Genomic DNA, 70,354 nt, shown 5'->3' on the forward strand with positions numbered 1-70,354 from the left:
TTCAAGATAAATTACTTGTGAATTTATACCACCCAAATTCAACATAGCAAAAAATATGACCATTGGCCAGCGTTTGATGTTTCTGCTGCCGTTGAAAGTGGAGCACATCTGATCTGCTGTATCCACACCCCCTTTGGTGGCATTGTAAAATGTAATTATCTCCGGTTTTTTTTCTGCCCCAGTCCCAGGATCGATGGCAGCATCATCATGAAGTGTTGATAGAAGAAGTACGATTTTTTTGGCATGTGGTACATAGGAAACTAAAGCCTTTCCATTATGGAATGCAAACATACTGCTGTACTGTTGTCTCTCTTTCACACTTACAAACTGTGGCAGCAATTCCCTTTTGTTTTTTCTTACAGTTCCCACATATGACAGCTTCTGAATTTTCAGATAATCAATCAGATCACAACTTGTAAACCAATTGTCAGCTGTAATATTGCGACCCGATCCAAATAAGGGTTCAGCCAGTCTTTTTACAACATCAATGGGTTTGTTGCTCACACAGTAAGGACCTTCTGGTTGTTTTCCTGCATAAACTTCCAGGTTGTAAGTGTAGGTCTTACTGGCATCAACAAGGGCATAAATTTTTATTCCATATTTGTTTGGCTTTGATGGAATATATTGACGAAAGGCACATCTACCACGAAAACCAGGGAGCATTTCGTCAATAGTGAGATTCTCTCCAGGGTAATAACTTTGTTTACAGTTTACAACAAATCTTTGAAATATATCACGAATTGGAGCAAGTCGGTCATGTGTTTTGCGTTCGGTTCGGGTAGTTCTGTCGTCAAACCGAAGGCAACGAATTAGAATCTTGAATCTGTTTATGGACATAAGGCTAAATTTTTCAACTCCATCCCCATCTTTACCCCAAAGTTCCTCCAAACTTTGTCTATTTGCCCTATAAGCTCCTGCAAGGTACAGTAATCCAAAAAAAGCACGCAGTTCTATTTCATCTGTGGGCTTGATGGTTCTGTTGCAGATGTACTTGTCCTTTATAATGTCTATATATTGGTTGGTATATGTGACAATAGAGTCCAGAATGTCATCTGTAAATATACTGTTCCAGCATTCAACTGCAGTTTTTGCATTATGTGCAGTTCCTATTACTGCAGGAAGGTGAGTAATAATGTTTAAAGGTTCCCTACGTTTTTTCTGGAATGGCTTCTTGTTCCATTTAGTATTTTTATCTTTTCCAATATAATATGATCCAACTTCTTCATCCTCACCACTGTCACCATCTTGCTCTGTTTCAGAATCCAGGACACATTCTTCCACCTCATCATGAGAATCAATCTCACTTTCCTCTCCTAAATCCTCATTCAGTGTGAGGTCTCTATCATCTAACAGCATATTTGTTACTTCCTCAACATCAAGTTGTTTGGATAAATTGTACATTTTCCTCTCCATTTCAGCAGATAATCTGAAGCAAGAGAAGGAATATGTTAGGGAACTACTGTATATGCCTGAGCAGCACACTTTCTTTTATAAAATCTCCCTTATTTCTATTAAATATCCTCACATTTTGTGCTATACATTCATAAAACAAGCTAAATAAACTATTGTGATGAATAAAAACATAAAATACCAACCTTACTGAATGTGACGTATTCACATACAATGAGCCTGAGAGATCTGTGCAGCTATATCCTCTCCCCTGAAGCTCTGAAATCCAACTGTGATATCAGGTTTCACAGACCTTCAAGAGACAGGAGACTACCTGGAGGGAGGGGGTTTCCTCACAATCTGGTGAGGAAGGAGAAATGAAAGTAAAAGAGAAGCGCCTGTCAAATCAGTTGTATGTGACGGAGGGTTAAAGCCAGGGCACAAGTGCGGGCTAGGCTTAAGGCCGGGGCACAAGTGCGGGCTAGGCTTAAGGCCTGGGCACAAGTGCGGGCTAGGCTTAAGGCCGGGGCACAGGTGCGGGATAGGCTTAAGGCCTGGGCACAGGTGCGGGATAGGCTTAAGGCCGGGGCACAGGTGCGGGATAGGCTTAAGGCCTGGGCACAGGTGCGGGATAGGCTTAAGGCCGGGGCACAGGTGCGGGCTAGGCTTAAGGCCGGGGCACAGGTGCGGGCTAGGCTTAAGGCCGGGGCACAAGTGCGGGCTAGGCTTAAGGTCGGGGCACAAGTGCGGGCTAGGCTTAAGGCCGGGGCACAAGTGCGGGCTAGGCTTAAGGCCGGAGCACAAGTGCGGGCTAGGCTTAAGGCCGGGGCACAAGTGCGGGCTAGGCTTAAGGCCGGGGCACAAGTGCGGGCTAGGCTTAAGGCCGGGGCACAAGTGCGGGCTAGGCTTAAGGCCGGGGCACAAGTGCGGGCTAGGCTTAAGGCCGGGGCACAAGTGCGGGCTAGGCTTAAGGCCGGGGCACAAGTGCGGGCTAGGCTTAAGGCCGGGGCACAAGTGCGGGCTAGGCTTAAGGCCGGGGCACAAGTGCGGGCTAGGATTAAGGCCGGGGCACAAGTGCGGGCTAGGCTTAAGGCCGGGGCACAAGTGCGGGCTAGGCTTAAGGCCGGGGCACAAGTGCGGGCTAGGCTTAAGGCCGGGGCACAAGTGCGGGCTAGGCTAAAGGCCGGGGCACAAGTGCTGGCTAGGATTAAGGCCGGGGCACAGGTGCGGGCTAGGATTAAGGCCGGGGCACAGGTGCGGGCTAGGCTTAAGGCCGGGGCACAGGTGCGGGCTAGGCGTAAGGCCAGGGCACAGGTGCGGGCTAGGCGTAAGGCCGTGGCACAGGTGCGGGCTAGGCTTAAGGCCGGGGCACAGGTGCGGGCTAGCCTTAAGGCCGGGGCACAGGTGCGGGCTAGGCTTAAGGCCGGGGCACAGGTGCGGGCTAGGCTTAAGGCCGGGGCACAGGTGCGGGCAAGGCTTAAGGCCGGGGCACAGGTGCGGGCTAGGCTTAAGGCCGGGGCACAGGTGCGGGCTAGGCTTAAGGCCGGGGCACAGGTGCGGGCTAGGCTTAATGCCGGGGCACAGGTGTGAGCTAGGCTTAAGGCCGGGGCACAGGTGTGGGCTAGGCTTAAGGCCTGGGCACAGGTGCGGGCTAGGATTAAGGCCGGGGCACAAGTGCGGGCTAGGATTAAGGCTGGGGCACATGTGCGGGCTAGGCTTAAGGCCGGGGCACAAGTGCGGGCTAGGCTTAAGGCCTGGGCACAAGTGCGGGCTAGGCTTAAGGCCTGGGCACAAGTGCGGGCTAGGCTTAAGGCCTGGGCACAAGTGCAGTGCGGGCTAGGCTTAAGGCCTGGGCACAAGTGCAGTGCTGGCTAGGATCAAGGCAGGGGGCACAAATGCTGGCTAGGCTTAAGGCATGGGCACAAGTGCCAGCTAGGTTTAAGGCCTGGGCACAAGTGCAGGCTAGGCTTAAGGCCTGGGCAAAAGTGCAGGCTAGGCTTAAGGCATGGGCACAAGTGCAGTGCTGGCTAGGATCAAGGCAGGGGTAACAAGTGCAGGCTAGGCTTAAGGCATGGGCACAAGTGCTGGCTAGGCTTAAGGCATACAGATAACTCTTTGCACTCTTTGCATAAAGGGTTAGGCACCCATAGGTGTGAAGAGCTAGCTTTAACCCCTCTACTCTGTACTTTGACATTTAGGACTAGATCCTTTGTTGTACAGTGCGGAGACTCTCCATAACCCCATGCTCCAAGCGACCAGGCACTTCTTGTCTGTCCTCCGTAAATGGGTAATGCCTTCTTCCCCAATTACAGTCGTGCATGCGCATTTAGACGTGAGAAGAGCGAAGAGCGTAAAGCTGGCCCTATGTGCATAACCAACATGAAGCTGAATACAAAAACAAACAAACAAGCATTCAAGGGGCTCAAAAGTGCGGGCTAGGCTTAAGGCCTGGGCACAAGTGCGGGCTAGGCTTAAGGCCTGGGCACAAGTGCGGGCTAGGCTTAAGGCCTGGGCACAAGTGCGGGCTAGGCTTAAGGCCTGGGCACAAGTGCGGGCTAGGCTTAAGGCCTGGGCACAAGTGCGGGCTAGGCTTAAGGCCTGGGCACAAGTGCGGGCTAGGCTTAAGGCCTGGGCACAAGTGCGGGCTAGGCTTAAGGCCTGGGCACAAGTGCGGGCTAGGCTTAAGGCCTTGGCACAAGTGCGGGCTAGGCTTAAGGCCGGGGCACAAGTGCGGGCTAGGCTTGAGGCCTGGGCACAAGTGCGGGCTAGGCTTAAGGCCGGGGCACAGGTGCGGGCTAGGCTTAAGGCCGGGGCACAGGTGCGGGCTAGGCTTAAGGCCGGGGCACAGGTGCGGGCTAGGCTTAAGGCCGGGGCACAGGTGCGGGCTAGGCTTAAGGCCGGGGCACAGGTGCGGGCTAGGCTTAAGGCCGGGGCACAGGTGCGGGCTAGGCTTAAGGCCGGGGCACAGGTGCGGGCTAGGCTTAAGGCCGGGGCACAGGTGCGGGCTAGGCTTAAGGTCGGGGCACAGGTGCAGGCTAGGCTTAAGGCCGGGGCACAGGTGCGGGCTAGGCTTAAGGCCGGGGCACAGGTGCGGGCTAGGCTTAAAGCCGGGGCACAGGTGCGGGCTAGGCTTAAGGCCGGGGCACAGGTGCGGGCTAGGCTTAAGGCCGGGGCACAGGTGCGGGCTAGGCTTAAGGTCGGGGCACAGGTGCGGGCTAGGCTTAAGGCCAGGGCACAAGTGCGGGCTAGGCTTAAGGCCGGGGCACAAGTGCGGGCTAGGCTGAAGGCCGGGGCACAGGTGCGGGCTAGGCTTAAGGCCGGGGCACAGGTGCGGGCTAGGCTTAAGGCCGTGGCACAGGTGCGGGCTAGGCTTAAGGCCGAGGCACAGGTGCGGGCTAGGCTTAAGGCCGGGGCACAAGTGCGGGCTAGGCTTAAGTCCGGGGCACAAGTGCAGGGCTAGGCTTAAGGCCGGGGCACAAGTGCGGGCTAGGCTTAAGGCCTGGGCACAAGTGCGGGCTAGGCTTAAGGCTTGGGCACAAGTGCGGGCTAGGCTTAAGGCCTGGGCACAAGTGCGGTGCGGGCTAGGCTTAAGGCCTGGGCACAAGTGCGGTGCTGGCTAGGATCAAGGCAGGGGGCACAAATGCTGGCTAGGCTTAAGGCATGGGCACAAGTGCTGGCTAGGCTTAAGGCATACAGCTAACTCTTTGCACTCTTTGCATAAAGGGTTAGGCACCCATAGGGGTGAAGAGCTAGCTTTCACCCCTCTACTCTGTACTTGGACATTTAGGACTAGATCCTTTGTTGTACAGTGCGGAGCCTCTCCATAACCCCATGCTCCAAGCGATCAGGCAATTCTTGTCTATCCTCCGTAAATGGGTAATGCCTTCTTCCCCAATTACAGTCGTGCATGCGCATTCAGACGGGACAAGAGCGAAGAGCGTAAAGCTGGCCCTATGTGCATAACCAACATGAAGCTGAAGACAAAACAAACAAACAAGCATTCAAGGGGCTCAAAAGTGCGGGCTAGGCTTAAGGCCTGGGCACAAGTGCGGGCTAGGCTTAAGGCCTGGGCACAAGTGCGGGCTAGGCTTAAGGCCTGGGCACAAGTGCGGGCTAGGCATAAGGCCGGGGCACAAGTGCGGGCTAGGCTTAAGGCCGGGGCACAAGTGCGGGCTAGGCTTAAGGCCGGGGCACAAGTGCGGGCTAGGCTTAAGGCCGGGGCACAAGTGCGGGCTAGGCTTAAGGCCGGGGCACAAGTGCGGGCTAGGCTTAAGGCCGGGGCACAAGTGAGGGCTAGGCTTAAGGCCGGGGCACAAGTGCGGGCTAGGCTTAAGGCCGGGGCACAAGTGCGGGCTAGGCTTAAGGCCGGGGCACAAGTGCGGGCTAGGCTTAAGGCCGGGGCACAAGTGCGGGCAAGGCTAAAGGCCGGGGCACAAGTGCTGGCTAGGCTTAAGGCCGGGGCACAAGTGCGGGCTAGGCTTAAGGCCGGGGCACAGGTGCGGGCTAGGCGTAAGGCCGGGGCACAGGTGCGGGCTAGGCTTAAGGCCGGGGCACAGGTGCGGGCTAGGCTTAAGGCCGGGGCACAGGTGCGGGCTAGGCTTAAGGCCGGGGCACAGGTGCGGGCTAGGCTTAAGGCCGGGGCACAGGTGCGGTCTAGGCTTAAGGCCTGGGCACAGGTGCGGGCTAGGCTTAAGGCCAGGGCACAGGTGCGGGCAAGGCTTAAGGCCGGGGCACAGGTGCGGGCTAGGCTTAAGGCCGGGGCACAGGTGCGGGCTAGGCTTAAGGCCGGGGCACAGGTGCGGGCTAGGCTTAATGCCGGGGCACAGGTGCGGGCTAGGCTTAAGGCCGGGGCACAGGTGCGGGCTAGGATTAAGGCCGGGGCACAAGTGGGGGCTAGGATTAAGGCTGGGGCACATGTGCGGGCTAGGCTTAAGGCCGGGGCACAAGTGCGGGCTAGGCTTAAGGCCTGGGCACAAGTGCGGGCTAGGCTTAAGGCCTGGGCACAAGTGCGGGCTAGGCTTAAGGCCTGGGCACAAGTGCAGTGCGGGCTAGGCTTAAGGCCTGGGCACAAGTGCAGTGCTGGCTAGGATCAAGGCAGGGGGCACAAATGCTGGCTAGGCTTAAGGCATGGGCACAAGTGCCAGCTAGGTTTAAGGCCTGGGCACAAGTGCAGGCTAGGCTTAAGGCCTGGGCAAAAGTGCAGGCTAGGCTTAAGGCCTGGGCACAAGTGCGGGCTAGGCTTAAGGCATGGGCACAAGTGCAGTGCTGGCTAGGATCAAGGCAGGGGTAACAAGTGCAGGCTAGGCTTAAGGCATGGGCACAAGTGCTGGCTAGGCTTAAGGCATACAGATAACTCTTTGCACTCTTTGCATAAAGGGTTAGGCACCCATAGGTGTGAAGAGCTAGCTTTAACCCCTCTACTCTGTACTTTGACATTTAGGACTAGATCCTTTGTTGTACAGTGCGGAGACTCTCCATAACCCCATGCTCCAAGCGACCAGGCACTTCTTGTCTGTCCTCCGTAAATGGGTAATGCCTTCTTCCCCAATTACAGTCGTGCATGCGCATTTAGACGTGAGAAGAGCGAAGAGCGTAAAGCTGGCCCTATGTGCATAACCAACATGAAGCTGAATACAAAAACAAACAAACAAGCATTCAAGGGGCTCAAAAGTGCGGGCTAGGCTTAAGGCCTGGGCACAAGTGCGGGCTAGGCTTAAGGCCTGGGCACAAGTGCGGGCTAGGCTTAAGGCCTTGGCACAAGTGCGGGCTAGGCTTAAGGCCGGGGCACAAGTGCGGGCTAGGCTTAAGGCCTGGGCACAAGTGCGGGCTAGGCTTAAGGCCGGGGCACAGGTGCGGGCTAGGCTTAAGGCCGGGGCACAGGTGCGGGCTAGGCTTAAGGCCGGGGCACAGGTGCGGGCTAGGCTTAAGGCCGGGGCACAGGTGCGGGCTAGGCTTAAGGCCGGGGCACAGGTGCGGGCTAGGCTTAAGGCCGGGGCACAGGTGCGGGCTAGGCTTAAGGCCGGGGCACAGGTGCGGGCTAGGCTTAAAGCCGGGGCACAGGAGCGGGCTAGGCTTAAGGCCGGGGCACAGGTGCGGGCTAGGCTTAAGGCCGGGGCACAGGTGCGGGCTAGGCTTAAGGTCGGGGCACAGGTGCGGGCTAGGCTTAAGGTCGGGGTACAGGTGCGGGCTAGGCTTAAGGCCAGGGCACAAGTGCGGGCTAGGCTTAAGGCCGGGGCACAAGTGCGGGCTAGGCTGAAGGCCGGGGCACAGGTGCGGGCTAGGCTTAAGGCCGGGGCACAGGTGCGGGCTAGGCTTAAGGCCGTGGCACAGGTGCGGGCTAGGCTTAAGGCCGAGGCACAGGTGCGGGCTAGGCTTCAGGCCGTGGCACAAGTGCGGGCTAGGCTTAAGGCCTGGGCACAAGTGCGGTGCGGGCTAGGCTTAAGGCCTGGGCACAAGTGCAGTGCTGGCTAGGATCAAGGCAGGGGGCACAAATGCTGGCTAGGCTTAAGGCATGGGCACAAGTGCTGGCTAGGCTTAAGGCATACAGCTAACTCTTTGCACTCTTTGCATAAAGGGTTAGGCACCCATAGGGGTGAAGAGCTAGCTTTCACCCCTCTACTCTGTACTTGGACATTTAGGACTAGATCCTTTGTTGTACAGTGCGGAGCCTCTCCATAACCCCATGCTCCAAGCGATCAGGCAATTCTTGTCTATCCTCCGTAAATGGGTAATGCCTTCTTCCCCAATTACAGTCGTGCATGCGCATTCAGACGGGACAAGAGCGAAGAGCGTAAAGCTGGCCCTATGTGCATAACCAACATGAAGCTGAAGACAAAACAAACAAACAAGCATTCAAGGGGCTCAAAAGTGCGGGCTAGGCTTAAGGCCTGGGCACAAGTGCGGGCTAGGCTTAAGGCCTGGGCACAAGTGCGGGCTAGGCTTAAGGCCTGGGCACAAGTGCGGGCTAGGCTTAAGGCCGGGGCACAAGTGCGGGCTAGGCTTAAGGCCGGGGCACAAGTGCGGGCTAGGCTTAAGGCCGGGGCACAAGTGCGGGCTAGGCTTAAGGCCGGGGCACAAGTGCGGGCTAGGCTTAAGGCCGGGGCACAAGTGCGGGCTAGGCTTAAGGCCGGGGCACAAGTGCGGGCTAGGCTTAAGGCCGGGGCACAAGTGCGGGCTAGGCTTAAGGCCGGGGCACAAGTGCGGGCTAGGCTTAAGGCCGGGGCACAAGTGCGGGCTAGGCTTAAGGCCGGGGCACAAGTGCGGGCTAGGCTTAAGGCCGGGGCACAAGTGCGGGCTAGGCTAAAGGCCGGGGCACACGTGCAGGCAAGGCTAAAGGCCGGGGCACAAGTGCTGGCTAGGCTTAAGGCCGGGGCACAAGTGCGGGCTAGGCTTAAGGCCGGGGCACAGGTGCGGGCTAGGCGTAAGGCCGGGGCACAGGTGCGGGCTAGGCTTAAGGCCGGGGCACAGGTGCGGGCTAGGCTTAAGGCCGGGGCACAGGTGCGGGCTAGGCTTAAGGCCGGGGCACAGGTGCGGGCTAGGCTTAAGGCCGGGGCACAGGTGCGGGCTAGGCTTAAGGCCGGGGCACAGGTGCGGGCTAGGCTTAAGGCCGGGGCACAGGTGCGGTCTAGGCTTAAGGCCGGGGCACAGGTGCGGTCTAGGCTTAAGGCCGGGCATAGGTGCGGGCTAGGCTTAAGGCCGGGGCACAGGTGCGGGCTAGGCTTAAGGCCGGGGCACAGGTGCGGGCTAGGCTTAAGGCTGGGGCACAGGTGCGGGCTAGGCTTAAGGCTGGGGCACAGGTGCGGGCTAGGCTTAAGGCCGGGGCACAGGTTCGGGCTAGGCTTAAGGCCGGGGCACAGGTGTGGCTAGGCTTAAGGCCGGGGCACAGGTGCGGGCTAGGCTTAAGGCCGGGGCACAGGTGCGGGCTAGGCTTAAGGCCGGGGCACAAGTGCGGGCTAGGATTAAGGCTGGGGCACATGTGCGGGCTAGGCTTAAGGCCGGGGCACAAGTGCGGGCTAGGCTTAAGGCCTGGGCTCAAGTGCGGGCTAGGCTTAAGGCCTGGGCACAAGTGCGGGCTAGGCTTAAGGCCTGGGCACAAGTGCAGTGCGGGCTAGGCTTAAGGCCAGGGCACAAGTGCAGTGCTGGCTAGGATCAAGGCAGGGGGCACAAAAGCTGGCTAGGCTTAAGGCATGGGCACAAGTGCCAGCTAGGTTTAAGGCCTGGGCACAAGTGCAGGCTAGGCTTAAGGCCTGAGGAAAAGTGCAGGCTAGGCTTAAGGCCTGGGCAAAAGTGCAGGCTAGGCTTAAGGCCTGGGCACAAGTGCGGGCTAGGCTTAAGGCATGGGCACAAGTGTAGTGCTGGCTAGGATCAAGGCAGGGGGAACAAGTGCAGGCTAGGCTTAAGGCATGGGCACAAGTGCTGGCTAGGCTTAAGGCATACAGATAACTCTTTGCACTCTTTGCATAAAGGGTTAGGCACCCATAGGTGTGAAGAGCTAGCTTTAACCCCTCTACTCTGTACTTTGACATTTAGGACTAGATCCTTTGTTGTACAGTGCGGAGACTCTCCATAACCCCATGCTCCAAGCGACCAGGCACTTCTTGTCTGTCCTCCGTAAATGGGTAATGCCTTCTTCCCCAATTACAGTCGTGCATGCGCATTCAGACGTGACAAGAGCGAAGAGCGTAAAGCTGGCCCTATGTGCATAACCAACATGAAGCTGAATACAAAAACAAACAAACAAGCATTCAAGGGGCTCAAAAGTGCGGGCTAGGCTTAAGGCGTGGGCACAAGTGCGGGCTAGGCTTAAGGCGTGGGCACAAGTGCGGGCTAGGCTTAAGGCCTGGGCACAAGTGCGGGCTAGGCTTAAGGCCTGGGCACAAGTGCGGGCTAGGCTTAAGGCCTGGGCACAAGTGCGGGCTAGGCTTAAGGCCTGGGCACAAGTGCGGGCTAGGCTTAAGGCCTGGGCACAAGTGCGGGCTAGGCTTAAGGCCTGGGCACAAGTGCGGGCTAGGCTTAAGGCCTGGGCACAAGTGCGGGCTAGGCTTAAGGCCGGGGCACAAGTGCAGTGCTGGCTAGGATCAAGGCAGGGGGCACAAGTGCTGGCTAGGCTTAAGGCATGGGCACAAGTGCTGGCTAGGATTAAGGCATACAGCTAACTCTTTGCACTCTTTGCATAATGGGTTAGGCACCCATAGGGGTGAAGAGCTAGCTTTCACCCCTCTACTCTGTACTTGGACATTTAGGGCTAGATCCTTTGTTGTACAGTGCGGAGCCTCTCCAGAACCCCATGCTCCAAGCGACCAGGCAATTCTTGTCTGTCCTCCGTAAATGGGTAATGCCTTCTTCCCCAATTACAGTCGTGCATGCGCATTCAGATGGGACAAGAGCGAAGAGCGTAAAGCTGGCCCTATGTGCATAACCAACATGAAGCTGAAGACAAAAACAAACAAACAAGCATTCAAGGGGCTCATAAGTGCGGGCTAGGCTTAAGGCCGGGGCACAAGTGCGGGCTAGGCTTAAGGCCGGGGCACAAGTGCGGGCTAGGCTTAAGGCCGGGGCACAAGTGCGGGCTAGGCTTAAGGCCGGGGCACAAGTGCGGGCTAGGCTTAAGGCCGGGGCACAAGTGCGGGCTAGGCTTAAGGCCGGGGCACAAGTGCGGGCTAGGCTTAAGGCCGGGGCACAAGTGCGGGCTAGGCTTAAGGCCGGGGCACAAGTGCGGGCTAGGCTTAAGGCAGGGGCACAAGTGCGGGCTGGGCTTAAGGCCGGGGCACAAGTGCGGGCTGGGCTTAAGGCCGGGGCACAAGTGCGGGCTAGGCTTAAGGCCGGGGCACAAGTGCGGGCTAGGCTTAAGGCCGGGGCACAAGTGCGGGCTAGGCTTAAGGCCGGGTCACAAGTGCGGGCTAGGCTTAAGGCCGGGGCACAAGTGCGGGCTAGGCTTAAGGCCCGGGCACAAGTGCGGGCTAGGCTTAAGGCCGGGGCACAAGTGCGGGCTAGGCTTAAGGTCGGGGCACAAGGGCGGGCTAGGCTTAAGGCAAGGGCACAAGGGCGGGCTTGGCTTAAGGCAAGGGCACAAGGGCGGGCTTGGCTTAAGGCAGGGGCACAAGGGCGGGCTTGGCTTAAGGCAGGGGCACAAGGGCGGGCTTGACTTAAGGCAAGGGCAGGCTTGGCTTAAGGCAGGGGCACAAGGGCGGGCTAGGCCTAAGGCCTGGGCACAAGTGCGGGCTAGGCTTAAGGCCTGGGCACAAGGGCGGGCTTGGCTTAACCCTTGTCAGGCTGCATAATTTTACAACCTTAACAGGCTGCATAGGTACAATTGTACCTTCACATATACCTCCACTGTGGGAAGACTTTACTTGGTTTCAGAAACTAAAGTTCATTCAGCTACAAATGTTATGCTGATATCTATTGTTCAGTGTTGTTACTGGTCACTTATGTTGCTGTCAATTAAGTTAATTCAAACTGGGAGTGGCTTCTACTTGTCTTCCTGCCTCCCTCCTCTCATTAGCCATTTTGCTGTTCATCTCATTGCTGTGAGCACACATTTCTAGGCTTGTGAAGTCTTCAATTTCTTGGAAACGAAGGTAGGAAAGTCTCACAGCATCTAACAGCCAGTTATACCTTTATTCTCATTATGTGGGGACAGAACAGTCAAATTGTCTTTCAGCCTGGACTTGGCTTACATATATTTTGTATGAAACTTATCACTATAGGTATAATTTTTATACGAAAAATGGATAATAATTAGTATCTACATATTGTTTTACGATGTTTTATTTATATTCAGCACAAAATACGAAGCCAAAATTCATCTAGCAAGTCATCATGAGTGATAGTAATGCTGGATCTAGTTTCCGCCATAATCCAAGAAAACGTGTTTGCAGGTTAGTATAATTTTGTGAAAAGCCAATAATGTAGTATTTCGGAAAATTATTTATTTTACATTTTTTCATATTTACAGATTTACGTCTGACGAAATAATGCGAATGCTAGAAGAATCTGATTCTGAGCATGAGGATGAACCATATGTTCCATCTGATGATGAAAACTATGTACCACAAGTGGATGTTACTGAAGAAGATTCAGACATTGAACAAGAAATGGTCATAGAGCATGAAAATGAATACGAATCAGACGAAAGTGTTGAGGATGATTCTGTGCCTCAAAGTGCAGGCGACATTTGGACTGCTAAGGATGAAACTCAATGGTGCAGTAATCCACTGCCAAATGCACAAACAAAATCTCGTAATGTCCTACGACAAAGAGGTGGCCCTGCAGCAATCAGCAACCTATATAAAGCAAAAGAGCTATTCAAGTCCATCATGACTCCCGAGATGTGTGACATCATATTACGGGAAACAAATCGAAAGGCCAAGAGAGTTTGTGATGCTTACAACAACGAACTGGTACAACGTTTTCCTGATTCTTCCAAACGGCCACCACAAAAAACATTCAAGCAATTTACTGAAACTGAACTTCATGCATTTTTGGGCATACTGATTGCTGCTGGTGTGCACAGAGCCAACAAAGAGAATCTGGAGGAAATGTGGAATGTTGCTGCTCTGCCTCTTATACGTGCAGCCATGTCTCGTGACCGCTTCAAGATGATACTCAGATTTATCAGGTTTGACAACGAAAATACACGTGCAGAACGTGTGCAAACAGATAAAGCTGCACCAATACGGGACATCTGGACAATGCTGAACAGTAATCTGGAGAGAGCCTACAAGCCATATCATTGTATCACCGTCGATGAGCAATTATTTCCATTTAGAGGTCATACTAAATTTACCCAGTATATACCTTCAAAACCAGCTAAATATGGCATAAAGATTTTCTGGGCTTGTGACTCATCAAATGCCTACCCTTTACAAGGTCAGCTCTACACTGGGAAACCAACTGATGGTCCTCGACAAGTAAACATTGGAGAACGAACAGTATTGGACCTAGTGAGCTCGTATAAAGGCTCTGGAAGAAATGTCACCACCGATAACTTCTTTACAACCATGGAACTAGCTAAGGTATTGAACTCCTGGAACATGACACTAGTTGGTACAGTGAGAAAAAACAAAAGGTTCCTACCTAACAACATGCAGCCTGCCAAAGAAAGGCCTGTATACTCGACAAATTTTGCCTACAATCATGATGCAACAGTCTGTTCATATGTACCAAAGAAGAACAAATCAGTCGTGCTTCTATCATCTATGCACATGACGGGAGAAGTTGAAGAGACACTAGCAGCCAAGCCAGAGATAATAAAATACTACAACATAACAAAAGGTGGCGTTGATGTTATGGATAAAATGTTGGGAGAGTACACTGTGAAACGACGAACATCACGTTGGACTTTGGCATTTTTCTACAATATGATTGATGTCAGTGGGTTAGCATCCTACATCATCTACAGAGAACACAATCCAAGCTTCAGGGCAAAGGATCAACGAAGAAAGTTCCTGAAAGATCTCGCAAATCAGCTGTGTATGATTGCAATTGAAGATCGTAGTACAAACAAAATGATAATGAGAAACCATTTTCTTCGAGGTGCAGTAGAAATGGTGCTTGGACGATGCATTGTGGTAGCATCGCAGCCAGCAGCTGGCCCCAAAATACCTCATGGTAGTCGTGGACCCTCCCCTGTTGTTGGTAGTTGCTATGTCTGCAGAGACCTGAGGCGAAAACAACGCAAGACTAGAAAGTCTTGTGTGGTTTGTGTGAAACCCATTTGCGATGAACACTCTGTAGCAAAGCCAACATGCATTACTTGCAAAGAAAATCAATAAAAAAAAGTTTCTTACATTTTCTTTTATAATGTAAATGAACAGTTTTTTACTTGTTTATAATAGTTAAATAGCATTATCATTAAAAAAAAATTTATGCTTTTTCCCTTGCATTATCTTCATTCAAAATATATGAGGTACATTTGTACCTATGCAGCTTGTTATGGATGCAAAAAGATCTCGACCCCTTATCTCGGAAGCGGGTGGAGATATTTTATTGAAATTTGGCCAATATATTCTGGACCAAAAATGTAGAGATGTCACGAAATTTCAGCCCTCTACGTCTTTTCAAAAAAAAGTTATTGCAATTTTAAAACGGAATAGTTACAATTGTACCTATTCAGCCGGATAAGGGTTAAGGCAGGGGCACAAGGGCGGGCTTGGCTTAAGGCCGGGGCACAAGTGCGGGCTAGGCTTAAGGCCGGGGCACAAGTGCGGGCTAGGCTTATTGCCTGGGCACAAGTGCGGGCTAGGCTTAAGGCCTGGGCAAAAGTGCGGGCTAGGCTTAAAGCCGGGGCACAAGTGCGGGCTAGGCTCAATGCCTTGGCACAAGTGCGGGCTAGGCTTAAGGCCTGGGCACAAGTGCAGGCTAGGCTTAAGGCCTGGGCACAAGGGCGGGCTAGGCTTAAGGCAGGGGCACAAGGGCGGGCTTGGCTTAAGGCAAGGGCACAAGGGCGGGCTTGGCTTAAGGCAAGGGCACAAGGGCGGGCTTGGCTTAAGGCAGGGGCACAAGGGCGGGCTTGGCTTAAGGCAGGGGCACAAGGGCGGGCTTGGCTAAAGGCCGATGCACAAGTGCGGGCTAGGCTTAAGGCCTGGGCACAAGTGCGGGCTAGGCCTAAGGCCTGGGCACAGGTGCGGGCTAGGCTTAAGGCCGGGGCACAGGTGCGGGCTAGGCTTAAGGCTGGGGCACAGGTGCGGGCTAGGCTTAAGGCTGGGGCACAGGTGCGGGCTAGGCTTAAGGCCGGGGCACAGGTGCGGGCTAGGCTTAAGGCCGGGGCACAGGTGTGGCTAGGCTTAAGGCCGGGGCACAGGTGCGGGCTAGGCTTAAGGCCGGGGCACAGGTGCGGGCTAGGCTTAAGGCCGGGGCACAAGTGCGGGCTAGGATTAAGGCTGGGGCACATGTGCGGGCTAGGCTTAAGGCCGGGGCACAAGTGCGGGCTAGGCTTAAGGCCTGGGCTCAAGTGCGGGCTAGGCTTAAGGCCTGGGCACAAGTGCGGGCTAGGCTTAAGGCCTGGGCACAAGTGCAGTGCGGGCTAGGCTTAAGGCCAGGGCACAAGTGCAGTGCTGGCTAGGATCAAGGCAGGGGGCACAAAAGCTGGCTAGGCTTAAGGCATGGGCACAAGTGCCAGCTAGGTTTAAGGCCTGGGCACAAGTGCAGGCTAGGCTTAAGGCCTGAGCAAAAGTGCAGGCTAGGCTTAAGGCCTGGGCAAAAGTGCAGGCTAGGCTTAAGGCCTGGGCACAAGTGCGGGCTAGGCTTAAGGCATGGGCACAAGTGTAGTGCTGGCTAGGATCAAGGCAGGGGGAACAAGTGCAGGCTAGGCTTAAGGCATGGGCACAAGTGCTGGCTAGGCTTAAGGCATACAGATAACTCTTTGCACTCTTTGCATAAAGGGTTAGGCACCCATAGGTGTGAAGAGCTAGCTTTAACCCCTCTACTCTGTACTTTGACATTTAGGACTAGATCCTTTGTTGTACAGTGCGGAGACTCTCCATAACCCCATGCTCCAAGCGACCAGGCACTTCTTGTCTGTCCTCCGTAAATGGGTAATGCCTTCTTCCCCAATTACAGTCGTGCATGCGCATTCAGACGTGACAAGAGCGAAGAGCGTAAAGCTGGCCCTATGTGCATAACCAACATGAAGCTGAATACAAAAACAAACAAACAAGCATTCAAGGGGCTCAAAAGTGCGGGCTAGGCTTAAGGCGTGGGCACAAGTGCGGGCTAGGCTTAAGGCGTGGGCACAAGTGCGGGCTAGGCTTAAGGCCTGGGCACAAGTGCGGGCTAGGCTTAAGGCCTGGGCACAAGTGCGGGCTAGGCTTAAGGCCTGGGCACAAGTGCGGGCTAGGCTTAAGGCCTGGGCACAAGTGCGGGCTAGGCTTAAGGCCTGGGCACAAGTGCGGGCTAGGCTTAAGGCCTGGGCACAAGTGCGGGCTAGGCTTAAGGCCTGGGCACAAGTGCGGGCTAGGCTTAAGGCCGGGGCACAAGTGCAGTGCTGGCTAGGATCAAGGCAGGGGGCACAAGTGCTGGCTAGGCTTAAGGCATGGGCACAAGTGCTGGCTAGGATTAAGGCATACAGCTAACTCTTTGCACTCTTTGCATAATGGGTTAGGCACCCATAGGGGTGAAGAGCTAGCTTTCACCCCTCTACTCTGTACTTGGACATTTAGGGCTAGATCCTTTGTTGTACAGTGCGGAGCCTCTCCAGAACCCCATGCTCCAAGCGACCAGGCAATTCTTGTCTGTCCTCCGTAAATGGGTAATGCCTTCTTCCCCAATTACAGTCGTGCATGCGCATTCAGATGGGACAAGAGCGAAGAGCGTAAAGCTGGCCCTATGTGCATAACCAACATGAAGCTGAAGACAAAAACAAACAAACAAGCATTCAAGGGGCTCATAAGTGCGGGCTAGGCTTAAGGCCGGGGCACAAGTGCGGGCTAGGCTTAAGGCCGGGGCACAAGTGCGGGCTAGGCTTAAGGCCGGGGCACAAGTGCGGGCTAGGCTTAAGGCCGGGGCACAAGTGCGGGCTAGGCTTAAGGCCGGGGCACAAGTGCGGGCTAGGCTTAAGGCCGGGGCACAAGTGCGGGCTAGGCTTAAGGCCGGGGCACAAGTGCGGGCTAGGCTTAAGGCCGGGGCACAAGTGCGGGCTAGGCTTAAGGCCGGGGCACAAGTGCGGGCTAGGCTTAAGGCAGGGGCACAAGTGCGGGCTGGGCTTAAGGCCGGGGCACAAGTGCGGGCTGGGCTTAAGGCCGGGGCACAAGTGCGGGCTAGGCTTAAGGCCGGGGCACAAGTGCGGGCTAGGCTTAAGGCCGGGGCACAAGTGCGGGCTAGGCTTAAGGCCGGGTCACAAGTGCGGGCTAGGCTTAAGGCCGGGGCACAAGTGCGGGCTAGGCTTAAGGCCCGGGCACAAGTGCGGGCTAGGCTTAAGGCCGGGGCACAAGTGCGGGCTAGGCTTAAGGTCGGGGCACAAGGGCGGGCTAGGCTTAAGGCAAGGGCACAAGGGCGGGCTTGGCTTAAGGCAAGGGCACAAGGGCGGGCTTGGCTTAAGGCAGGGGCACAAGGGCGGGCTTGGCTTAAGGCAGGGGCACAAGGGCGGGCTTGACTTAAGGCAAGGGCAGGCTTGGCTTAAGGCAGGGGCACAAGGGCGGGCTAGGCCTAAGGCCTGGGCACAAGTGCGGGCTAGGCTTAAGGCCTGGGCACAAGGGCGGGCTTGGTTTAAGGCAGGGGCACAAGGGCGGGCTTGGCTTAACCCTTGTCAGGCTGCATAATTTTACAACCTTAACAGGCTGCATAGGTACAATTGTACCTTCACATATACCTCCACTGTGGGAAGACTTTACTTGGTTTCAGAAACTAAAGTTCATTCAGCTACAAATGTTATGCTGATATCTATTGTTCAGTGTTGTTACTGGTCACTTATGTTGCTGTCAATTAAGTTAATTCAAACTGGGAGTGGCTTCTACTTGTCTTCCTGCCTCCCTCCTCTCATTAGCCATTTTGCTGTTCATCTCATTGCTGTGAGCACACATTTCTAGGCTTGTGAAGTCTTCAATTTCTTGGAAACGAAGGTAGGAAAGTCTCACAGCATCTAACAGCCAGTTATACCTTTATTCTCATTATGTGGGGACAGAACAGTCAAATTGTCTTTCAGCCTGGACTTGGCTTACATATATTTTGTATGAAACTTATCACTATAGGTATAATTTTTATACGAAAAATGGATAATAATTAGTATCTACATATTGTTTTACGATGTTTTATTTATATTCAGCACAAAATACGAAGCCAAAATTCATCTAGCAAGTCATCATGAGTGATAGTAATGCTGGATCTAGTTTCCGCCATAATCCAAGAAAACGTGTTTGCAGGTTAGTATAATTTTGTGAAAAGCCAATAATGTAGTATTTCGGAAAATTATTTATTTTACATTTTTTCATATTTACAGATTTACGTCTGACGAAATAATGCGAATGCTAGAAGAATCTGATTCTGAGCATGAGGATGAACCATATGTTCCATCTGATGATGAAAACTATGTACCACAAGTGGATGTTACTGAAGAAGATTCAGACATTGAACAAGAAATGGTCATAGAGCATGAAAATGAATACGAATCAGACGAAAGTGTTGAGGATGATTCTGTGCCTCAAAGTGCAGGCGACATTTGGACTGCTAAGGATGAAACTCAATGGTGCAGTAATCCACTGCCAAATGCACAAACAAAATCTCGTAATGTCCTACGACAAAGAGGTGGCCCTGCAGCAATCAGCAACCTATATAAAGCAAAAGAGCTATTCAAGTCCATCATGACTCCCGAGATGTGTGACATCATATTACGGGAAACAAATCGAAAGGCCAAGAGAGTTTGTGATGCTTACAACAACGAACTGGTACAACGTTTTCCTGATTCTTCCAAACGGCCACCACAAAAAACATTCAAGCAATTTACTGAAACTGAACTTCATGCATTTTTGGGCATACTGATTGCTGCTGGTGTGCACAGAGCCAACAAAGAGAATCTGGAGGAAATGTGGAATGTTGCTGCTCTGCCTCTTATACGTGCAGCCATGTCTCGTGACCGCTTCAAGATGATACTCAGATTTATCAGGTTTGACAACGAAAATACACGTGCAGAACGTGTGCAAACAGATAAAGCTGCACCAATACGGGACATCTGGACAATGCTGAACAGTAATCTGGAGAGAGCCTACAAGCCATATCATTGTATCACCGTCGATGAGCAATTATTTCCATTTAGAGGTCATACTAAATTTACCCAGTATATACCTTCAAAACCAGCTAAATATGGCATAAAGATTTTCTGGGCTTGTGACTCATCAAATGCCTACCCTTTACAAGGTCAGCTCTACACTGGGAAACCAACTGATGGTCCTCGACAAGTAAACATTGGAGAACGAACAGTATTGGACCTAGTGAGCTCGTATAAAGGCTCTGGAAGAAATGTCACCACCGATAACTTCTTTACAACCATGGAACTAGCTAAGGTATTGAACTCCTGGAACATGACACTAGTTGGTACAGTGAGAAAAAACAAAAGGTTCCTACCTAACAACATGCAGCCTGCCAAAGAAAGGCCTGTATACTCGACAAATTTTGCCTACAATCATGATGCAACAGTCTGTTCATATGTACCAAAGAAGAACAAATCAGTCGTGCTTCTATCATCTATGCACATGACGGGAGAAGTTGAAGAGACACTAGCAGCCAAGCCAGAGATAATAAAATACTACAACATAACAAAAGGTGGCGTTGATGTTATGGATAAAATGTTGGGAGAGTACACTGTGAAACGACGAACATCACGTTGGACTTTGGCATTTTTCTACAATATGATTGATGTCAGTGGGTTAGCATCCTACATCATCTACAGAGAACACAATCCAAGCTTCAGGGCAAAGGATCAACGAAGAAAGTTCCTGAAAGATCTCGCAAATCAGCTGTGTATGATTGCAATTGAAGATCGTAGTACAAACAAAATGATAATGAGAAACCATTTTCTTCGAGGTGCAGTAGAAATGGTGCTTGGACGATGCATTGTGGTAGCATCGCAGCCAGCAGCTGGCCCCAAAATACCTCATGGTAGTCGTGGACCCTCCCCTGTTGTTGGTAGTTGCTATGTCTGCAGAGACCTGAGGCGAAAACAACGCAAGACTAGAAAGTCTTGTGTGGTTTGTGTGAAACCCATTTGCGATGAACACTCTGTAGCAAAGCCAACATGCATTACTTGCAAAGAAAATCAATAAAAAAAAGTTTCTTACATTTTCTTTTATAATGTAAATGAACAGTTTTTTACTTGTTTATAATAGTTAAATAGCATTATCATTAAAAAAAAATTTATGCTTTTTCCCTTGCATTATCTTCATTCAAAATATATGAGGTACATTTGTACCTATGCAGCTTGTTATGGATGCAAAAAGATCTCGACCCCTTATCTCGGAAGCGGGTGGAGATATTTTATTGAAATTTGGCCAATATATTCTGGACCAAAAATGTAGAGATGTCACGAAATTTCAGCCCTCTACGTCTTTTCAAAAAAAAGTTATTGCAATTTTAAAACGGAATAGTTACAATTGTACCTATTCAGCCGGATAAGGGTTAAGGCAGGGGCACAAAGGCGGGCTTGGCTTAAGGCCGGGGCACAAGTGCGGGCTAGGCTTAAGGCCGGGGCACAAGTGCGGGCTAGGCTTATTGCCTGGGCACAAGTGCGGGCTAGGCTTAAGGCCTGGGCAAAAGTGCGGGCTAGGCTTAAAGCCGGGGCACAAGTGCGGGCTAGGCTCAATGCCTTGGCACAAGTGCGGGCTAGGCTTAAGGCCTGGGCACAAGTGCAGGCTAGGCTTAAGGCCTGGGCACAAGGGCGGGCTAGGCTTAAGGCAGGGGCACAAGGGCGGGCTTGGCTTAAGGCAAGGGCACAAGGGCGGGCTTGGCTTAAGGCAAGGGCACAAGGGCGGGCTTGGCTTAAGGCAGGGGCACAAGGGCGGGCTTGGCTTAAGGCAGGGGCACAAGGGCGGGCTTGGCTAAAGGCCGATGCACAAGTGCGGGCTAGGCTTAAGGCCTGGGCACAAGTGCGGGCTAGGCCTAAGGCCTGGGCACAAGTGCGGGCTAGGCTTAAGGCCTGGGCACAAGTGCGGGCTAGGCTAAAGGCCTGGGCACAAGTGTGGGCTAGGCTTAAGGCCGGGCACAAGTGCGGGCTAGGCTTAAGGCCGGGGCACAAGTGCAGTGCTGGCTAGGATCAAGGCAGGGGGCACAAGTGCTGGCTAGGCTTAAGGCATGGGCACAAGTGCTGGCTAGGCTTAAGGCATACAGCTAACTCTTTGCACTCTTTGCATAAAGGGTTAGGCACCCATAGGGGTGAAGAGCTAGCTTTCACCCCTCTACTCTGTACTTGGACATTTAGGACTAGATCCTTTGTTGTACAGTGCGGAGCCTCTCCATAACCCCATGCTCCAAGCGACCAGGCAACTCTTGTCTGTCCTCCGTAAATGGGTAATGCCTTCTTCCCCAATTACAGTCGTGCATGCGCATTCAGACGGGACAAGAGCGAAGAGCGTAAAGCTGGCCCTATGTGCATAACCAACATGAAGCTGAAGACAAAACAAACAAACAAGCATTCAAGGGGCTCAAAAGTGCGGGCTAGGCTTAAGGCCTGGGCACAAGTGCGGGCTAGGCTTAAGGCCTGGGCACAAGTGCGGGCTAGGCTTAAGGCCTGGGCACAAGTGCGGGCTAGGCATAAGGCCGGGGCACAAGTGCGGGCTAGGCTTAAGGCCGGGGCACAAGTGCGGGCTAGGCTTAAGGCCGGGGCACAAGTGCGGGCTAGGCTTAAGGCCGGGGCACAAGTGCGGGCTAGGCTTAAGGCCGGGGCACATGTGCGGGCTAGGCTTAAGGCAGAGGCACAAGTGCGGGCTAGGCTTAAGGCCGGGGCACAAGTGCGGGCTAGGCTTAAGGCCGGGGCACAAGTGCGTGCTAGGCTTAAGGCCGGGGCACAAGTGCGGGCTAGGCTTAAGGCCGGGGCACAAGTGCGGGCTAGGCTTAAGGCCGGGGCACAAGTGCGGGCTAGGCTTAAGGCCGGGGCACAAGTGCGGGCTAGGCTTAAGGCCGGGGCACAAGTGCGGGCTAGGCTGAAGGCCGGGGCACAAGTGCGGGCTAGGCTGAAGGCCGGGGCACAAGTGCGGGCTAGGCTGAAGGCCGGGGCACAAGTGCGGGCTAGGCTGAAGGCCGGGGCACAAGTGCGGGCTAGGCTGAAGGCCGGGGCACAAGTGCGGGCTAGGCTGAAGGCCGGGGCACAAGTGCGGGCTAGGCTTAAGGCCGGGGCACAAGTGCGGGCTAGGCTTAAGGCCGGGGCACAAGTGCGGGCTAGGCTTAGGGCCGGGGCACAAGTGCGGGCTAGGCTTAAGGCCGGGGCACAAGTGTGGGCTAGCCTTAAGGCCGGGGCACAAGTGCGGGCTAGGCTTAAGGCCTGGGCACAAGTGCGGGCTAGGCTTAAGGCCGGGGCACAAGTGCGGGCTAGGCTTAATGCCGGGGCACAGGTGCGGGCTAGGCTTAAGGCCGGGGCACAGGTGCGGGCTAGGCTTAAGGCCGAGGCACAGGTGCGGGCTAGGCTTAAGGCCGGGGCACAAGTGCGGGCTAGGCTTAAGTCCGGGGCACAAGTGCAGGGCTAGGCTTAAGGCCGGGGCACAAGTGCGGGCTAGGCTTAAGGCCTGGGCACAAGTGCGGGCTAGGCTTAAGGCTTGGGCACAAGTGCGGGCTAGGCTTAAGGCTTGGGCACAAGTGCGGGCTAGGCTTAAGGCCTGGGCACAAGTGCGGTGCGGGCTAGGCTTAAGGCCTGGGCACAAGTGCAGTGCTGGCTAGGATCAAGGCAGGGGGCACAAATGCTGGCTAGGCTTAAGGCATGGGCACAAGTGCTGGCTAGGCTTAAGGCATACAGCTAACTCTTTGCACTCTTTGCATAAAGGGTTAGGCACCCATAGGGGTGAAGAGCTAGCTTTCACCCCTCTACTCTGTACTTGGACATTTAGGACTAGATCCTTTGTTGTACAGTGCGGAGCCTCTCCATAACCCCATGCTCCAAGCGATCAGGCAATTCTTGTCTATCCTCCGTAAATGGGTAATGCCTTCTTCCCCAATTACAGTCGTGCATGCGCATTCAGACGGGACAAGAGCGAAGAGCGTAAAGCTGGCCCTATGTGCATAACCAACATGAAGCTGAAGACAAAACAAACAAACAAGCATTCAAGGGGCTCAAAAGTGCGGGCTAGGCTTAAGGCCTGGGCACAAGTGCGGGCTAGGCTTAAGGCCTGGGCACAAGTGCGGGCTAGGCTTAAGGCCTGGGCACAAGTGCGGGCTAGGCATAAGGCCGGGGCACAAGTGCGGGCTAGGCTTAAGGCCGGGGCACAAGTGCGGGCTAGGCTTAAGGCCGGGGCACAAGTGCGGGCTAGGCTTAAGGCCGGGGCACAAGTGCGGGCTAGGCTTAAGGCCGGGGCACATGTGCAGGCTAGGCTTAAGGCAGAGGCACAAGTGCGGGCTAGGCTTAAGGCCGGGGCACAAGTGCGGGCTAGGCTTAAGGCCGGGGCACAAGTGCGTGCTAGGCTTAAGGCCGGGGCACAAGTGCGGGCTAGGCTTAAGGCCGGGGCACAAGTGCGGGCTAGGCTTAAGGCCGGGGCACAAGTGCGGGCTAGGCTTAAGGCCGGGGCACAAGTGCGGGCTAGGCTTAAGGCCGGGGCACAAGTGCGGGCAAGGCTAAAGGCCGGGGCACAAGTGCTGGCTAGGCTTAAGGCCGGGGCACAGGTGCGGGCTAGGCGTAAGGCCGGGGCACAGGTGCAGGCTAGGCTTAAGGCCGGGGCACAGGTGCGGGCTAGGCTTATGGCCGGGGCACAGGTGCGGGCTAGGCTTAAGGCCGGGGCACAGGTGCAGGCTAGGCTTAAGGCCGGGGCACAGGTGCGGGCTAGGCTTAAGGCCGGGGCACAGGTGCGGGCTAGGCTTAAGGCCGGGGCACAGGTGCGGGCTAGGCTTAAGGCCGGGGCACAGGTGCGGGCTAGGCTTAAGGCCGGGGCACAGGTGCGGGCTAGGCTTAAGGCCGGGGCACAGGTGCGGGCTAGGCTTAAGGCCGGGGCACAGGTGCGGGCTAGGCTTAAGGCCGGGGCACAGGTGCGGGCTAGGCTTAAGGCCGGGGCAAAAATGCGGGCTAGGCTTAAGGCCGGGGCACAGGTGTGGGCTAGGCTTAAGGCCGGGGCACAGGTGCGGGCTAGGCTTAAGGCCGGGACACAGGTGCGGGCTAGGCTTAAGTCCGGGGCACAAGTGCGGGCTAGGATTAAGGCTGGGGCACATGTGCGGGCTAGGCTTAAGGCCGGGGCACAAGTGCGGGCTAGGCTTAAGGCCTGGGCTCAAGTGCGGGCTAGGCTTAAGGCCTGGGCACAAGTGCGGGCTAGGCTTAAGGCCTGGGCACAAGTGCGGGCTAGGCTTAAGGCCTGGGCACAAGTGCAGTGCGGGCTAGGCTTAAGGCCAGGGCACAAGTGCAGTGCTGGCTAGGATCAAGGCAGGGGGCACAAAAGCTGGCTAGGCTTAAGGCATGGGCACAAGTGCCAGCTAGGTTTAAGGCCTGGGCACAAGTGCAGGCTAGGCTTAAGGCCTGAGCAAAAGTGCAGGCTAGGCTTAAGGCCTGGGCAAAAGTGCAGGCTAGGCTTAAGGCCTGGGCACAAGTGCGGGCTAGGCTTAAGGCATGGGCACAAGTGCAGTGCTGGCTAGGATCAAGGCAGGGGGAACAAGTGCAGGCTAGGCTTAAGGCATGGGCACAAGTGCTGGCTAGGCTTAAGGCATACAGATAACTCTTTGCACTCTTTGCATAAAGGGTTAGGCACCCATAGGTGTGAAGAGCTAGCTTTAACCCCTCTACTCTGTACTTTGACATTTAGGACTAGATCCTTTGTTGTACAGTGCGGAGACTCTCCATAACCCCATGCTCCAAGCGACCAGGCACTTCTTGTCTGTCCTCCGTAAATGGGTAATGCCTTCTTCCCCAATTACAGTCGTGCATGCGCATTCAGACGTGACAAGAGCGAAGAGCGTAAAGCTGGCCCTATGTGCATAACCAACATGAAGCTGAATACAAAAACAAACAAACAAGCATTCAAGGGGCTCAAAAGTGCGGGCTAGGCTTAAGGCGTGGGCACAAGTGCGGGCTAGGCTTAAGGCCTGGGCACAAGTGCGGGCTAGGCTTAAGGCCTGGGCACAAGTGCGGGCTAGGCTTAAGGCCTGGGCACAAGTGCGGGCTAGGCTTATTGCCTGGGCACAAGTGCGGGCTAGGCTTAAGGCCTGGGCAAAAGTGCGGGCTAGGCTTAAAGCCGGGGCACAAGTGTGGGCTAGGCTCAATGCCTTGGCACAAGTGCGGGCTAGGCTTAAGGTCTGGGCACAAGTGCAGGCTAGGCTTAAGGCCTGGGCACAAGGGCGGGCTAGGCTTAAGGCAGGGGCACAAGGGCGGGCTTGGCTTAAGGCAAGGGCACAAGGGCGGGCTTGGCTTAAGGCAAGGGCACAAGGGCGGGCTTGGCTTAAGGCAGGGGCACAAGGGCGGGCTTGGCTTAAGGCAGGGGCACAAGGGCGGGCTTGGCTAAAGGCCGATGCACAAGTGCGGGCTAGGCTTAAGGCCTGGGCACAAGTGCGGGCTAGGCCTAAGGCCTGGGCACAAGTGCGGGCTAGGCTAAAGGCCTGGGCACAAGTGCGGGCTAGGCTAAAGGCCTGGGCACAAGTGTGGGCTAGGCTTAAGGCCGGGCACAAGTGCGGGCTAGGCTTAAGGCCGGGGCACAAGTGCAGTGCTGGCTAGGATCAAGGCAGGGGGCACAAGTGCTGGCTAGGCTTAAGGCATGGGCACAAGTGCTGGCTAGGCTTAAGGCATACAGCTAACTCTTTGCACTCTTTGCATAAAGGGTTAGGCACCCATAGGGGTGAAGAGCTAGCTTTCACCCCTCTACTCTGTACTTGGACATTTAGGACTAGATCCTTTGTTGTACAGTGCGGAGCCTCTCCATAACCCCATGCTCCAAGCGACCAGGCAACTCTTGTCTGTCCTCCGTAAATGGGTAATGCCTTCTTCCCCAATTACAGTCGTGCATGCGCATTCAGACGGGACAAGAGCGAAGAGCGTAAAGCTGGCCCTATGTGCATAACCAACATGAAGCTGAAGACAAAAACAAACAAACAAGCATTCAAGGGGCTCAAGTGCGGGCTAGGCTTAAGGCCTGGGCACAAGTGCGGGCTAGGCTTAAGGCCTGGGCACAAGTGCGGGCTAGGCTTAAGGCCTGGGCACAAGTGCGGGCTAGGCTTAAGGCCGGGGCACAAGTGCGGGCTAGGCTTAAGGCCGGGGCACAAGTGCGGGCTAGGCTTAAGGCCAGGGCACAAGTGCGGGCTAGGCTTAAGGCCGGGGCACAAGTGCGGGCTAGGCTTAAGGCCGGGGCAAAAGTGCGGGCTAGGCTTAAGGCCGGGGCGCAAGTGCGGGCTAGGCTTAAGGCCGGGGCACAAGTGCGGGCTAGGCTTAAGGCCGGGGCACAAGTGCGGGCTAGGCTTAAGGCCGGGGCACAAGTGCGGGCTAGGCTGAAGGCCGGGGCACAAGTGCGGGCTAGGCTGAAGGCCGGGGCACAAGTGCGGGCTAGGCTGAAGGCCGGGGCACAAGTGCGGGCTAGGCTGAAGGCCGGGGCACAAGTGCGGGCTAGGCTGAAGGCCGGGGCACAAGTGCGGGCTAGGCTTATGGCCGGGGCACAAGTGCGGGCTAGGCTTAAGGCCGGGGCACAAGTGCGGGCTAGGCTTAGGGCCGGGGCACAAGTGCGGGCTAGGCTTAAGGCCGGGGCACAAGTGCGGGCTAGCCTTAAGGCCGGGGCACAAGTGCGGGCTAGGCTTAAGGCCTGGGCACAAGTGCGGGCTAGGCTTAAGGCCTGGGCACAAGTGCGGGCTAGGCTTAAGGCCGGGGCACAAGTGCGGGCTAGGCTTAATGCCGGGGCACAGGTGCGGGCTAGGCTTAAGGCCGGGGCACAAGTGCGGGCTAGGCTTAATGCCTGGGCACAAGTGCGGGCTAGGCTTAAGGCCTGGGCACAAGTGCGGGCTAGGCTTAAGGCCTGGGCACAAGTGCGGGCTAGGCTTAAGGCCTGGGCACAAGGGCGGGCTAGGCTTAAGGCAGGGGCACAAGTGTGGGCTAGGCATAAGGCCGAGGCACAAGTGCGGGCTAGGCTTAAGGCCGGGGCACAAGTGCGGGCTAGGCTTAAGGCCGGGGCACAAGTGCGGGCTAGGCTTAAGGCCTGGGCACAAGTGCAGTGCTGGCTAGGATCAAGGCAGGGGGCACAAATGCTGGCTATGATCAAGGCAGGGGGCACAAATGCTGGCTAGGCTTAAGGCATGGGCACAAGTGCCAGCTAGGCTTAAGGCCTGGGCACAAGTGCAGGCTAGGCTTAAGGCCTGAGCAAAAGTGCAGGCTAGGCTTAAGGCCTGGGCACAAGTGCGGGCTAGGCTTAAGGCATGGGCACAAGTGCAGTGCTGGCTAGGATCAAGGCGGGGGGCACAAGTGCTGGCTAGGCTTAAGGCACGGGCACAAGTGCTGGCTAGGCTTAAGGCACACAGCTAACTCTTTGCACTCTTTGCATAAAGGGTTAGGCACCCATAGGGGTGAAGAGCTAGCTTTCACCCCTCTACTTTGTACTTGGACATTTAGGACTAGATCCTTTGTTGTACAGTGCGGAGCCTCTCCATAACCCCATGCTCCAAGCGACCAGGCACTTCTTGTCTGTCCTCCGTAAATGGGTAATGCCTTCTTCCCCAATTAGTCGTGCATGCGCATTCAGACGGAACAAGAGCGAAGAGCGTAAAGCTGGCCATATGTGCATAACCAACATGAAGCTGAAGACAAAAACAAACAAACAAACATTCAAGGGGCTCAAAAGTGCGGGCTAGGCTTAAGGCCGGGGCACAGGTGCAGGCTAGGCTTAAGGCCGGGGCACAGGTGCGGGCTAGGCTTAAGGCCGGGGCACAGGTGCGGGCTAGGCTTAAGGCCGGGGCACAAGTGCGGGCTAGGCTTAAGGCCGGGGCACAAGTGCGGGCTAGGCTTAAGGCCGGGGCACAGGTGCGGGCTCTTCCTTAGCATAACCCTTCCACTTAACCAGATACTGGAGTTTCCGTCTTGAAACACGAGAATCCAAAATCTTCCCCACAATATACACCAACTCCCCCTCCACCAAAACCAGGGCAGGAGGATCAACAGATGGAACCATAGGTGCCATGTATCTCCGCAACAATGGCCTATGGAATACGTTATGGATGGAAAAAGAATCTGGAAGGGTCAAACGAAAAGACACAGGATTAAGAACCTCAGAAATCCTATACGGACCAATGAGGTTTAAACTTAGGAGAGGAAACCTTCATAGGAATATGACGAGAAGACAACCAAACCAAATCCCCAACACGAAGTCGGGGACCCACACAGCGTCTGCGATTAGCGAAACGTTGAGCCTTCTCCTGGGACAAGGTCAAATTGTCCACCACATGAGTCCAAATCTGCTGCAACCTGTCCACCACAGTATCCACACCAGGACAGTCCGAAGACTCAACCTGCCCTGAAGAGAAACGAGGATGGAACCCAGAGTTGCAGAAAAACGGCGAAACCAAGGTAGCCGAGCTGGCCTGATTGTTAAGGGCGAACTCAGCCAAAGGCAAAAAGGACGCCCAGTCATCCTGATCAGCAGAAACAAAGCACCTCAGATATGTTTCCAAGGTCTGATTGGTTCGTTCAGTCTGGCCATTAGTCTGAGGATGGAAAGCCGAGGAAAAAGACAAGTCAATGCCCATCCTAGCAAAAAAGGCTCGCCAAAACCTCGAAACAAACTGGGAACCTCTGTCAGAAACGATATTCTCTGGAATGCCATGTAAACGAACCACATGCTGGAAGAACAATGGCACCAAATCAGAGGAGGAAGGTAATTTAGACAAGGGCACCAAATGGACCATCTTAGAGAAGCGATCACAAACCACCCAAATGACTGACATTTTTTGAGAGACGGGAAGATCTGAAATAAAATCCATAGAGATATGTGTCCAAGGCCTCTTCGGGACCGGCAAGGGCAAAAGCAACCCACTGGCACGAGAACAGCAGGGCTTAGCCCGAGCACAAATCCCATAGGACTGCACAAAAGAACGCACATCCCGCGACAGAGATGGCCACCAAAAGGATCTAGCCACCAACTCTCTGGTACCAAAGATTCCAGGATGACCAGCCAACACCGAACAATGAACCTCAGAGATAAGTTTATTTGACTATCTATCAGGGACAAACAGTTTCTCCGCTGGGCAACGATCAGGTTTATTAGCCTGAAATTTTTGCAGCACCCGCCGCAAATCAGGGGAGATGGCAGACACAATTACTCCCTCTTTGAGAATACCCGCCGGCTCAGATAAACCCGGAGAGTCGGGCACAAAACTCCTAGACAGGGCATCCGCCTTCACATTTTTAGAGCCCGGAAGGTACGAAACCACAAAATTAAAACGGGCAAAAAACAGCGACTAACGAGCCTGTCTAGGATTCAACCGCTTGGCAGACTCGAGATAAGTCAAGTTCTTATGATCAGTCAAGACCACCACGCGATGCTTAGCTCCTTCAAGCCAATGACGCCACTCCTCGAATGCCCACTTCATGGCCAGCAACTCTCGATTGCCAACATCATAATTTCACTCAGCAGGTGAAAACTTCCTGGAAAAGAAGGCGCATGGTTTCATCACCGAGCAATCAGAACTTCTCTGCGACAAAACAGCCCCTGCTCCAATCTCAGAAGCATCAACCTCGACCTGGAATGGAAGCGAAACATCTGGTTGACAACACAGGGGCAGAAGAAAAACAACGCTTCAACTCTTGAAAAGCTTCCACAGCAGCAGAAGACCAATTGACCACATCAGCACCTTTCTTGGTCAAATCGGTCAATGGTTTAGCAATACTAGAAAAATTGCAGATGAAGCGACAATAAAAATTAGCAAAGCCCAGGAACTTTTGCAGACTTTTCAGAGATGTCGGCTGAGTCCAATCATGGATGGCTTGGACCTTAACAGGATCCATCTCGATAGTAGAAGGGGAAAAAATGAACCCCAAAAATGAAACCTTCTGAACACCAAAGAGACACTTTGATCCCTTCACAAACAAAGAATTAGCACGCAGGACCTGAAACACCGTTCTGACCTGCTTCACATGTGACTCCCAATCATCCGAGAAGATCAAAATATCATCCAAGTATACAATCAGGAATTTATCCAGGTACTCTCGGAAGATGTCATGCATAAAGGACTGAAACACTGATGGAGCATTGGCAAGTCCGAATGGCATCACTAGGTACTCAAAATGGCCCTCGAGCGTATTAAATGCAGTTTTCCATTCATCGCCTCGCTTAATACGCACAAGATTATACGCACCACGAAGATCTATCTTGGTGAACCAACTAGCCCCCTTAATCCGAGCAAACAAATCAGATAACAGCGGCAAGGGGTACTGAAATTTAACCATGATCTTATTTAGAAGGCGGTAATCTATACAAGGTCTCAGCGAACCATCCTTCTTGGCCACAAAAAAGAACCCCGCTCCTAATGGCGACGATGACGGGCGAATATGCCCCTTCTCCAAGGACTCCTTCACGTAACTCCGCATAGCGGCGTGCTCAGGCACAGATAAATTAAACAGTCGACCTTTTGGGAATTTACTACCAGGAATCAAATCGATAGCACAATCACAATCCCTATGCGGAGGTAGGGTATCGGACTTGGGCTCATCAAATACATCCCGGTAATCAGACAAGAACTCTGGAACCTCAGAAGGGGTGGATGACGAAATAGACAGAAATGGGACATCACCATGTACCCCCCCTGACAACCCCAGCTGGACACAGACATGGATTTCCAATCTAACACTGGATTATGGACTTGTAGCCATGGCAACCCCAACACGACCACATCATGCAGATTATGCAACACCAGAAAGCGAATAACCTCCTGATGTGCAGGAGCCATGCACATGGTCAGCTGGGTCCAGTACTGAGGCTTATTCTTGGCCAAAGGCGTAGCATCAATTCCTCTCAATGGAATAGGACACTGCAAGGGCTCCAAGAAAAACCCACAACGCCTAGCATACTCCAAGTCCATCAAATTCAGGGCAGCGCCTGAATCCACAAATGCCATGACAGAATAAGATGACAAAGAGCAGATCAAGGTAACGGACAAAAGAAATTTTGACTGTACCGTACCAATGGTGGCAGACCTAGCGAACCGCTTAATGCGCTTAGGACAATCAGAGATAGCATAAGTGGAATCACCACAGTAGAAACACAGCCCATTCTGACGTCTGTGTTCTTGCCGTTCAACTCTGGTCAAAGTCCTATCGCACTGCATAGGCTCAGGTTTATGCTCAGATAATACCACCAAATGGTGCACAGATTTACGCTCACGCAAGCGTCGACCGATCTGAATGGCCAAAGACATAGACTCATTCAGACCAGCAGGCATAGGAAATCCCACCATGACATCCTTAAGGGCTTCAGAGATGCCCTTTCTGAAAATAGCTGCGAGCGCACCTTCATTCCATTGAGTGAGTACGGACCACTTTCTAAATTTCTGACAATATACCTCTATCTCATCCTGACCCTGACACAGAGCCAGCAAATTTTTCTCTGCCTGATCCACTGAATTAGGTTCATCGTACAGCAATCCGAGCGCCAGGAAAAATGCATCAATATTACTTAATGCAGGATCTCCTGGCGCAAGAGAAAATGCCCAGTCCTGAGGGTCGCCACGTAAAAAAGAAATAATGATCCTAACTTGTTGAACTGGGTCACCAGAGGAGCGAGGTTTCAAAGCCAGAAATAGTTTACAATTATTTTTGAAACTCAGAAATTTAGTTCTATCTCCAAAAAACAAATCAGGAATAGGAATTCTTGGTTCTAACATAGAATTCTGAACCACAAAGTCTTGAATATTTTGTACTCTTGCCGTGAGCTGATCCACACATGAAGACAGACCTTTAAGACCTTTAATATCCATCGCTACACCTGTGTCCTGAACCACCCAAATGTCTATGGGAAAAAAAAGGCAAAACACAGTGCAGAGAAAAAAAAATGGTATCAGAACTTCTTTTTTCCCTCTATTGAGAATCATTAGTATTTCCGGCCTCCAGTACTGTTATGATAAGGTAATTCAGTACCACAATGGACATAGAAGTCAGAGCATATACAGTGACCTGACAATAACCCAAAAACAAAGAACGAGCTCTGAGTCGTGGGAACTCTGCTGACCGCAATCCCTAATCCTCTCCAACCACACTAGAGGCAGCCGTGGATTGCGCCTAATGCTCCCTATGCAACTCGGCACAGCCTGAGAAACTAGCTAGCCTGAAGATAGAAAATAAGCCTACCTTGCCTCAGAGAAATACCCCAAAGGAAAAGGCAGCCCCCACATATAATGACTGTGAGTTAAGATGAAAAGACAAACGTAGAGATGAAATAGATTTAGCAAAGTGAGGCCCGACTTTCTGAACAGAGCGAGGATAGGAAAGGTAACTTTGTGGTCAACACAAAACCCTACAAACAACCACGCAAAGGGGGCAAAAAGACCCTCCGTACCGACTAACGGCACGGAGGTACACCCTCTGCGTCCCAGAGCTTCCAGCAAGTAAGAAAAACCAAACAAGCTGGACAGAAAAAACAGCAAACAAAAAAAACACAAGAGCAACTTAGCTATGCAGAGCAGCAGGTCACAGGAACGATCCAGGAGGAAGCAAGTCCAATACTAGAACATTGACTGGAGGCCTGGATCAAAGCACTAGGTGGAGTTAAATAGAGCAGCACCTAACGACTTCACCACATCACCTGAGGAAGGAAACTCAGAAGCCGCAGTACCACTTTCCTCCACCAACGGAAGCTCATAGAGAGAATCAGCCGGCACCCCGGCCTTAAGCCTAGCCCGCACTTGTGCCCCGGCCTTAAGCCTAGCCTGGGCACAAGTGTGGGCTAGGCTTAAGGCCGGGGCACAAGTGCGGGCTAGGCTTAAGGCCGGGGCACAAGTGCAGTGCTGGCTAGGATCAAGGCAGGGGGCACAAGTGCTGGCTAGGCTTAAGGCATGGGCACAAGTGCTGGCTAGGCTTAAGGCATACAGCTAACTCTTTGCACTCTTTGCATAATGGGTTAGGCACCCATAGGGGTGAAAAGCTAGCTTTCACCCCTCTACTCTGTACTTGGACATTTAGGACTAGATCCATTGTTGTACAGTGCGGAGCCTCTCCATAACCCCATGCTCCAAGCGACCAGGCAATTCTTGTCTGTCCTCCGTAAATGGGTAATGCCTTCTTCCCCAATTACAGTCGTGCATGCGCATTCAGACGGGACAAGAGCAAAGAGCGTAAAGCTGGCCCTATGTGCATAACCAACATGAAGCTGAAGACAAAAACAAACAAACAAGTATTCAAGGGGCTCAAAAGTGCGGGTTAGGCTTAAGGCCTGGGCACAAGTGCGGGCTAGGCTTAAGGCCTGGGCACAAGTGCGGGCTAGGCTTAAGGCCGGGGCACAAGTGCGGGCTAGGCTTAAGGCCGGGGCACAAGTGCGGGCTAGGCTTAAGGCCGGGGCACAAGTGCGGGCTAGGCTTAAGGCCGGGGCACAAGTGCGGGCTAGGCTTAAGGCCGGGGCACAAGTGCGGGCTAGGCTTAAGGCCGGGGCACAAGTGCGGGCTAGGCTTAAGGCCGGGGCACAAGTGCGGGCTAGGCTTAAGGCCGGGGCACAAGTGCGGGCTAGGCTTAAGGCCAGGGCACAGGTGCGGGCTAGGTTTAAGGCCGGGGCACAGGTGCGGGCTAGGCTTAAGGCCGGGGCACAGGTGCGGGCTAGGCTTAAGGCCGGGACACAGGTCCGGGCTAGGCTTACGGCCGGGGCACAGGTGCGGGTTAGGCTTAAGGCCAGGGCACAGGTGCGGACTAGGCTTAAGGCCGGGGCACAGGTGCGGACTAGGCTTAAGGCCGGGGCACAGGTGCGGGCTAGGCTTAAGGCCGGGGCACAGGTGCGGGCTAGGCTTAAGGCCGGGGCACAGGTGCGGGCTAGGCTTAAGGCCGGGGCACAGGTGCGGGCTAGGCTTAAGGCCGGGGCACAGGTGCGGGCTAGGCTTACGGCCGGGGCACAAATGCTGGCTAGGCTTAAGGCCTGGGCACAAGTGCAGGCTAGGCTTAAGGCCTGAGCAAAAGTGCAGGCTAGGCTTAAGGCCTGGGCACAAGTGCGGGCTAGGCATAAGGCCGAGGCACAGGTGCGGGCTAGGCTTAAGGCCGGGGCACAGGTGCGGGCTAGGCTTACGGCCGGGGCACAAATGCTGGCTAGGCTTAAGGCCTGGGCACAAGTGCAGGCTAGGCTTAAGGCCTGAGCAAAAGTGCAGGCTAGGCTTAAGGCCTGGGCACAAGTGCGGGCTAGGCATAAGGCCGAGGCACAAGTGCGGGCTAGGCTTAAGGCCGGGGCACAAGTGCGGGCTAGACTTAAGTCCGGGGCACAAGTGCGGGCTAGGCTTAAGGCCGGGGCACAAGTGCGGGCTAGGCTTAAGGCCGGGGCACAAGTGCGGGCTAGGCTTAAGGCCGGGGCACAAGTGCGGGCTAGGCTTAAGGCCGGGGCACAAGTGCGGGCTAGGCTTAAGGCCTGGGCACAAGTGCAGTGCTGGCTAGGATCAAGGCAGGGGGCACAAATGCTGGCTAGGCTTAAGGAATGGGCACAAGTGCCAGCTAGGCTTAAGGCATGGGCACAAGTGCAGGCTAGGCTTAAGGTCTGAGCAAAAGTGCAGGCTAGGCTTAAGGCCTGGGCACAAGTGCGGGCTAGGCTTAAGGCATGGGCACAAGTGCAGTGCTGGCTAGGATCAAGGCAGGGGGCACAAGTGCTGGCTAGGCTTAAGGCACGGGCACAAGTGCTGGCTAGGCTTAAGGCACACAGCTAACTCTTTGCACTCTTTGCATAAAGGGTTAGGCACCCATAGGGGTGAAGAGCTAGCTTTCACCCCTCTACTCTGTACTTGGACATTTAGGACTAGATCCTTTGTTGTACAGTGCGGAGCCTCTCCATAACCCCATGCTCCAAGCGACCATGCACTTCTTGTCTGTCCTCCGTAAATGGGTAATGCCTTCTTCCCCAATTACAGTCGTGCATGCGCATTCAGACGGGAAGGCCGGGGCACAAGTGCGGGCTAGGCTTAAGGCCGGGGCACAAGTGCGGGCTAGGCTTAAGGCCGGGGCACAAGTGCGGGCTAGGCTTAAGGCCGGGGCACAAGTGCGGGCTAGGCTTAAGGCCGGGGCAAAAATGCGGGCTATGCTTAAGGCCGGGGCACAAGTGCGGGCTAGGCTTAAGGCCGGGGCACAAGTGCGGGCTAGGCTTAAGGCCGGGGCACAAGTGCGGGCTAGGCATAAGGCCGAGGCACAAGTGCGGGCTAGATTTAAGGCCGGGGCACAAGTGCGGGCTAGGATTAAGTCCGGGGCACAAGTGCGGGCTAGGCTTAAGGCCGGGGCACAAGTGCGGGCTAGGCTTAAGGCCGGGGCATAAGTGCGGGCTAGGCTTAAGGCATGGGCACAAGTGCAGGCTAGGCTTAAGGCCGGGGCACAAGTGCGGGCTAGGCTTAAGGCCGGGGCACAAGTGCGGGCTAGGCTTAAGGCTGGGGCACAAGTGCGGGCTAGGCTTAAGGCCGGGGCACAAGTGCGGGCTAGGCTTAAGGCCGGGGCACAGGTGCGGGCTAGGCTTAAGGCCGGGGCACAGGTGCGGGCTAGGCTTAAGGCCGGGGCACAGGTGCGGGCTAGGCTTAAGGCCGGGGCACAGGTGCGGGCTAGGCTTAAGGCCGGGGCACAGGTGCGGGCTAGGCTTAAGGCCGGGGCACAAGTGCGGGCTAGGCTTAAGGCCGGGGCACAAGTGCGGGCTAGGCTTAAGGCCGGGGCACAGGTGCGGGCTCTTCCTTAGCATAACCCTTCCACTTAACCAGATACTGGAGTTTCCGTCTTGAAACACGAGAATCCAAAATCTTCCCCACAATATACTCCAACTCCCCCTCCACCAAAACCAGGGCAGGAGGATCAACAGATGGAACCATAGGTGCCATGTATCTCCGCAACAATGGCCTATGGAATACGTTATGGATGGAAACAGAATCTGGAAGAGTCAAACAAAAAGACACAGGATTAAGAACCTCAGAAATCCTATACGGACCAATGAAATGAGGTTTAAACTTAGGAGAGGAAACCTTCATAGGAATATCACGAGAAGACAACCAAACCAAATCCCCAACACGAAGTCGGGGACCCACACAGCGTCTGCGATTAGCGAAACGTTGAGCCTTCTCCTGGGACAAGGTCAAATTGTCCACCACATGAGTCCAAATCTGCTGCAACCTGTCCACCACAGTATCCACACCAGGACAGTCCGAAGACTCAACCTGCCCTGAAGAGAAACGAGGATGGAACCCAGAGTTGCAGAAAAACGGCGAAACCAAGGTAGCCGAGCTGGCCTGATTGTTAAGGGCGAACTCAGCCAAAGGCAAAAAGGACGCCCAGCCATCCTGATCAGCAGAAACAAAGCACCTCAGATATGTTTCCAAGGTCTGATTGGTTCGTTCAGTCTGGCCATTAGTCTGAGGATGGAAAGCCGAGGAAAAAGACAAGTCAATGCCCATCCTAGCACAAAAGGCTCGCCAAAACCTCGAAACAAACTGGGAACCTCTGTCAGAAACGATATTCTCTGGAATGCCATGTAAACGAACCACATGCTGGAAGAACAATGGCACCAAACCAGAGGAGGAAGGTAATTTAGACAAGGGCACCAAATGGACCATCTTAGAGATGCGATCACAAACCACCCAAATGACTGACATTTTTTGAGAGACGGGAAGATCTGAAATAAAATCCATAGAGATATGTGTCCAAGGCCTCTTCGGGACCGGCAAGGGCAAAAGCAACCCACTGGCACGAGAACAGCAGGGCTTAGCCCGAGCACAAATCCCATAGGACTGCACAAAAGAACGCACATCCCACGACAGAGATGGCCACCAAAAGGATCTAGCCACCAACTCTCTGGTACCAAAGATTCCAGGATGACCAGCCAACACCGAACAATGAACCTCAGAGATAACTTTATTTGACCATCTATCAGGGACAAACAGTTTCTCCGCTGGGCAACGATCAGGTTTATTAGCCTGAAATTTTTGCAGCACCCGCCGCAAATCAGGGGAGATGGCAGACACAATTACTCCCTCTTTGAGAATACCCGCCGGCTCAGATAAACCCGGAGAGTCGGGCACAAAACTCCTAGACAGGGCATCCGCCTTCACATTTTTAGAGCCCGGAAGGTACGAAACCACAAAATTTAAACGGGCAAAAAACAGCGACTAACGAGCCTGTCTAGGATTCAACCGCTTGGCAGACTTGAGATAAGTCAAGTTCTTATGATCAGTCAAGACCACCACGCGATGCTTAGCTCCTTCAAGCCAATGACGCCACTTCTCGAATGCCCACTTCATGGCCAGCAACTCTCGATTGCCAACATCATAATTTCACTCAGCAGGTGAAAACTTCCTGGAAAAGAAGGCGCATGGTTTCATCACCGAGCAATCAGAACTTCTCTGCGACAAAACAGCCCCTGCTCCAATCTCAGAAGCATCAACCTCGACCTGGAATGGAAGCGAAACATCTGGTTGACACAACACAGGGGCAGAAGAAAAACAACGCTTCAACTCTTGAAAAGCTTCCACAGCAGCAGAAGACCAATTGACCACATCAGCACCTTTCTTGGTCGAATCGGTCAATGGTTTAGCAATACTAGAAAAATTGCAGATGAAGCGACAATAAAAATTAGCAAAGCCCAGGAACTTTTGCAGACTTTTCAGAGATGTCGGCTGAGTCCAATCATGGATGGCTTGGACCTTAACAGGATCCATCTCGATAGTAGAAGGGGAAAAAATGAACCCCAAAAATGAAACCTTCTGAACACCAAAGAGACACTTTGATCCCTTCACAAACAAAGAATTAGCACGCAGGACCTGAAACACCGTTCTGACCTGCTTCACATGTGACTCCCAATCATCCGAGAAGATCAAAATATCATCCAAGTATACAATCAGGAATTTATCCAGGTACTCTCGGAAGATGTCATGCATAAAGGACTGAAACACTGATGGAGCATTGGCAAGTCCGAATGGCATCACTAGGTACTCAAAATGGCCCTCGAGCGTATTAAATGCAGTTTTCCATTCATCGCCTCGCTTAATACGCACAAGATTATACGCACCACGAAGATCTATCTTGGTGAACCAACTAGCCCCCTTAATCCGAGCAAACAAATCAGATAACAGCGGCAAGGGGTACTGAAATTTAACCATGATCTTATTTAGAAGGCGGTAATCTATACAAGGTCTCAGCGAACCATCCTTCTTGGCCACAAAAAAGAACCCCGCTCCTAATGGCGACGATGACGGGCGAATATGCCCCTTCTCCAAGGACTCCTTCACGTAACTCCGCATAGCGGCGTGCTCAGGCACAGATAAATTAAACAGTCGACCTTTTGGGAATTTACTACCAGGAATCAAATCGATAGCACAATCACAATCCCTATGCGGAGGTAGGGTATCGGACTTGGGCTCATCAAATACATCCCGGTAATCAGACAAGAACTCTGGAACCTCAGAAGGGGTGGATGACGAAATAGACAGAAATGGGACATCACCATGTACCCCCTGACAACCCCAGCTGGACACAGACATGGATTTCCAATCTAACACTGGATTATGGACTTGTAGCCATGGCAACCCCAACACGACCACATCATGCAGATTATGCAACACCAGAAAGCGAATAACCTCCTGATGTGCAGGAGCCATGCACATGGTCAGCTGGGTCCAGTACTGAGGCTTATTCTTGGCCAAAGGCGTAGCATCAATTCCTCTCAATGGAATAGGACACTGCAAGGGCTCCAAGAAAAACCCACAACGCCTAGCATACTCCAAGTCCATCAAATTCAGGGCAGCGCCTGAATCCACAAATGCCATGACAGAATAAGATGACAAAGAGCAGATCAAGGTAACGGACAAAAGAAATTTTGACTGTACCGTACCAATGGTGGCAGACCTAGCGAACCGCTTAATGCGCTTAGGACAATCAGAGATAGCATGAGTGGAATCACCACAGTAGAAACACAGCCCATTCTGATGTCTGTGTTCTTGCCGTTCAACTCTGGTCAAAGTCCTATCGCACTGCATAGGCTCAGGTTTATGCTCAGATAATACCACCAAATGGTGCACAGATTTACGCTCACGCAAGCGTCGACCGATCTGAATGGCCAAAGACATAGACTCATTCAGACCAGCAGGCATAGGAAATCCCACCATGACATCCTTAAGGGCTTCAGAGATGCCCTTTCTGAAAATAGCTGCGAGCGCACCTTCATTCCATTGAGTGAGTACGGACCACTTTCTAAATTTCTGACAATATACCTCTATCTCATCCTGACCCTGACACAGAGCCAGCAAATTTTTCTCTGCCTGATCCACTGAATTAGGTTCATCGTACAGCAATCCGAGCGCCAGGAAAAATGCATCAATATTACTTAATGCAGGATCTCCTGGCGCAAGAGAAAATGCCCAGTCCTGAGGGTCGCCACGTAAAAAAGAAATAATGATCCTAACTTGTTGAACTGGGTCACCAGAGGAGCGAGGTTTCAAAGCCAGAAATAGTTTACAATTATTTTTGAAACTCAGAAATTTAGTTCTATCTCCAAAAAACAAATCAGGAATAGGAATTCTTGGTTCTAACATAGAATTCTGAACCACAAAGTCTTGAATATTTTGTACTCTTGCCGTGAGCTGATCCACACATGAAGACAGACCTTTAATATCCATCGCTACACCTGTGTCCTGAACCACCCAAATGTCTATGGGAAAAAAAAGGCAAAACAGTGCAGAGAAAAAAAAATGGTATCAGAACTTCATTTTTCCCTCTATTGAGAATCATTAGTATTTCCGGCCTCCAGTACTGTTATGATAAGGTAATTCAGTACCACAATGGACATAGAAGTCAGAGCATATACAGTGACCTGACAATAACCCAAAAACAAAGAACGAGCTCTGAGTCGTGGGAACTCTGCTGACCGCAATCCCTAATCCTCTCCAACCACACTAGAGGCAGCCGTGGATTGCGCCTAACGCTCCCTATGCAACTCGGCACAGCCTGAGAAACTAGCTAGCCTGAAGATAGAAAATAAGCCTACCTTGCCTCAGAGAAATACCCCAAAGGAAAAGGCAGCCCCCACATATAATGACTGTGAGTTAAGATGAAAAGACAAACGTAGAGATGAAATAGATTTAGCAAAGTGAGGCCCGACTTTCTGAACAGAGCGAGGATAGGAAAGGTAACTTTGTGGTCAACACAAAACCCTACAAACAACCACGCAAAGGGGGCAAAAAGACCCTCCGTACCGACTAACGGCACGGAGGTACACCCTCTGCGTCCCAGAGCTTCCAGCAAGCAAGAAAAACCAAACAAGCTGGACAGAAAAAACAGCAAACAAAAAAAACACAAGAGCAACTTAGCTATGCAGAGCAGCAGGCCACAGGAACGATCCAGGAGGAAGCAAGTCCAATACTAGAACATTGACTGGAGGCCAGGATCAAAGCACTAGGTGGAGTTAAATAGAGCAGCACCTAACGACTTCACCACATCACTTGAGGAAGGAAACTCAGAAGCCGCAGTACCACTTTCCTCCACCAACGGAAGCTCATAGAGAGAATCAGCCGGCACCCCGGCCTTAAGCCTAGCCCGCACTTGTGCCCCGGCCTTAAGCCTAGCCTGGGCACAAGTGTGGGCTAGGCTTAAGGCCGGGGCACAAGTGCAGTGCTGGCTAGGATCAAGGCAGGGGGCACAGGTGCTGGCTAGGATCAAGGCAGGGGGCACAAGTGCTGGCTAGGCTTAAGGCATGGGCACAAGTGCTGGCTAGGCTTAAGGCATACAGCTAACTCTTTGCACTCTTTGCATAATGGGTTAGGCACCCATAGGGGTGAAAAGCTAGCTTTCACCCCTCTACTCTGTACTTGGACATTTAGGACTAGATCCTTTGTTGTACAGTGCGGAGGCTCTCCATAACCCCATGCTCCAAGCGACCAGGCAATTCTTGTCTGTCCTCCGTAAATGGGTAATGCCTTCTTCCCCAATTACAGTCGTGCATGTGCATTCAGACGGGACAAGAGCAAAGAGCGTAAAGCTGGCCCTATGTGCATAACCAACATGAAGCTGAAGACAAAAACAAACAAACAAGCATTCAAGGGGCTCAAAAGTGCGGGCTAGGCTTAAGGCCTGGGCACAAGTGCGGGCTAGGCTTAAGGCCTGGGCACAAGTGCGGGCTAGGCTTAAGGCCGGGGCACAAGTGCGGGATAGGCTTAAGGCCGGGGCACAAGTGCGGGCTAGGCTTAAGGCCGGGGCACAAGTGCGGGCTAGGCTTAAGGCCGGGGCACAAGTGCGGGCTAGGCTTAAGGCCGGGGCACAAGTGCGGGCTAGGCTTAAGGCCGGGGCACAAGTGCGGGCTAGGCTTAAGGCCGGGGCACAAGTGCGGGCTAGGCTTAAGGCCGGGGCACAAGTGCGGGCTAGGCTTAAGGCCGGGGCACAAGTGCGGGCTAGGCTTAAGGCCGGGGCACAAGTGCGGGCTAGGCTTAAGGCCGGGGCACAAGTGCGGGCTAGGCTTAAGGCCGGGGCACAAGTGCGGGCTAGGCTTAAGGCCGGGACACAAGTGCGGGCTAGGCTTAAGGCCGGGACACAAGTGCGGGCTAGGCTTAAGGCCGGGGCACAAGTGCGGGCTAGGCTTAAGGCCCGGGCACAGGTGCGGGCTAGGCTTAAGGCCAGGGCACAGGTGCGGGCTAGTCTTAAGGCCGGGGCACAGGTGCGGGCTAGGTTTAAGGCCGGGGCACAGGTGCGGGCTAGGTTTAAGGCCGGGGCACAGGTGCGGGCTAGGTTTAAGGCCGGGGCACAGGTGCGGGCTAGGCTTAAGGCCGGGGCACAGGTGCGGGCTAGGCTTAAGGCCGGGGCACAGGTGCGGGCTAGGCTTAAGGCCGGGACACAGGTGCGGGCTAGGCTTAAGGCCGGGGCACAGGTGCGGGTTAGGCTTAAGGCCGGGGCACAGGTGCGGACTAGGCTTAAGGCCGGGGCACAGGTGCGGGCTAGGCTTAAGGCCGGGGCACAGGTGCGGGCTAGGCTTAAGGCCGGGGCACAGGTGCGGGCTAGGCTTAAGGCCGGGGCACAAGTGCGGGCTAGGCTTAAGGCCGGGGCACAAGTGCGGGCTAGGCTTAAGGCCGGGGCACAAGTGCGGGCTAGGCTTAAGGCCGGGGCACAAGTGCGGGCTAGGCTTAAGGCCGGGGCACAAGTGCGGGCTAGGCTTAAGGCCGGGGCACAAGTGCGGGCTAGGCTTAAGGCCGGGGCACAAGTGCGGGCTAGGCTTAAGGCCGGGGCACAAGTGCGGGCTAGGCTTAAGGCCGGGGCACAAGTGCGGGCTAGGCTTAAGGCCGGGGCACAAGTGCGGGCTAGGCTTAAGGCCGGGGCACAAGTGCGGGCTAGGCTTAAGGCCGGGGCACAAGTGCGGGCTAGGCTTAAGGCCGGGACACAAGTGCGGGCTAGGCTTAAGGCCGGGGCACAAGTGCGGGCTAGGCTTAAGGCCCGGGCACAGGTGCGGGCTAGGCTTAAGGCCAGGGCACAGGTGCGGGCTAGTCTTAAGGCCGGGGCACAGGTGCGGGCTAGGTTTAAGGCCGGGGCACAGGTGCGGGCTAGGTTTAAGGCCAGGGCACAGGTGCGGGCTAGGTTTAAGGCCGGGGCACAGGTGCGGGCTAGGCTTAAGGCCGGGGCACAGGTGCGGGCTAGGCTTAAGGCCGGGGCACAGGTGCGGGCTAGGCTTAAGGCCGGGACACAGGTGCGGGCTAGGCTTAAGGCCGGGGCACAGGTGCGGGTTAGGCTTAAGGCCGGGGCACAGGTGCGGACTAGGCTTAAGGCCGGGGCACAGGTGCGGGCTAGGCTTAAGGCCGGGGCACAGGTGCGGGCTAGGCTTACGGCCGGGGCACAGGTGCGGGCTAGGCTTACGGCCGGGGCACAAATGCCGGCTAGGCTTAAGGCATGGGAACAAGTGCCAGCTAGGCTTAAGGCCTGGGCACAAGTGCAGGCTAGGCTTAAGGCCTGAGCAAAAGTGCAGGCTAGGCTTAAGGCCTGGGCACAAGTGCGGGCTAGGCATAAGGCCGAGGCACAAGTGCGGGCTAGGCTTAAGGCCGGGGCACAAGTGCGGGCTAGGCTTAAGGCCGGGGCACAAGTGCGGGCTAGGCTTAAGGCCGGGGCACAAGTGCGGGCTAGGCTTAAGGCCGGGGCACAAGTGCGGGCTAGGCTTAAGGCCGGGGCACAAGTGCGGGCTAGGCTTAAGGCCGGGGCACAAGTGCGGGCTAGGCTTAAGGCCGGGGCACAAGTGCAGTGCTGGCTAGGATCAAGGCAGGGGGCACAAATGCTGGCTAGGCTTAAGGCATGGGCACAAGTGCCAGCTAGGCTTAAGGCATGGGCACAAGTGCAGGCTAGGCTTAAGGCCTGAGCAAAAGTGCAGGCTAGGCTTAAAGCCTGGGCACAAGTGCGGGCTAGGCTTAAGGCATGGGCACAAGTGCAGTGCTGGCTAGGATCAAGGCAGGGGGCACAAGTGCTGGCTAGGCTTAAGGCACGGGCACAAGTGCTGGCTAGGCTTAAGGCACACAGCTAACTCTTTGCACTCTTTGCATAAAGGGTTAGGCACCCATAGGGGTGAAGAGCTAGCTTTCACCCCTCTACTCTGTACTTGGACATTTAGGACTAGATCCTTTGTTGTACAGTGCGGAGCCTCTCCATAACCCCATGCTCCAAGCGACCAGGCACTTCTTGTCTGTCCTCCGTAAATGGGTAATGCCTTCTTCCCCAATTACAGTCGTGCATGCGCATTCAGACGGGACAAGAGCGAAGAGCGTAAAGCTGATCATATGTGCATAACCAACATGAAGCTGAAGACAAAAACAAACAAACAAGCATTCAAGGGGCTCAAAAGTGCGGGCTAGGCTTAAGGCCTGGGCACAAGTGCGGGCTAGGCTTAAGGCCTGGGCACAAGTGCTGGCCAGGCTTAAGGCCTGGGCACAAGTGCGGGATAGGCTTAAGGCCGGGGCACAAGTGCGGGCTAGGCTTAAGGCCTGAACACAAGTGCGGGCTAGGCTTTTAGGCCGGGGCACAAGTGCGGGCTAGGCTTATGGCCTGGGCACAAGGGCGGGCTAGGCTTAAGGCCTGGGCACAAGGGCGGGCTAGGCTTAAGGCCTGGGCACAAGGGTGGGCTAGGCTTAAGGCAGGGGCACAAGGGCGGGCTTGGCCTAAGGCAGGGTCACAAGTGCGGGCTTCGCTTAAGGCAGGGGCACAAGTGCGGCTAGGCTTAAGGCCGGGGCACAAGTGCGGGCTAGGCTTAAGGCCTGGGCACAAGTGCGGGCTAGGCTTAAGGCCTGGGCACAAGTGCGGGCTAGGCTTAAGGCCGGGGCACAAGTGCGGGCTAGGCTTAAGGCCTGGGCACAAGTGCGGGCTAGGTTTAAGGCCTGGGCACAAGGGCGGGCTAGGCTTAAGGCAGGGGCACAGGGGAGGGCTTGGCTTAAAGCAGGGGCACAAGGTCGGGCTTGGCTTAAGGCAGGGGCACAAGGTCGGGCTTGGATTAAGTCAGGGGCACAAGGGCGGGCTTGGCTTAAGGCCGGGGCACAAGTGCGGGCTAGGCCTAAGGCCTGGGCACAAGTGCGGGCTAGGCCTAAGGCCTGGGCACAAGTGCGGGCTAGGCTTAAGGCCTGGGCACAAGTGCGGGCTAGGCTTAAGGCCGGGGCACAAGTGCGGGCTAGGCTTAAGGCCGGGGCACAAGTGCGGGCTAGGCTTAAGGCCGGGGCACAAGTGCGGGCTAGGCTTAAGGCCGGGGCACAAGTGCGGGCTAGGCTTAAGGCCGGGGCACAAGTGCGGGCTAGGCTTAAGGCCGGGGCACAAGTGCGGGCTAGGCTTAAGGCCGGGGCACAAGTGCGGGCTAGGCTTATGGCCGGGGCACAAGTGCGGGCTAGGCTTAAGGCCGGGGCACAAGTGCGGGCTAGGCTTAAGGCCGGGGCAAAAATGCGGGCTAGGCTTAAGGCCGGGGCACAAGTGCGGGCTAGGCTTAAGGCCGGGGCACAAGTGCGGGCTAGGCTTAAGGCCGGGGCACAAGTGCGGGCTAGGCTTAAGGCCGGGGCACAAGTGCGGGCTAGGCATAAGGCCGAGGCACAAGTGCGGGCTAGGTTTAAGGCCGGGGCACAAGTGCGGGCTAGGATTAAGGCCGGGGCACAAGTGCGTACTAGGCTTAAGGCCGGGGCACAGGTGCGGGCTAGGCTTAAGGCCGGGGCACAAGTGCGGGCTAGGCTTAAGGCCGGGGCACAAGTGCGGGCTAGGCTTAAGGCCTGGGCACAAGTGCGGGCTAGGCTTAAGGCCTGGGCACAAGTGCGGGCTAGGCTTAAGGCCTGGGCACAAGGGCGGGCTAAGCTTAAGGCCTGGGCACAAGGGCGGGCTAGGGTTAAGGCCTGGGCACAAGTGCGGGCTAGGCTTAAGGCCGGGGCACAAGTGCTGGCTAGGCATAAGGCAGGGGCACAAGGCAGGGGCACAAGTGCGGGCTAGGCATAAGGCAGGGGCACAAGTGCGGGCTAGGCATAAGGCAGGGGCACAAGTGCGGGCTAGGCATAAGGCAGGGGCACAAGTGCGGGCTAGGCATAAGGCAGGAGCACAAGTGCGGGCTAGGCATAAGGCAGGGGCACAAGTGCGGGCTAGGCATAAGGCAGGGGCACAAGTGTGGGCTAGGCATAAGGCAGGGGCACAAGTGCGGGCTAGGCATAAGGCAGGAGCACAAGTGCGAGCTAGGCATAAGGCAGGGGCACAAGTGCGGGCTAGGCATAAGGCAGGGGCGCAAGTGCCGGCTAGGCATAAGGCAGGGGCGCAAGTGCCGGCTAGGCATAAGGCAGGGGCGCAAGTGCCGGCTAGGCATAAGGCAGGGGCGCAAGTGCCGGCTAGGCATAAGGCAGGGGCGCAAGTGCCGGCTAGGCATAAGGCAGGGGCGCAAGTGCCGGCTAGGCATAAGGCAGGGGCGCAAGTGCCGGCTAGGCATAAGGCAGGGGCGCAAGTGCCGGCTAGGCATAAGGCAGGGGCGCAAGTGCCGGCTAGGCATAAGGCAGGGGCGCAAGTGCCGGCTAGGCATAAGGCAGGGGCGCAAGTGCCGGCTAGGCATAAGGCAGGGGCGCAAGTGCCGGCTAGGCATAAGGCAGGGGCGCAAGTGCCGGCTAGGCATAAGGCAGGGGCGCAAGTGCCGGCTAGGCATAAGGCAGGGGCGCAAGTGCCGGCTAGGCATAAGGCAGGGGCGCAAGTGCCGGCTAGGCATAAGGCAGGGGCGCAAGTGCCGGCTAGGCATAAGGCAGGGGCGCAAGTGCCGGCTAGGCATAAGGCAGGGGCACAAGTGCGGGCTAGGCATAAGGCAGGGGCACAAGTGCGGGCTAGGCATAAGGCAGGGGCACAAGTGCGGGCTAGGCATAAGGCAGGGGCACAAGTGCGGGCTAGGCATAAGGCAGGGGCACAAGTGCGGGCTAGGCATAAGGCAGGGGCACAAGTGCGGGCTAGGCATAAGGCAGGGGCACAAGTGCGGGCTAGGCATAAGGCAGGGGCACAAGTGCGGGCTAGGCATAAGGCAGGGGCACAAGTGCGGGCTAGGCATAAGGCAGGGTCACAAGTGCGGGCTAGGCATAAGGCAGGGGCACAAGTGCGGGCTAGGCATAAGGCAGGGGCCCAAGTGCGGGCTAGGCATAAGGCAGGGGCACAAGTGCGGGCTAGGCATAAGGCAGGGGCACAAGTGCGGGCTAGGCATAAGGCAGGGGCACAAGTGCCGGCTAGGCATAAGGCAGGGGCACAAGTGCGGGCTAGGCATAAGGAAGGGGCACAAGTGCTGGCTAGGCATAATGCAGGGGCACAAGTGCTGGCTAGGCATAATGCAGGGGCATAAGTGCGGGCTAGGCTTTAGGCAGGGGCACAAGTGCAAACTAAGCATAAGGCAGAGGCACAAGTGCAAGCTAGGCATAAGGCAGGGGCGCAAGTGCGGGCTAGGCATAAGGCAGGGGCGCAAGTGCGGGCTAGGCATAAGGCAGGGGCGCAAGTGCGGGCTAGGCATAAGGCAGGGGCGCAAGTGCGGGCTAAGCATAAGGCAGGGGCGCAAGTGCGGGCTAGGCATAAGGCAGGGGCGCAAGTGCGGGCTAGGCATAAGGCAAGGGCGCAAGTGCGGGCTAGGCATAAGGCAGGGGCGCAAGTGCGGGATAGGCATAAGGCAGGGGCGCAAGTGCTGGCTAGGCATAAGGCAGGGGTGCAAATGCTGGCTAGGCATAAGGCAGGGGCGCAAGTGCTGGCTAGGCATAAGGCTGGGGCGCAAGTGCTGGCTAGGCATAAGGCAGGGGCGCAAGTGCGGGCTAGGCATAAGGCAGGGGCACAAGTGCGGGCTAGGCATAAGGCAGGGGCACAAGTGCGGGCTAGGCATAAGGCAGGGGCACAAGTGCGGGCTAGGCATAAGGCAGGGGCACAAGTGCGAGCTAGGCATAAGGCAGGGGCACAAGTGCGAGCTAGGCATAAGGCAGGGGCACAAGTGCGGGCTAGGCATAAGGCAGGGGCACAAGTTTGGGCTAGGCATAAGGCAGGGGCACAAGTGCGGGCTAGGCATAAGGCAGGGGCACAAGTGCGGGCTAGGCATAAGGCAGGGGCACAAGTGCGGGCTAGGCATAAGGCAGGGGCACAAGTGCGGGCTAGGCATAAGGCAGGGGCACAAGTGCCGGCTAGGCATAAGGCAGGGGCACAAGTGCGGGCTAGGCATAAGGAAGGGGCACAAGTGCTGGCTAGGCATAATGCAGGGGCACAAGTGCTGGCTAGGCATAATGCAGGGGCATAAGTGCGGGCTAGGCTTTAGGCAGGGGCACAAGTGCAAACTAAGCATAAGGCAGAGGCACAAGTGCAAGCTAGGCATAAGGCAGGGGCGCAAGTGCGGGCTAGGCATAAGGCAGGGGCGCAAGTGCGGGCTAAGCATAAGGCAGGGGCGCAAGTGCGGGCTAGGCATAAGGCAGGGGCGCAAGTGCGGGCTAGGCATAAGGCAGGGGCGCAAGTGCGGGCTAGGCATAAGGCAGGGGCGCAAGTGCGGGCTAGGCATAAGGCAGGGGCGCAAGTGCGGGCTAGGCATAAGGCAGGGGCACAAGTGCGGGCTAGGCATAAGGAAGGGGCACAAGTGCTGGCTAGGCATAATGCAGGGGCACAAGTGCTGGCTAGGCATAATGCAGGGGCATAAGTGCGGGCTAGGCTTTAGGCAGGGGCACAAGTGCAAACTAAGCATAAGGCAGAGGCACAAGTGCAAGCTAGGCATAAGGCAGGGGCACAAGTGCGGGCTAGGCATAAGGCAGGGGCGCAAGTGCGGGCTAGGCATAAGGCAGGGGCGCAAGTGCGGGCTAGGCATAAGGCAGGGGCGCAAGTGCGGGCTAGGCATAAGGCAGGGGCGCAAGTGCGGGCTAGGCATAAGGCAGGGGCGCAAGTGCGGGCTAGGCATAAGGCAGGGGCGCAAGTGCGGGATAGGCATAAGGCAGGGGCGCAAGTGCGGGATAGGCATAAGGCAGGGGCGCAAGTGCTGGCTAGGCATAAGGCAGGGGCACAAGTGCGGGCTAGGCATAAGGCAGGGGCACAAGTGCGGGCTAGGCATAAGGCAGGGGCACAAGTGCGGGCTAGGCATAAGGCAGGGGCACAAGTGCGGGCTAGGCATAAGGCAGGGGCACAAGTGCGGGCTAGGCATAAGGCAGGGGCACAAGTGCGGGCTAGGCATAAGGCAGGGGCACAAGTGCGGGCTAGGCATAAGGCAGGGGCACACGTGCGGGCTAGGCATAAGGCAGGGGCACAAGTGCGGGCTAGGCATAAGGCAGGGGCACAAGTGCGGGCTAGGCATAAGGCAGGGGCACAAGTGCGGGCTAGGCATAAGGCAGGGGCACAAGTGCGGGCTAGGCATAAGGCAGGGGCACAAGTGCGGGCTAGGCATAAGGCAGGGGCACAAGTGCGGGCTAGGCATAAGGCAGGGGCACAAGTGCGGGCTAGGCATAAGGCAGGGGCACAAGTGCGGGCTAGGCATAAGGCAGGGGCACAAGTGCGGGCTAGGCATAAGGCAGGGGCACAAGTGCGGGCTAGGCATAAGGCAGGGGCACAAGTGCGGGCTAGGCATAAGGCAGGGGCACAAGTGCGGGCTAGGCATAAGGCAGGGGCACAAGTGCGGGCTAGGCATAAGGCAGGGGCACAAGTGCAAACTAAGCATAAGGCAGAGGCACAAGTGCGAGCTAGGCATAAGGCAGGGGCACCTATGCAGGCTAGGCTTAAGGCAGGGGCACCTATGCAGGCTAGGCTTAAGGCAGGGGCACAAGTGATGGCTACACATAAGGCATACGGCTAACTCTTTGCACTCTTTGCATAAAGGGATAGGCACCCTTAGGGGTGAAGAGCTAGCTTTCACCCCTCTACTCTGTACTTTGTTGTACAGTGCGGAGCCACTCCATAACCCCCATGCTCCAAGCGACCAGGCACATCTTGTCTGTCCTCCGTAAATGGCTAATGCCTTCGTCCCCAATTACAGTCGTGCATGTGCATTCAGAAGGGACAAGAGCGAAGAGCGTAAAGCCTGCCCTGTGTGCATAACCAACATGAAGCTAAAGACAAAAAAACAATAATGCAAGGGGCTCAAAAGTGCTGGCTAGGCATAAGGCAGGGGCACAAGTGCTGGCTAGGCATAAGGCAGGGGCACAAGTGCTGGCTAGGCATAAGGCAGGGGCACAAGTGTAGGCTAGGCATAAGGAAGGGGCACAAGTGCTGGCTAGGCATAAGGCAGGGGTACAAGTGCTGCCTAGGCATCAGGCAGGGGCAAAAGTGCTGGCTAGGCATAAGGCAGGGGCACAAATGCAGGCTAGGCATAAGGCAGGGGCACAAGTGCAGGCTAGGCATAAGGCAGGGGCACAAGTGCAGGCTAGGCATAAGGCAGGGGCACAAGTGCAGGCTAGGCATAAGGCAGGGGCACAAGTGCAGGCTAGGCATAAGGCAGGGGCACAAGTGCAGGCTAGGCATAAGGCAGGGGCACAAGTGCAGGCTAGGCAGAAGGCAGGGGCACAAGTGGTGGCTAGGCATAAGGCAGGGGAACAAGTGCTGGCTAGGCATAAGGCAGGGGCACAAGTGGTGGCTAGGCATAAGGCAGGGGCACGAGTGCTGGCTAGTCATAAGGCAGGGGCACGAGTGCTGGCTAGGCATAAGGCAGGGGCACGAGTGCTGGCTAGGCATAAGGCAGGGGTACAAGTGCTGGCTAGGCATAAGGCAGGGGCACAAATGCAGGCTAGGCATAAGGCAGGGGCACAAGTGGTGGCTAGGCATAAGGCAGGGGAACAAGTGCTGGCTAGGCATAAGGCAGGGGCACAAGTGCTGGCTAGGCATAAGGCAGGGGCACGAGTGCTGGCTAGGCATAAGGCAGGGGCACGAGTGCTGGCTAGGCATAAGGCAGGGGCACAAGTGCTGCCTAGGCATAAGGCAGGGGCACACGTGCAGGCTAGGCATAAGGCAGGGGCACACGTGCAGGCTAGGCATAAGGCATCGGCACACGTGCAGGCTAGGCATAAGGCAGGGGCACACGTGCAGGCTAGGCATAAAGCAGGGGCACACGTGCAGGCTAGGCATAAGACAGGGGCACACGTGCAGGCTAGGCATAACGCAGGGGCACACGTGCAGGCTAGGCATAACGCAGGGGCATAACGCAGGGGCACAAGTGCAGGCTAGGCATAAGGCAGGGGCACAAGTGCAGGCTAGGCATAAGGCAGGGGCACAAGTGCAGGCTAGGCATAAGGCAGGGGCACAAGTGCAGGCTAGGCATAAGGCAGGGGCACAAGTGCAGGCTAGGCATAAGGCAGGGGCACAAGTGCAGGCTAGGCATCAGGCAGGGGCAAAAGTGCTGGCTAGGCATAAGGCAGGGGCACAAATGCAGGCTAGGCATAAGGCAGGGTCACAAGTGCAGGCTAGGCATAAGGCAGGGGCACAAGTGCAGGCTAGGCATAAGGCAGGGGCACAAGTGGTGGCTAGGCATAAGGCAGGGGAACAAGTGCTGGCTAGGCACAAGGCAGGGGCACAAGTGCTGGTTAGGCATAAGGCAGGGGCACGAGTGCTGGCTAGGCATAAGGCAGGGGCACGAGTGCTGGCTAGGCATAAGGCAGGGGTACGAGTGCTGCCTAGGCATCAGGCAGGGGCAAAAGTGCTGGCTAGGCATAAGGCAGGGGCACAAATGCAGGCTAGGCATAAGGCAGGGGCACAAGTGGTGGCTAGGCATAAGGCAGGGGAACAAGTGCTGGCTAGGCATAAGGCAGGGGAACAAGTGCTGGCTAGGCATAAGGCAGGGGAACAAGTGCTGGCTAGGCATAAGGCAGGGGAACAAGTGCTGGCTAGGCATAAGGCAGGGGCACGAGTGCTGGCTAGGCATAAGGCAGGGGCACGAGTGCTGGCTAGGCATAAGGCAGGGGTACAAGTGCTGCCTAGGCATCAGGCAGGGGCAAAAGTGCTGGCTAGGCATAAGGCAGGGGCATAAATGCAGGCTAGGCATAAGGCAGGGGCACAAGTGCAGGCTAGGCATAAGGCAGGGGCACAAGTGCAGGCTAGGCATAAGGCAGGGGCACAAGTGCAGGCTAGGCATAAGGCAGGGGCACACGTGCAGGCTAGGCATAAGGCAGGGGCACACGTGCAGGCTAGGCATAAGGCAGGGGCACACGTGCAGGCTAGGCATAAGGCATCGGCACACGTGCAGGCTAGGCATAAGGCAGGGGCACACGTGCAGGCTAGGCATAAGGCAGGGGCACACGTGCAGGCTAGGCATAAGGCAGGGGCACACGTGCAGGCTAGGCATAAGGCAGGGGCACACGTGCAGGCTAGGCATAACGCAGGGGCACACGTGCAGGCTAGGCATAACGCAGGGGCACAAGTGCAGGCTAGGCATAAGGCAGGGGCACAGGTGCAGGCTAGGCATAAGGCAGGGGCACAGGTGCAGGCTAGGCATAAGGCAGGGGCACAAGTGCAGGCTAGGCATAAGGCAGGGGCACAAGTGCAGGCTAGGCATAAGGCAGGGGCACAAGTGCAGGCTAGGCATCAGGCAGGGGCAAAAGTGCTGGCTAGGCATAAGGCAGGGGCACAAATGCAGGCTAGGCATAAGGCAGGGGCACAAGTGCAGGCTAGGCATAAGGCAGGGGCACGAGTGCTGGCTAGGCACAAGGCAGGGGCACGAGTGCTGGCTAGGCATAAGGCAGGGGCACGAGTGCTGGCTAGGCATAAGGCAGGGGTACGAGTGCTGGCTAGGCATAAGGCAGGGGTACAAGTGCTGCCTAGGCATCAGGCAGGGGCAAAAGTGCTGGCTAGGCATAAGGCAGGGGCATAAATGCAGGCTAGGCATAAGGCAGGGGCACAAGTGCAGGCTAGGCATAAGGCAGGGGCACAAGTGCAGGCTAGGCATAAGGCAGGGGCACAAGTGCAGGCTAGGCATCAGGCAGGGGCAAAAGTGCTGGCTAGGCATAAGGCAGGGGCACAAATGCAGGCTAGGCATAAGGCAGGGGCACAAGTGCAGGCTAGGCATAAGGCAGGGGCACGAGTGCTGGCTAGGCATAAGGCAGGGGCACGAGTGCTGGCTAGGCATAAGGCAGGGGCACGAGTGCTGGCTAGGCATAAGGCAGGGGCACGAGTGCTGGCTAGGCATAAGGCAGGGGTACAAGTGCTGGCTAGGCATAAGGCAGGGGTACAAGTGCTGCCTAGGCATCAGGCAGGGGCAAAAGTGCTGGCTAGGCATAAGGCAGGGGCATAAATGCAGGCTAGGCATAAGGCAGGGGCACAAGTGCAGGCTAGGCATAAGGCAGGGGCACAAGTGCAGGCTAGGCATAAGGCAGGGGCACAAGTGCAGGCTAGGCATAAGGCAGGGGCACAAGTGGTGGCTAGGCATAAGGCAGGGGCACAAGTGCTGGCTAGGCATAAGGCAGGGGCACGAGTGCTGGCTAGGCATAAGGCAGGGTCACGAGTGCTGGCTAGGCATAAGGCAGGGTCACGAGTGCTGGCTAGGCATAAGGCAGGGGCAAGAGTGCTGGCTAGGCATAAGGCAGGGGCACGAGTGCTGGCTAGGCATAAGGCAGGGGCACGAGTGCTGGCTAGGCATAAGGCAGGGGCACAAGTGCTGGCTATGCATAAGGCAGGGGCACAAGTGCTGGCTAGGCATAAGGCAGGGGCACAAGTGCTGGCTAGGCATAAGGCAGGGGCACGAGTGCTGGCTAGGCATAAGGCAGGGGCACGAGTGCTGGCTAGGCATAAGGCAAGGGCACAAGTGCTGGCTAGGCATAAGGCAGGGGCACGAGTGCTGGCTAGGCATAAGGCAGGGGCACGAGTGCTGGCTAGGCATAAGGCAGGGGCACGAGTGCTGGCTAGGCATAAGGCAGGGGCACGAGTGCAGGCTAGGCATAAGGCAGGGGCACGAGTGCAGGCTAGGCATAAGGCAGGGGCACGAGTGCAGGCTAGGCATAAGGCATGGGCACGAGTGCTGGCTAGGCATAAGGCAGGGGCACGAGTGCAGGCTAGGCATAAGGCAGGGGCACGAGTGCAGGCTAGGCATAAGGCAGGGGCACGAGTGCAGGCTAGGCATAAGGCAGGGGCACAAGTGCAGGCTAGGCATAAGGCAGGGGCACAAGTGCAGGCTAGGCATAAGGCAGGGGCACAAGTGTAGGCTAGGCATAAGGCAGGGGCACAAGTGCAGGCTAGGCATAAGACAGGGGCACAAGTGCAGGCTAGGCATAAGACAGGGGCACAAGTGCAGGCTAGGCATAAGGCAGGGGCACAAGTGCAGGCTAGGCATAAGGTAGGGGCACAAGTGGTGGCTAGGCATAAGGCATGGGCACAAGTGCTGGCTAGGCATAAGGCAGGGGCACAAGTGCTGGCTAGGCATAAGGCAGGGGCACAAGTGCTGGCTAGGCATAAGGCAGGGGCACAAGTGCTGGCTAGGCATAAGGCAGGGGCACAAGTGCGGGCTAGGCATAAGGCAGAGGCACAAGTACAAACTAAGCATAAGGCAGAGGCACAAGTGCAAGCTAGGCATAAGGCAGGGGCACCTATGCAGGCTAGGCTTAAGGCAGGGTCACAAGTGATGGCTACACAAGGCATACGGCTAACTCTTTGCACTCTTTGCATAAAGGGATAGTCACCCTTAGGGGTGAAGAGCTAGCTTTCACCCCTCTACTCTGTACTTTGTTGTACAGTGCTGAGCCACTCCATAACCCCCATGCTCCAAGCAACCAGGCACATCTTGTCTGTCCTCCGTAAATGGGTAATGCCTTCGTCCCCAATTACAGTCGTGCATGTGCATTCAGACGGGACAAGAGCGAAGAGCATAAAGCCTGCCCTGTGTGCATAACCAACATGAAGCTAAAGACAAAAAAAACAATAATGCAAGGGGCTTAAAAGTGCTGGCTAGGCATAAGGCAGGGGCACAAGTGCTGGCTAGGCATAAGGCAGGGGCACAAGTGCTGGCTAGGCATAAGGCAGGGGCTCAAGTACAGGCTAGGCATAAGGCAGGGGCACAAGTACAGGCTAGGCATAAGGCAGGGGCACAAGTGCTGGCTAGGCATAAGGCAGGGGCACAAGTGCTGGCTAGGCATAAGGCAGGGGCACAAGTGCGGGCTAGGCATAAGGCAGGGGCACAAGTGCGGGCTAGGCATAAGGCAGGGGCACAAGTGCGGGCTAGGCATAAGGCAGGGGCACAAGTGCGGGCTAGGCATAAGGCAGGGGCACAAGTGCGGGCTAGGCATAAGGCAGGGGCACAAGTGCGGGCTAGGCATAAGGCAGTGGCACAAGTGCGGGCTAGGCATAAGGCAGGGGCACAAGTGCGGGCTAGGCATAAGGCAGGGGCACAAGTGCGGGCTAGGCATAAGGCAGGGGCACAAGTGGTGGCTAGGCATAAGGCAGGGGCACAAGTGCGGGCTAGGCATAAGGCAGGGGCACAAGTGCGGGCTAGGCATAAGGCAGGGGCACAAGTGCGGGCTAGGCATAAGGCAGGGGCACAAGTGCGGGCTAGGCATAAGGCAGGGGCACAAGTGCGGGCTAGGCATAAGGCAGGGGCACAAGTGCGGGCTAGGCATAAGGCAGGGGCACAAGTGCGGGCTAGGCATAAGGCAGGGGCACAAGTGCGGGCTAGGCATAAGGCAGGGGCACACGTGCGGGCTAGGCATAAGGCAGGGGCACAAGTGCGGGCTAGGCATAAGGCAGGGGCACAAGTGCGGGCTAGGCATAAGGCAGGGGCACAAGTGCGGGCTAGGCATAAGGCAGGGGCACAAGTGCGGGCTAGGCATAAGGCAGGGGCACAAGTGCGGGCTAGGCATAAGGCAGGGGCACAAGTGCGGGCTAGGCATAAGGCAGGGGCACAAGTGCGGGCTAGGCATAAGGCAGGGGCACAAGTGCGGGCTAGGCATAAGGCAGGGGCACAAGTGCGGGCTAGGCATAAGGCAGGGGCACAAGTGTGGGCTAGGCATAAGGCAGGGGCACAAGTGCGGGCTAGGCATAAGGCAGGGGCACAAGTGCAAACTAAGCATAAGGCAGAGGCACAAGTGCGAGCTAGGCATAAGGCAGGGGCACCTATGCAGGCTAGGCTTAAGGCAGGGGCACCTATGCAGGCTAGGCTTAAGGCAGGGGCACCTATGCAGGCTAGGCTTAAGGCAGGGGCACAAGTGATGGCTACACATAAGGCATACGGCTAACTCTTTGCACTCTTTGCATAAAGGGATAGGCACCCTTAGGGGTGAAGAGCTAGCTTTCACCCCTCTACTCTGTACTTTGTTGTACAGTGCGGAGCCACTCCATAACCCCCATACTCCAAGCGACCAGGCACATCTTGTCTGTCCTCCGTAAATGGCTAATGCCTTCGTCCCCAATTACAGTCGTGCATGTGCATTCAGAAGGGACAAGAGCGAAGAGCGTAAAGCCTGCCCTGTGTGCATAACCAACATGAAGCTAAAGACAAAAAAACAATAATGCAAGGGGCTCAAAAGTGCTGGCTAGGCATAAGGCAGGGGCACAAGTGCTGGCTAGGCATAAGGCAGGGGCACAAGTGCTGGCTAGGCATAAGGCAGGGGCACAAGTGTAGGCTAGGCATAAGGAAGGGGCACAAGTGCTGGCTAGGCATAAGGCAGGGGTACAAGTGCTGCCTAGGCATCAGGCAGGGGCAAAAGTGCTGGCTAGGCATAAGGCAGGGGCACAAATGCAGGCTAGGCATAAGGCAGGGGCACAAGTGCAGGCTAGGCATAAGGCAGGGGCACAAGTGCAGGCTAGGCATAAGGCAGGGGCACAAGTGCAGGCTAGGCATAAGGCAGGGGCACAAGTGCAGGCTAGGCATAAGGCAGGGGCACAAGTGCCGGCTAGGCAGAAGGCAGGGGCACAAGTGGTGGCTAGGCATAAGGCAGGGGAACAAGTGCTGGCTAGGCATAAGGCAGGGGCACAAGTGGTGGCTAGGCATAAGGCAGGGGCACGAGTGCTGGCTAGTCATAAGGCAGGGGCACGAGTGCTGGCTAGGCATCAGGCAGGGGCACGAGTGCTGGCTAGGCATAAGGCAGGGGTACAAGTGCTGGCTAGGCATAAGGCAGGGGCACAAATGCAGGCTAGGCATAAGGCAGGGGCACAAGTGGTGGCTAGGCATAAGGCAGGGGAACAAGTGCTGGCTAGGCATAAGGCAGGGGCACAAGTGCTGGCTAGGCATAAGGCAGGGGCACGAGTGCTGGCTAGGCATAAGGCAGGGGCACGAGTGCTGGCTAGGCATAAGGCAGGGGCACAAGTGCTGCCTAGGCATAAGGCAGGGGCACACGTGCAGGCTAGGCATAAGGCAGGGGCACACGTGCAGGCTAGGCATAAGGCATCGGCACACGTGCAGGCTAGGCATAAGGCAGGGGCACACGTGCAGGCTAGGCATAAGGCAGGGGCACACGTGCAGGCTAGGCATAAGGCAGGGGCACACGTGCAGGCTAGGCATAACGCAGGGGCATAACGCAGGGGCACAAGTGCAGGCTAGGCATAAGGCAGGGGCACAAGTGCAGGCTAGGCATAAGGCAGGGGCACAAGTGCAGGCTAGGCATAAGGCAGGGGCACAAGTGCAGGCTAGGCATAAGGCAGGGGCACAAGTGCAGGCTAGGCATAAGGCAGGGGCACAAGTGCAGGCTAGGCATAAGGCAGGGGCACAAGTGCAGGCTAGGCATAAGGCAGGGGCACAAGTGCAGGCTAGGCATCAGGCAGGGGCAAAAGTGCTGGCTAGGCATAAGGCAGGGGCACAAATGCAGGCTAGGCATAAGGCAGGGTCACAAGTGCAGGCTAGGCATAAGGCAGGGGCACAAGTGGTGGCTAGGCACAAGGCAGGGGAACAAGTGCTGGCTAGGCACAAGGCAGGGGCACAAGTGCTGGTTAGGCATAAGGCAGGGGCACGAGTGCTGGCTAGGCATAAGGCAGGGGCACGAGTGCTGGCTAGGCATAAGGCAGGGGTACAAGTGCTGCCTAGGCATCAGGCAGGGGCAAAAGTGCTGGCTAGGCATAAGGCAGGGGCACAAATGCAGGCTAGGCATAAGGCAGGGGCACAAGTGGTGGCTAGGCATAAGGCAGGGGAACAAGTGCTGGCTAGGCATAAGGCAGGGGAACAAGTGCTGGCTAGGCATAAGGCAGGGGCACGAGTGCTGGCTAGGCATAAGGCAGGGGTACAAGTGCTGCCTAGGCATCAGGCAGGGGCAAAAGTGCTGGCTAGGCATAAGGCAGGGGCATAAATGCAGGCTAGGCATAAGGCAGGGGCATAAGGCAGGGGCACAAGTGCAGGCTAGGCATAAGGCAGGGGCACAAGTGCAGGCTAGGCATAAGGCAGGGGCACAAGTGCAGGCTAGGCATAAGGCAGGGGCACACGTGCAGGCTAGGCATAAGGCAGGGGCACACGTGCAGGCTAGGCATAAGGCAGGGGCACACGTGCAGGCTAGGCATAAGGCATCGGCACACGTGCAGGCTAGGCATAAGGCATCGGCACACGTGCAGGCTAGGCATAAGGCAGGGGCACACGTGCAGGCTAGGCATAAGGCAGGGGCACGAGTGCTGGCTAGGCATAAGGCAGGGGCACGAGTGCTGGCTAGGCATAAGGCAGGGGCACGAGTGCTGGCTAGGCATAAGGCAGGGGCACGAGTGCTGGCTAGGCATAAGGCAGGGGTACAAGTGCTGGCTAGGCATAAGGCAGGGGTACAAGTGCTGCCTAGGCATCAGGCAGGGGCAAAAGTGCTGGCTAGGCATAAGGCAGGGGCATAAATGCAGGCTAGGCATAAGGCAGGGGCACAAGTGCAGGCTAGGCATAAGGCAGGGGCACAAGTGCAGGCTAGGCATAAGGCAGGGGCACAAGTGCAGGCTAGGCATAAGGCAGGGGCACAAGTGGTGGCTAGGCATAAGGCAGGGGCACAAGTGCTGGCTAGGCATAAGGCAGGGGCACGAGTGCTGGCTAGGCATAAGGCAGGGTCACGAGTGCTGGCTAGGCATAAGGCAGGGGCAAGAGTGCTGGCTAGGCATAAGGCAGGGGCACGAGTGCTGGCTAGGCATAAGGCAGGGGCACGAGTGCTGGCTAGGCATAAGGCAGGGGCACAAGTGCTGGCTATGCATAAGGCAGGGGCACAAGTGCTGGCTAGGCATAAGGCAGGGGCACGAGTGCTGGCTAGGCATAAGGCAGGGGCACGAGTGCTGGCTAGGCATAAGGCAGGGGCACGAGTGCTGGCTAGGCATAAGGCAAGGGCACGAGTGCTGGCTAGGCATAAGGCAGGGGCACGAGTGCTGGCTAGGCATAAGGCAGGGGCACGAGTGCTGGCTAGGCATAAGGCAGGGGCACGAGTGCAGGCTAGGCATAAGGCAGGGGCACGAGTGCAGGCTAGGCATAAGGCAGGGGCACGAGTGCAGGCTAGGCATAAGGCATGGGCACGAGTGCTGGCTAGGCATAAGGCAGGGGCACGAGTGCAGGCTAGGCATAAGGCAGGGGCACGAGTGCAGGCTAGGCATAAGGCAGGGGCACAAGTGCAGGCTAGGCATAAGGCAGGGGCACAAGTGCAGGCTAGGCATAAGGCAGGGGCACAAGTGCAGGCTAGGCATAAGGCAGGGGCACAAGTGTAGGCTAGGCATAAGGCAGGGGCACAAGTGCAGGCTAGGCATAAGACAGGGGCACAAGTGCAGGCTAGGCATAAGACAGGGGCACAAGTGCAGGCTAGGCATAAGGCAGGGGCACAAGTGCAGGCTAGGCATAAGGCAGGGGCACAAGTGGTGGCTAGGCATAAGGCAGGGGAACAAGTGCTGGCTAGGCATAAGGCAGGGGCACAAGTGCGGGCTAGGCTTTAGGCAGGGGCACAAGTACAAACTAAGCATAAGGCAGAGGCACAAGTGCAAGCTAGGCATAAGGCAGGGGCACCTATGCAGGCTAGGCTTAAGGCAGGGGCACAAGTGATGGCTACACATAAGGCATACAGCTAACTCTTTGCACTCTTTGCATAAAGGGATAGGCACCCTTAGGGGTGAAGAGCTAGCTTTCACCCCTCTACTCTGTACTTCGTTGTACAGTGCGGAGCCACTCCATAACCCCCATGAACCAAGCGACCAGGCACATCTTGTCTGTCCTCCGTAAATGGGTAATGCCTTTGTCCCCAAATACAGTTGTGCATGTGCATTCAGACGGGACAAGAGCGAAGAGCGTAAAGCCTGCCCTGTGTGCATAACCAACATGAAGCTAAAGACAAAAAAACAATAATGCAAGGGGCTCAAAAGTGCTGGCTAGGCATAAGGCAGGGGCACAAGTGCTGGCTAGGCATAAGGCAGGGGCACAAGTGCTGGCTAGGCATAAGGCAGGGGCACAAGTGCTGGCTAGGCATAAGGCAGGGGCACAAGTGCTGGCTAGGCATAAGGCAGGGGCACAAGTGCTGGCTAGGCATAAGGCAGGGGCTCAAGTGCGGGCTAGGCATAAGGCAGGGGCACAAGTGCGGGCTAGGCATACGGCAGGGGCACAAGTGCAGGCTAGGCATAAGGCAGGGGCACAAGTGCAGGCTAGGCATAAGGCAGGGGCACAAGTGCAGGCTAGGCATAAGGCAGGGGCACAAGTGCAGGCTAGGCATAAGGCAGGGGCACAAGTGCAGGCTAGGCATAAGGCAGGGGCACAAGTGCACGCTAGGCATAAGGCAGGGCACAAGTGCAGGCTAGGCATAAGGCAGGGGCACAAGTGCGGGCTAGGCATAAGGCAGGGGCACAAGTGCGGGCTAGGCATAAGGCAGGGGCACAAGTGCAAACTAAGCATAAGGCAGTGGCACAAGTGCAGGCTAGGCATAAGGCAGAAGCACAAGTGCAGGCTAGGCATAAGGCAGGGGCACAAGTGCAGGCTAGGCATAAGGCAGGGGCACAAGTGCTGGCTAGGCATAAGGCAGGGGCACAAGTGCTGGCTAGGCATAAGGCAGGGGCACAAGTGCAGGCTAGGCATAAGGCAGGGCACAAGTGCAGGCTAGGCATAAGGCAGGGCACAAGTGCAGGCTAGGCATAAGGCAGGGGCACAAGTGCGGGCTAGGCATAAGGCAGGGGCACAAGTGCAAACTAAGCATAAGGCAGAGGCACAAGTGCAGGCTAGGCATAAGGCAGAAGCACAAGTGCAGGCTAGGCATAAGGCAGGGGCACAAGTGCTGGCTAGGCATAAGGCAGGGGCACAAGTGCTGGCTAGGCATAAGGCAGGGGCACAAGTGCAGGCTAGGCATAAGGCAGGGGCACAAGTGCAGGCTAGGCATAAGGCAGGGGCACAAGTGCAGGCTAGGCATAAGGCAGGGGCACAAGTGCAGGCTAGGCATAAGGCAGGGGCACAAGTGAAAACTAAGCATAAGGCAGAGGCACAAGTGCAGGCTAGGCATAAGGCAGAAGCACAAGTGCAGGCTAGGCATAAGGCAGGGGCACAAGTGCAGGCTAGGCATAAGGCAGGGGCACAAGTGCAGGCTAGGCATAAGGCAGGGGCACAAGTGCAGGCTAGGCATAAGGCAGGGGCAAAAGTGCGGGCTAGGCATAAGGCAGGGGCACAAGTGCAGGCTAGGCATAAGGCAGGGGCACAAGTGCAGGCTAGGCATAAGGCAGGGGCACAAGTGCTGGCTAGGCATAAGGCAGGGGCACAAGTGCTGGCTAGGCATAAGGCAGGGGCACAAGTGCTGGCTAGGCATAAGGCAGGGGCACAAGTGCTGGCTAGGCATGAGGCAGGGGCACAAGTGCTGGCTAGGCATAAGGCAGGGGTACAAGTGCTGGCTAGGCATAAGGCAGGGGCACAAGTGCTGGCTAGGCATAAGGCAGGGGCACAAGTGCTGGCCAGGCGTAAGGCAGGGGCACAAGTGCGGGCTAGTCTTTAGGCAGGGGCACAAGTGCAAACTAAGCATAAGGCAGAGGCACAAGTGCAAACTAAGCATAAGGCAGAGGCACAAGTGCAGGCTAGGCATAAGGCAGGGGCACAAGTGCAGGCTAGGCATAAGGCAGGAGCACAAGTGCAGGCTAGGCATCAGACAGGGGCACAAGTGCAGGCTAGGCATAAGGCAGGGGCACAAGTGCTGGCTAGGCATAAGGCAGGGGCACAAGTGCTGGCTAGGCATAAGGCAGGGGCACAAGTGCTGGCTAGGCATAAGGCAGGGGCACAAGTGCTGGCTAGGCATAAGGCAGGGGCACAAGTGCTGGCTAGGCATAAGGCAGGGGCACAAGTGCTGGCTAGGCTTAAGGCAGGGGCACAAGTGCGGGCTAGGCATAAGGCAGGGGCACAAGTGCGGGCTAGGCATAAGGCAGGGGCACAAGTGCGGGCTAGGCATAAGGCAGGGGCACAAGTGCGGGCTAGGCATAAGGCAGGGGCACAAGTGCGGGCTAGGCATAAGGCAGGGGCACAAGTGTTGGCTAGGCATAAGACAGGAGCACAAGTGCAGGCTAGGCATAAGGCAGGGGCACAAGTGCAGGCTAGGCATAAGGCAGGGGCACAAGTGCAAACTAAGCATAAGGCAGAGGCACAAGTGCAGGCTAGGCATAAGGCAGGGGCACAAGTGCTGGCTAGGCATAAGGCAGGGGCACAAGTGCAGGCTAGGCATAAGGCAGGGGCACAAGTGCTGGCTAGGCATAAGGCAGGGGCACAAGTGCTGGCTAGGCATAAGGCAGGGGCACAAGTGCTGGCTAGGCATAAGGCAGGGGCACAAGTGCTGGCTAGGCATAAGGCAGGGGCACAAGTGCTGGCTAGGCATAAGGCAGGGGCACAAGTGATGGCTAGGCATAAGGCAGGGGCACAAGTGCTGGCTAGGCATAAGGCAGGGGCACAAGTGCAGGCTAGGCATAAGGCAGGGGCACAAGTGCAGGCTAGGCATAAGGCAGGGGCACAAGTGCTGGCTAGGCATAAGGCAGGGGTACAAGTGCTGCCTAGGCATCAGGCAGGGGCAAAAGTGCTGGCTAGGCATAAGGCAGGGGCAAAAGTGCTGGCTAGGCATAAGGCAGGGGCAAAAGTGCTGGCTAGGCATAAGGCAGGGGCACAAATGCAGGCTAGGCATAAGGCAGGGGCACAAATGCAGGCTAGGCATAAGGCAGGGGCACAAGTGCAGGATAGGCATAAGGCAGGGGCACAAGTGGTGGCTAGGCATAAGGCAGGGGCACAAGTGCTGGCTAGGCATAAGGCAGGGGCACAAATGCTGGCTAGGTATAAGGCAGGGGCACAAGTGCGGACTAGGCTTTAGGCAGGGACTCAAGTGCTGGCTAGGCATAAGGCAGGGGCACAAGTGCTGGCTAGGCATAAGGCAGGGGCACAAGTGCGGGCTAGGCTTTAGGCAGGGGCACAAGTACAAACTAAGCATAAGGCAGAGGCACAAGTGCAAGCTAGGCATAAGGCAGGGGCACCTATGCAGGCTAGGCTTAAGGCAGGGGCACAAGTGATGGCTACACATAAGGCATACAGCTAACTCTTTGCACTCTTTGCATAAAGGGATAGGCACCCTTAGGGGTGAAGAGCTAGCTTTCACCCCTCTACTCTGTACTTTGTTGTTCAGTGCAAAGCCAGTCCATAACCCCCATGCTCCAAGCGACCAGGCACATCTTGTCTGTCCTCCGTAAATGGGTAATGCCTTCGTCCCCAATTACAGTCGTGCATGTGCATTCAGACGGGACAAGAGCGAAGAGCGTAAAGCCTGCCCTGTGTGCATAACCAACATGAAGCTAAAGATAAAAAAACAATAATGCAAGGGGCTCAAAAGTGCTGGCTAGGCATAAGGCAGGGGCACAAGTGCTGGCTAGGCATAAGGCAGGGGCACAAGTGCTGGCTAGGCATAAGGCAGGGACACAAGTGCTGGCTAGGCATAAGGCAGGGGCACAAGTGCGGGCTAGGCATAAGGCAGGGGCACAAGTGCGGGCTAGGCATAAGGCAGGGGCACAAGTGCGGGCTAGGCATAAGGCAGGGGCACAAGTGCGGGCTAGGCATAAGGCAGGGGCACAAGTGCGGGCTAGGCATAAGGCAGGGGCACAAGTGCAGGCTAGGCATAAGGCAGGGGCACAAGTGCAGGCTAGGCATAAGGCAGGGGCACAAGTGCAGGCTAGGCATAAGGCAGGGGCACCTATGCAGGCTAGGCTTAAGGCAGGGGCACAAGTGATGGCTACACATAAGGCATACAGCTAACTCTTTGCACTCTTTGCATAAAGGGATAGGCACCCTTAGGGGTGAAGAGCTAGCTTTCACCCCTCTACTCTGTACTTTGTTGTTCAGTGCGGAGCCAGTCCATAACCCCCATGCTCCAAGCGACCAGGCACATCTTGTCTGTCCTCCGTAAATGGGTAATGCCTTCGTCCCCAATTACAGTCGTGCATGTGCATTCAGACGGGACAAGAGCGAAGAGCGTAAAGCCTGCCCTGTGTGCATAACCAACATGAAGCTAAAGATAAAAAAACAATAATGCAAGGGGCTCAAAAGTGCTGGCTAGGCATAAGGCAGGGGCACAAGTGCTGGCTAGGCATAAGGCAGGGACACTAGTGCTGGCAAGGCATAAGGCAGGGGCACAAGTGCGGGCTAGGCATAAGGCAGGGGCACAAGTGCGGGCTAGGCATAAGGCAGGGGCACAAGTGCGGGCTAGACATAAGGCAGGGGCACAAGTGCAGGCTAGGCATAAGGCAGGGGCACAAGTGCAGGCTAGGCATAAGGCAGGGGCACAAGTGCTGGCTAGGCATAAGGCAGGGGCACAAGTGCTGGCTAGGCATAAGGCAGGGGCACAAGTGCTGGCTAGGCATAAGGCAGGGGCACAAGTGCTGGCTAGGCATAAGGCAGGGGCACAAGTGCTGGCTAGGCATAAGGCAGGGGCACAAGTGCTGGCTAGGCATAAGGCAGGGGCACAAGTGCTGGCTAGGCATAAGGCAGGGGCACAAGTGCTGGCTAGGCATAAGGCAGGGGCACAAGTGCAGACTAGGCATAAGGCAGGGGCACAAGTGCTGGCTAGGCATAAGGCAGGGGTACAAGTGCTGCCTAGGCATCAGGCAGGGGCAAAAGTGCTGGCTAGGCATAAGGCAGGGGCAAAAGTGCTGGCTAGGCATAAGGCAGGGGCACAAATGCAGGCTAGGCATAAGGCAGGGGCACAAGTGCAGGCTAGGCATAAGGCAGGGGCAAAAGTGCTGGCTAGGCATAAGGCAGGGGCACAAGTGGTGGCTAGGCATAAGGCAGGGGCACAAGTGCTGGCTAGGCATAAGGCAGGGGCACAAGTGCGGGCTAGGCATAAGGCAGGGGCACAAGTGCAGGCTAGGCATAAGGCAGGGGCACAAGTGCAGGCTAGGCATAAGGCAGGGGTACAAGTGCAGGCTAGGCATAAGGCAGGGGCACAAGTGCAGGCTAGGCATAAGGCAGGGGCACAAGTGCAGGCTAGGCATAAGGCAGGGGCACAAGTGCAGGCTAGGCATAAGGCAGGGGCACAAGTGCAGGCTAGGCATAAGGCAGGGGGCACAAGTGCAGGCTAGGCATAAGGCAGGGGCACAAGTGCAGGCTAGGCATAAGGCAGGGGCACAAGTGCAGGCTCGGCATAAGGCAGGGGCACAAGTGCAGGCTAGGCATAAGGCAGGGGCACAAGTGCTGGCTAGGCATAAGGCAGGGGCACAAGTGCTGGCTAGGCATAAGGCAGGGGCACAAGTGCTGGCTAGGCATAAGGCAGGGGCACAAGTGCTGGCTAGGCATAATGCAGGGGCACGAGTGCTGGCTAGGCATAAGGCAGGGGCACGAGTGCTGGCTAGGCATAAGGCAGGGGCACGAGTGCTGGCTAGGCATAAGGCAGGGGCACGAGTGCTGGCTAGGCATAAGGCAGGGGCACGAGTGCTGGCTAGGCATAAGGCAGGGGCACGAGTGCTGGCTAGGCATAAGGCAGGGGCACGAGTGCTGGCTAGGCATAAGGCAGGGGCACGAGTGCTGGCTAGGCATAAGGCAGGGGCATGAGTGATGGCTAGGCATAAGGCAGGGGCACAAGTGCAGGCTAGGCATAAGGCAGGGGCACAAGTGCAGGCTAGGCATAAGGCAGGGGCACAAGTGCAGGCTAGGCATAAGGCAGGGGCACAAGTGCAGGCTAGGCATAAGGCAGGGGCACAAGTGCGGGCTAGGCTTTCGGCAGGGGCACAAGTGCAAACTAAGCATAAGGCAGAGGCACAAGGGCAGGCTAGGCATATGGCAGAAGCACAAGTGCAGGCTAGGCATAAGGCAGGGGCACAAGTGCAGGCTAGGCATAAGGCAGGGGCACAAGTGCAGGCTAGGCATAAGGCAGGAGCACAAGTGCAGGATAGGCATAAGACAGGGGCACAAGTGCAGGCTAGGCATAAGGCAGGGGCACAAGTGCAGGCTAGGCATAAGGCAGGGGCACAAGTGCTGGCTAGGCATAAGGCAGGGGCACAAGTGCTGGCTAGGCATAAGGCAGGGGCACAAGTGCTGGCTAGGCATAAAGCAGGGGCACAAGTGCGGGCTAGGCATAAGGCAGGGGCACAAGTGCGGGCTAGGCATAAGGCAGGGGCACAAGTGCGGGCTAGCCATAAGGCAGGGGCACAAGTGCGGGCTAGGCATAAGGCAGGGGCACAAGTGCGGGCTAGGCATAAGGCAGGGGCACAAGTGCGGGCTAGGCATAAGGCATGGGCACAAGTGCGGGCTAGGCATAAGGCAGGGGCACAAGTGCGGGCTAGCCATAAGGCAGGGGCACAAGTGCGGGCTAGGCATAAGGCAGGGGCACGAGTGCTGGCTAGGCATAAGGCAGGGGCACGAGTGCTGGCTAGGCATAAGGCAGGGGCACGAGTGCTGGCTAGGCATAAGGCAGGGGCACGAGTGCTGGCTAGGCATAAGGCAGGGGCACGAGTGCTGGCTAGGCATAAGGCAGGGGCACAAGTGCTGGCTAGGCATAAGGCAGGGGCACGAGTGCTGGCTAGGCATAAGGCAGGGGCACGAGTGCTGGCTAGGCATAAGGCAGGGGCACGAGTGCTGGCTAGGCATAAGGCAGGGGCACAAGTGCTGGCTAGGCATAAGGCAGGGGCACGAGTGCTGGCTAGGCATAAGGCAGGGGCACGAGTGCAGGCTAGGCATAAGGCAGGGGAACGAGTGCAGGCTAGGCATAAGGCATGGGCACGAGTGCAGGCTAGGCATAAGGCAGGGGCACGAGTGCAGGCTAGGCATAAGGCAGGGGCACGAGTGCAGGCTAGGCATAAGGCAGGGGCACGAGTGCAGGCTAGGCATAAGGCAGGGGCACAAGTGCAGGCTAGGCATAAGGCAGGGGCACAAGTGCAGGCTAGGCATAAGGCAGGGGCACAAGTGTAGGCTAGGCATAAGGCAGGGGCACAAGTGCAGGCTAGGCATAAGACAGGGGCACAAGTGCAGGCTAGGCATAAGACAGGGGCACAAGTGCAGGCTAGGCATAAGGCAGGGGCACAAGTGCAGGCTAGGCATAAGGCAGGGGCACAAGTGCAGGCTAGGCATAAGGCAGGGGCACAAGTGGTGGCTAGGCATAAGGCAGGGGAACAAGTGCTGGCTAGGCATAAGGCAGGGGAACAAGTGCGGGCTAGGCTTTAGGCAGGGGCACAAGTACAAACTAAGCATAAGGCAGAGGCACAAGTGCAAGCTAGGCATAAGGCAGGGGCACCTATGCAGGCTAGGCTTAAAGCAGGGGCACAAGTGATGGCTACACATAAGGCATACAGCTAACTCTTTGCACTCTTTGCATAAAGGGATAGGCACCCTTAGGGGTGAAGAGCTAGCTTTCACCCCTCTACTCTGTACTTCGTTGTACAGTGCGGAGCCACTCCATAACCCCCATGAACCAAGCAACCAGGCACATCTTGTCTGTCCTCCGTAAATGGGTAATGCCTTTGTCCCCAATTACAGTTGTGCATGTGCATTCAGACGGGACAAGAGCGAAGAGCGTAAAGCCTGCCCTGTGTGCATAACCAACATGAAGCTAAAGACAAAAAAACAATAATGCAAGGGGCTCAAAAGTGCTGGCTAGGCATAAGGCAGGGGCACAAGTGCAAACTAAGCATAAGGCAGAGGCACAAGTGCAGGCTAGGCATAAGGCAGGGGCACAAGTGCTGGCTAGGCATAAGGCAGGGGCACAAGTGCAGGCTAGGCATAAGGCAGGGGCACAAGTGCTGGCTAGGCATAAGGCAGGGGCACAAGTGCTGGCTAGGCATAAGGCAGGGGCACAAGTGCTGGCTAGGCATAAGGCAGGGGCACAAGTGCTGGCTAGGCATAAGGCAGGGGCACAAGTGCTGGCTAGGCATAAGGCAGGGGCACAAGTGCTGGCTAGGCATAAGGCAGGGGCACAAGTGCAGGCTAGGCATAAGGCAGGGGCACAAGTGCTGGCTAGGCATAAGGCAGGGGTACAAGTGCTGCCTAGGCATCAGGCAGGGGCAAAAGTGCTGGCTAGGCATAAGGCAGGGGCAAAAGTGCTGGCTAGGCATAAGGCAGGGGCACAAATGCAGGCTAGGCATAAGGCAGGGGCACAAGTGCAGGATAGGCATAAGGCAGGGGCACAAGTGGTGGCTAGGCATAAGGCAGGGGCACAAGTGCTGGCTAGGCATAAGGCAGGGGCACAAGTGCTGGCTAGGCATAAGGCAGGGGCACAAGTGCGGGCTAGGCTTTAGGCAGGGGCTTAAGTGCTGGCTAGGCATAAGGCAGGGGCACAAGTGCTGGCTAGGCATAAGGCAGGGGCACAAGTGCTGGCTAGGCATAAGGCAGGGGCACAAGTGCGGGCTAGGCTTTAGGCAGGAGCAAAAGTACAAACTAAGCATAAGGCAGAGGCACAAGTGCAAGCTAGGCATAAGGCAGGGGCACCTATGCAGGCTAGGCTTAAGGCAGGGGCACAAGTGATGGCTACACATAAGGCATACAGCTAACTCTTTGCACTCTTTGCATAAAGGGATAGGCACCCTTAGGGGTGAAGAGCTAGCTTTCACCCCTCTACTCTGTACTTTGTTGTTCAGTGCAAAGCCAGTCCATAACCCCCATGCTCCAAGCGACCAGGCACATCTTGTCTGTCCTCCGTAAATGGGTAATGCCTTCGTCCCCAATTACAGTCGTGCATGTGCATTCAGACGGGACAAGAGCGAAGAGCGTAAAGCCTGCCCTGTGTGCATAACCAACATGAAGCTAAAGACAAAAAAACAATAATGCAAGGGGCTCAAAAGTGCTGGCTAGGCATAAGGCAGGGGCACAAGTGCTGGCTAGGCATAAGGCAGGGGCACAAGTGCTGGCTAGGCATAAGGCAGGGACACAAGTGCTGGCTAGGCATAAGGCAGGGGCACAAGTGCGGGCTAGGCATAAGGCAGGGGCACAAGTGCGGGCTAGGCATAAGGCAGGGGCACAAGTGCGGGCTAGGCATAAGGCAGGGGCACAAGTGCGGGCTAGGCATAAGGCAGGGGCACAAGTGCAGGCTAGGCATAAGGCAGGGGCACAAGTGCAGGCTAGGCATAAGGCAGGGGCACAAGTGCAGGCTAGGCATAAGGCAGGGGCACAAGTGCAGGCTAGGCATAAGGCAGGGGCACCTATGCAGGCTAGACTTAAGGCAGGGGCACAAGTGATGGCTACACATAAGGCATACAGCTAACTCTTTGCACTCTTTGCATAAAGGGATTAGCACCCTTAGGGGTGAAGAGCTAGCTTTCACCCCTCTACTCTGTACTTTGTTGTTCAGTGCGGAGCCAGTCCATAACCCCCATGCTCCAAGCGACCAGGCACATCTTGTCTGTCCTCCGTAAATGGGTAATGCCTTCGTCCACAATTACAGTCGTGCATGTGCATTCAGACGGGACAAGAGCGAAGAGCGTAAAGCCTGCCCTGTGTGCATAACCAACATGAAGCTAAAGACAAAAAAACAATAATGCAAGGGGCTCAAAAGTGCAGGCTAGGCATAAGGCAGGGGCACAAGTGCTGGCTAGGCATAAGGCAGGGGCACAAGTGCTGGCTAGGCATAAGGCAGGGACACAAGTGCTGGCTAGGCATAAGGCAGGGGCACAAGTGCAGGCTAGGCATAAGGCAGGGGCACAAGTGCAGGCTAGGCATAAGGCAGGGGCACAAGTGCAGGCTAGGCATAAGGCAGGGGCACAAGTGCAGGCTAGGCATAAGGCAGGAGCACAAGTGCAGGATAGGCATAAGACAGGGGCACAAGTGCAGGCTAGGCATAAGGCAGGGGCACAAGTGCAGGCTAGGCATAAGGCAGGGGCACAAGTGCAGGCTAGGCATAAGGCAGGGGCACAAGTGCTGGCTAGGCATAAGGCAGGGGCACAAGTGCTGGCTAGGCATAAGGCAGGGGCACAAGTGCTGGCTAGGCATAAGGCAGGGGCACAAGTGCTGGCTAGGCATAAGGCAGGGGCACAAGTGCGGGCTAGGCATAAGGCAGGGGCACAATTGCGGGCTAGGCATAAGGCAGGGGCACAAGTGCGGGCTAGGCATAAGGCAGGGGCACAAGTGCGGGCTAGGCATAAGGCAGGGGCACAAGTGCGGGCTAGCCATAAGGCAGGGGCACAAGTGCGGGCTAGGCATAAGGCAGGGGCACAAGTGCGGGCTAGGCATAAGGCAGGGGCACAAGTGCGGGTTAGGCATAAGGCAGGGGCACAAGTGCGGGCTAGGCATAAGGCAGGGGCACAAGTGCGGGCTAGGCATAAGGCAGGGGCACAAGTGCGGGCTAGGCATAAGGCAGGGGCACAAGTGCGGGCTAGGCAGAAGGCAGGGGCCCAAGTGCGGGCTAGGCAGAAGGCAGGGGCACAAGTGCGGGCTAGGCAGAAGGCAGGGGCACAAGTGCGGGCTAGGCAGAAGGC

This window comes from Ranitomeya imitator, chromosome 2, assembly GCF_032444005.1.
Source record: "Ranitomeya imitator isolate aRanImi1 chromosome 2, aRanImi1.pri, whole genome shotgun sequence".
In the NCBI taxonomy this organism is placed as follows: domain Eukaryota; kingdom Metazoa; phylum Chordata; class Amphibia; order Anura; family Dendrobatidae; genus Ranitomeya; species Ranitomeya imitator.